This window comes from Amborella trichopoda, chromosome 2, assembly GCF_054954075.1.
Source record: "Amborella trichopoda isolate Santa Cruz 75 chromosome 2, AtrichopodaSantaCruz75HAP2 v2.0, whole genome shotgun sequence".
Lineage (NCBI taxonomy): Eukaryota > Viridiplantae > Streptophyta > Magnoliopsida > Amborellales > Amborellaceae > Amborella > Amborella trichopoda.
The window spans coordinates 45,241,297-45,313,385 of record NC_142337.1 but is presented as its reverse complement, the minus strand read 5'-3'; the positions used below and the strand labels follow the sequence as shown (position 1 = coordinate 45,313,385).

Genomic DNA, 72,089 nt, shown 5'->3' with positions numbered 1-72,089 from the left:
TAAAAATGTTATTGTTTTCCCACTGTAAAAATTCTTTATAAAAATGAAGTTATATTTTAAAATATAGGCGTGTATCATTGTTGACTATTTGTCCTGGATTTTCCACTGACATTGTTGTGGTCACTAATTTTAACTAACCAAACGAGGTCTATTTCTTATCAAACCACATCCATTTGAAACTTATTCGAGTGGGATAAAATTTGCATGTCAAAATTATTTTGAAATTCTTCTTAGATTGAAAGTTATGCTTTATTTTATGAAAATACGTCAGTTTGAACAGTTCTGATAAAACTCAGAATTATCACCGTGTTTAGCATGGACCTTTGAACAACCAAATGGAGACCAAATTCTTGAAAATTGGCCTTATTACAAATATATATGTCTTGGACTAAACTTTTATTTTGAAATTGTCTCAAAATAATTCCCGGTTTGAGAATTATAGTGATACAAAACAGGGTTTGTCGTTATTCCATGTACACAGTAGGGTACAACTAGTAAACCCCCCATTTCCTTGAACCTCTGAGAGTCCAAATGAGGTCAAATTATCTTCAAACCACCCCCATTTGAAAGATTGGTGTGTTTAGTATAAAACTAGTTTTGGAACCATCTTCAAATTCAAAACAAACCAAACGTTATGACCCTAATTGTGAGTGCACATCATTGCCTGTAATAGCAGGAAATGTTAATTGTGATACTAAAAATGTGATATTGTTATTGTCATACTATGATACTGCTACTATCATACTGTGATATTGATATCGTCATAATATGACATTAGTACTGTGATATTGGAACTGCAATAATGTGATACCGTGACATTGATATTGTGATACTGATACTGTAAGCCCTATTGATATTGACCATACGTAATGGGCCTCCCATTGATAGTGGGTATTGTGATACTGCTTTATATTGTGATATATTGTTGAATATAATATGCTGCCATTTGTTGACTATACTTTGACCCTAATGATAGGACTGAGGTCGGGAGGTGAAACTAGATAACAGGGTGGGTCGCTCCTCCCAATCTTTATTGACACTATGCATTGGTTCACCCAATGATTATGTAACGCTCTCTCGCTGGAAGGGCACATGAGAGGGTCGTGTCTTGCAAGGCCTCTGCCTATCAAATACCCCAAAGCGAGGTGGGGACATGTGTGTGTGTGTGAGGGCATTAAGAAGTAGGACACTAACTTGTCATTGTCCTCCCTCCTGAACGAGGGTAGATGTTCCATGCTACAGGATTCGCTTGACTTGGTCGATGGAAATTCTATTTCAGGACTAAACTCTTCTACCTTCTATTGTGTTAAACTATGAACTGTTAGTCTTACTATCCGCTTAGAATGAAATGTTTTATGATTTATGCATTGCATGTTTTTTATTATTGATCTGTGTTCATCCTTATATTGTGAGAGTAGTTTAGAACATAATAGAGGAAACTTTCTTGATATCTCTATAAATTAGTGTGCATTGTTAACTCCTATCACCGTTTATAGAAGTTGAAATGCAAGGGTGGAGATATGATTACTAAGTTGTTAGCTCATTCCATATTTTCTCCCATGATTGTAGAGTGATGATCTTGATCTTAAGGATGGACGACGACTTGTGTGCCGAACGTGTGAAGCTTGAAGTTTTGGAGAAAAGATTCTGTAGAAGTTTTTCATAGTACGTGCTTAGTAGCCGTGCCACTGGGATGTTTTTGTACTATGTATTATGTGGGCCAGTAGTGCCTTGAAATGATTGTAAAAGCATTTTTTTTGGTTAGCAGATGTTAATAGAAATGGATGTGTTTTTGTGTTAATATTTGTCTGATGAATGGATTTCATTTAGTTTCATTTCGTGGTTTGCTCTTTATTTCGCCTATTATATGTGTTGAGCCACTCCCACCTCAGTGGTGTTTACGACCTCTGGTCGCGAACTCGCACTCTGTCACCCTCCGGTAGGGGTCAGGGGGGGTCGTGAAACCTTGTCTAATACAATGTTGATAGGCACCCCGTGTAATCTCACAATTTCTCTGATATACAATTGGGCCAGTTGATCCAGGGATAGGTCATGTGAACCGGTAAGAAGTGAGCTACCTTATTTAATCGGTCTACCACTACCCAATACTATCATGCCCCGCACTTGACCTTGGCAATCCAGAGACAAAATCCATCATGATGTGTTCCCACTTTCATTCCAGAATGGGTAATGGTGGTAGTAGTCCAGCGGGTTTCTGATGCTCTGCCTTCACTTGTTGACATATAGCACACTTAGCTACAAATTAGGCTACATCCCATTTCATGTTGTTCCACCAGAAGACCCTTTACAGATCCTGGTACACTTTGTACTTCTCGGGTGTACCGTGTAGAGGGAGTGGTGTGCTTCTTCTAGAACAGCCTTTTTTTACACTTTCATCATTAGGAACGCATACACAACCCTTAAATCTCAACAACTCATCAGCACCTATAGAGAAGTCCTCTTTTTCCTCCATTTTCATTTTTCCATGGATCTTCACAAGTTGAGGATCTTCTCTTTGCTCTACTCGGATTCATTGAAAGAGTTGGGGCTCCTTTCTTATACAAGAAAGCATTCCTACCCCGTCGCTAAGGGGCCGAGATGGGTGCCACTCCACCACATCTTCTAATAGCTTCATCTCTCGAATCATCAGATGTCCCACTAAGGCCACAACTTTTCTGCTTAGGGCGTCGGCCACCACGTTAATCTTGCCTGGATGGTAATCAATTGTATAGCTGTAATCATTCAACAAATCCATCCATCTTCTTTGCCTCATATTCAACTCTTTCTAGGAAAATAGATACTTGAGGCTCTTATGATCCGTAAACACCTTAAATTGGGCCCATAGAGGTAGTGCCTCCAAATTTTCAACGCAAGCACTACGGCCGCAATCTCCAAGTCATGAGTTGGATAATTTTTCTCATACAGCTTCAACTATCTGGAGGCATAAGCAATGACCTTCCCTCTCGGTATGAGTACGCACCCGAGCCCTCTACGAGAAGCATCGGTGTAAATCACAAAATCCTCATTTCCATCAGGAAAGGTCAGTATCGGGGCCGTGGTCAGTCTTTTCTTAAGTTCTTGGAAGCTTCTTTCACAATCCTATGACCACCCAAATCTTACATTCTTCTAGGTCAGCCGAGTAAGCGGAAGCGCTACCGTAGTATCTTGCTAACCTTAGAAAACTACGAACTTCAGTTAAATTTGTTGGTCTTTCCCAATTAAGTATAGCTTCGATCTTAAAGGGGTCAACCGTGATCCCATCCTTAGAAATGATGTGCCCCAGGAAGGCCACACTGGGGAGCGAAAACTCGCTCTTACTCAATTTAGCATACAATCTCTCCGATTTTAAAGTTTGCAAGACAATTCTCAAATGTTGCTCATGCAATTCTCGACTCTTTGAATATACCAAGATATCATCGATAAAGACTACTACGAAGTCATCTAGGAAGGGTTTAAACACCCTATTCATCAAATCCATGAACACTGCTGGGGAATTGATTAACTCGAATGGCATCACAAGGAATTCATAATGACCGTACCGAGTTTGGAAAGCGCTCTTTGGGATGTCTTTCTCCCTAACCCGCAGCGGGTGATAACCCGACCGAAGGTCAATCTTTGAAAACACTTAGACCCCTTGGAGCTGATCGAAAAGGTCATCAATCCTGAGTAGGGGGGTACTTATTCTTCTTTGTTACCTGGCTCAACTGCCTATAATCAATACACAGTCTTAGGGACTCGTCTTTCTTTTTGACAAACAAGATAAACCCCTTATCCAATAATTATTGCAACTGCTCTTTCAGCTCCTTCAAATCTGCTAAAGCCATTCTATACGGGGCTTTGGAGATGGGAACAGTGCCAGGGACCACATCTATCTCAAATTCAATTTCCTTCACTGGGTGCAGGGATGACAGATCTTCTAGGAATACCTCAGGGTACTTCTTCACCACTGGTATTCCTTCTAACTGGGACTGAACACCTCAATTCTCTACTACATAGGCCAGATACCCTACACATCTCTTAGCCAGGAGATGAGAGGCTCGGAGGGCAGAGATAAATTGCAGAGGGGAAGTATCCCTAATGCCCTCAAAGTGTAATTCTGCTTGATCAAGACGTTTAAAGGTTACCGTCTTTTCACGGCAGTTGACGGTGGCATGGTGTGTATACAACCAATTCATGCCTAGAATGACATCAAATTCTTGAATATCTAGGTGGATCACGTCTACTGGCAGGTCACACCCAGCAATTGTAATCTTACATTGTCTATATACTAGATCAATTTCCATAGAGTCTCCCACAGGAGTGCATATTACTAAAGTATAACTGAGACATGCAGGCATAACATTCAAATGGCTGGAAAAATGGGGTGCAACAAATGAGTAAGAAGAACCAGGGTCAATTAAGGCTCTAGCTTTAATGCCGCAGATCGAGAGCGTACCTCTTATCGCCAAGGTGGATGCCTTGGCTTCCTGTTCAGTGAGGGCAAACACTCACCCTTGGGTCTTCGGGCAGTCGTCGGTCTTCATCATAGGGCAGTCCCTAACCCAGTGACCGGGCTTGCCTCATTTTAAGCACGTGTTTCTCTTCCTGTAGCATTCAGTAGCAGTGTGGTTTGTCCTTCCCACAATGAGTACAGGCTGGGCGGCAATCATTGTCCATATTGCCTAGGAGATTCTTCTAGGTCCTCTAGTTAAGCTGATATAGCTTCCCTCTAGCATCTCTCCTCTGAAATTGTCAGGGCTTCTTCCCAAACCTTCCCGATGGCACCGCCCTCATCCTTTTTTCCTTCCTCGATTTGTGATCCTCACAGTCTCTCTCAACCTTTAGAGCAAGGTCTACCAACATGGCGTATGACTTTAGGTTGACCGACATTACTCTACTCCTAATATCCGGCTGCATGTCCCTCTTGCGCCTCAGTGTTTATAATGTGGGACGCGTACCTAGCGAGCTCTGCAAACCTAGCGACGTACTGTTCCACAGTCATGTCCCCTTGCTGGATTTCGATAAACTCTACTTCTTTCCTTTCCCTGACTGACTCTTGGAAGTACTTCTCATCAAATGCCATCAGGAAATTTCCTCAGGTGGTCTTAGTTCTTGACTCCCTCTAGGATTGCTTTACCACGTCCCACCAGTGTTCTGCTTCCCTTTCTATCATGAAGGCCCCTAGTCTAACTTTCTGCTCTTTCGAGCAGTGTAACACTTCTAGGATCTTTTCTATTTGTCTCTTCCACCTCTCGGCCTTCTTTACTCCTTCTTGCCCCAAAAAGGTTGGGGGCGTCAGCCTTCTAAACCTTTCTATTTGGCTCTTATCATTTTGCTCTGGGGTAGGGGTAGACTTAGTAGGCATTGATTCTTTCATCATCTGGGTCATGGCCCCAGATTCCAGCAAAATTCATCGAGCACCTTGATGTTCTCATTTATGGAACTCGTATTGTGGGTACAAGCGCTCGGCATCTTCCACTTAGTCACAGGAGCACCTAGTTACTTGTCTACCCCAAGACTAAACTAAGGACTTTCCTAACTCCCTAGGCCAAGAACCCTACCATGGCTGTTTTGATACCATAACTATCACGACCCGGCCCCTGATCCCTTTAATGTACTCGTTGGAGGATGGCCGGGTGCGGGTCCGTGATCTCAATGTAGCATACGCCACTCAGGTCAGAGTGACTCAACGCCTTGATAATGCGGTAACTGGAGAAAAATCATGGAAAAGAACTAAAATAATAAATCAACTGGCAGATGAACATAGAAAATCCCATACACCAAAAATCCACTACATAAAATTCTTCCAAAATATTTCACTTCAATTCGGGGCATCTAGGCCTAATATTACACATATTCACAAAGAACAAAAACCTAGGGCCAAGCACCCCAGTTACAAACAAGATCTAAGCACCTTCTTCAAGAAATCTAGCTTCGACTTCTTGCCGTAAAACATGAACTCCATGCCCTGAACCTACCGTTATCAATCTACAAGGAGAGGAGAAATAATAGAATGAGCTGTACTACCCAGTAAGTAGGTTTAAACTCTATACATCGACAGTAAGTCTATTCATGTATAATAAACAGTTCATGCGTCTATACAAGGGTGCAGCATAGTACGCAAGTATATTGGAAATCAGATTAGTGCATCAATTGTTGACATTATATCCAGAAAGTAGATATTATTCAATCATTGTAATTATAGGTATTCACATTCACTATTCAATCATTAGCCACTCACTCCTTAGCTCGCTTACTCTCGCAGTAGAGGCCCTATCAATCAGGCTAAGCCAATCCCATTGCTTAGGACCTCTACCATCTCACAAGAGGAAGGGTAATGACAAGTGGAGAAATCTACTTCATAATACCCCCATACTCACACACACAGCCCCCAGCACGCATTGGGGGTTCGATAGGCACTTACCTTGCAAGGGGTCAGTCATTAGTCTCCTCTCATGAATCTCAAGGGGTGAGCCCTCCCATTTCATTCTTCCCTAGTTGCATCCCTTCATTCAGCTAGTTAGAGGATAGACGACATCTCTTTTTTCTCAATATAACAATCCTCACTACTGATGGGTGCCCCATCATGTAGCGAGCATTATCAGTAACCAATGGCCAGTACCAAAACATTATCACAAAACAGTGCCCACTACCAATGGGTGTCCCATTGCATAGTGGTCATCATTATGGTCTCATGTCATGTTCAAGCACTCTATCCATTCATGCTCAAACATTGCATTGTGACAGCTAAGTCAATTCATCATTACGCGAGAATGGAGTCATACCCAAAATCGTTCAGCAGTCACGTAACATCATAACATTTAGCACAAGGCATCTACTACATGAGTATTCACATGGCATTTATGCTTAAACAACATCGATAACAACTCGACACTTATCATGTAATATTCATTACATAGTCATTACATTAGCATTACACTTATCACTTTTTCACTTATGTGCAATTACGTGGCACCACCCACACAACCCTATGTTATTCTCCTGAATATTTTCATATAATAATCATGCCTATTACTTATTAATATAGCATTATTTCAATGGCCTAATGAGAAGTTCAGTGAAAGATAATAGGAGACGAGCATAACCATTGGATATGTGATGTGCAACAGTGACGTACCCCACTTCTCGGGGGCATAACTTTAAATTTTCTCAAAATTATCAAAACATGCAACTTCAATCTTATTCACTGATCTTTCAAATGATGGTAGTTTGAAGACGTTCGGACACCATTTGAAAGGTCCGAAGTGCAACACAAAGAGAGTCACAGTTGTTGGAATTAATCATGACTGTGGGCAATGACATGCTCCAACATTTTGGGACATATCTTTTGATCCATACAAAATTTTAACATAATAGAAGAAGACAACTTAAAATAGTCATGCATATCTTTAATTCGATTTGGGCCCATTTGGGTGCCGTTTCATCACCGAAAAGTCCAAGGCCTCATAGTTGCTGGAAAATCACTCAACCTACTTTTTAACATGCTATCCATTTGATACACACCATTTCACTAACCCAAGATAAAACTTATCACAAGCCTTACTCATGTCAAGCAAATTAAGTAAGCTTATAAGGAAACTGCTCTATAAATTTATCAAGTTCATTACTCAATGCTCAATCACTCATTCAAGCCCTTTTATTCATATGTTTTCATACACCTCATTCTATCATCTTGCTCTTCATAGAAAATTGAGTTTATATGAATTGAAGTGCTGCACGGCGCTAAACCCCCTTACCCGGTCCCTCACGATGTCTTCAATCTCCTCCAACGGCCTTTTCTGCCTTCCTCTACCTCCACCTGTTGGCTGTCTTCAAGGGGTGGCAGTAAGCTCCTTAGGGAGAGAGGGTAGAATGAGGAAAACTCTATTGCCAAGGGGAGGTGGAAGGCTTAAGTACCCATGGTTGGTGGGATTCACTATGGCTGATGGGTAGGTGAAAGTCACTATGGCTAACGCAATCACATGCAGCTCTAACATGTACTGCGACCGTATGTTTGACCAAGAAACTCCTGGAGCTGTCCTTAATTCACACATGGGGTTGCTCTCTTGATCTCATTTCACAGACGACACTGGGTCACAACTGGTCATTGTTCACAGATGGTGCTATGCTCGTGGCAATGCTCCAATTTCACGCACGGCGATGCCTTTCGCACTCGAGGTTACCCTTCCTTTCTCACTTCATAGCTGGTGCTGGGTCAGAGATGGTGATGGATCTCTGTTACACAGCTGGCGCTGCGTCTTCTCACACAACCGGCAATAGTTCCCATTCATGTGGCGTTATCGCCAGCACGTGCGGTGATGTGCAAATGGCATTGCACCCCCGTACTCGCGCGGCGATGCATCTTCTTTCTCTCTCCTCTACTTCTTTCCCACAAACGGTGCTAAGGTCTTATACACACGTGGCGATGCTCCAAACGGTGCTAGGCCTCTGCCTCACCCTATATCACCATGCACATCACTGGGCCAGCAGAAAATTGTGGTCCTTACACTCTCTCTTGAAAAATTTTCTCTCTCTTTAGTGCTAGATCCCAGGGTTAAGAGCAAAAATACAAGTAGAAACAAGCGTAATGCGTCTATTTCAATATTGAAAGATCCAACCCTTTTACAAATACCCTAGGTTTTTTTTTATAGATGGTCCACAAAACAGGGGTGGATGCTCAAAACTAAACCTAATTACAATTAAAAGAAATTCCAATAAAATCTTGAATTTAGGAATAATGGCCAAAATGCCCCTTAAATCTTTTGTGATAATGAGGAAACCATCCCTTTCTGAGGGGCCTGTCACCATTGTCAGATCTTGGAAGCTTTTTTGGATGCTTGTGATGGTGTTTTGAGATGATCGATTATCATAGTCCTGATGCTTGCTTGATTATGAAGATTTTGATGTCTTTTGATTGTCTTGTGGCAAACTCTTTCTTGGGTGCAAGAAATCTGGCTAGATCGTGAACTTTTAGCCGTCACTGTAACGTAATCTATAGTGTTTCAAGTATTTATTTTGATTGCGAACTAAAGAGGAGACTTCCTCAGTCGATTTTGCACCAATGGTATCTGTTTTAGTCTTTGCTCTTTCTGTTTTCCGGAGATCACTGGAAAAAAGGATTCCGGCAACTAGATGGTCTTTATTTTCTTCTTCCTTGCAATTTACGGTTTATCTAACCTTGAATTGAATGCAACAGTTATACCAGTTTGTAGCCCTATGGGATATGGCCCCATAGGGCCTATCTTTTCGATGATTCGATGTGCAGTTCTCGAGTTTATTGCTTCACGAAATTCGAGATGTATTTTCTTCAAAAACTCGATTTTCCATGGTTTTGAGCTCTTCTTCTATCTAGAAAAACTCTGATTCTGAGTCATGTGACAACACGTGCCATATATCGAGGGGTATTTCCCTCGTAGATTCGCTCGACAGCACGGGCTTGATCAAGGCTGCCTTTTCTCAGTGTTCTTTGAGAAGCGCTATAGCAAGATCAACCGTAGAAAGAAGGACAAATAGGGGACTCATCGTGAGACATGGCTAGTGAGGCATGTTCGCACAGCTTGGGCAACATGCTTAGAGTTTACAGAGATTGAAAAGTACGTGCTGCCAAACTTCAATAGAATGGTGAGAGCGACTGAGGCCCATGAACGCTGGTGGCGGCTCACCAGTCATGGATACTGGGGGGTTGACAATCCCTGGAAAGGGGAAAATAGCCATTGGCTCTAGGGAACGTGGTAGAAGAAGATGGTGAGTAGCCCTCCTTTGGGCGAGGTTTTCACCCTAGACTTCCTCTAAGACTAGCGAGAGATTGAGAGGCCCCAAAAAATTGTTGTGGACAAGTCTCTACCACAGTTTCTTGCTATGGAGAAGGAGACAGAGAGCATTTTCAACAACCTCTCTGCTATCTTTTGATGGAAGGAGGGCCGCAAGGTTTCTGGGTACGAGGAGCTGCCAATCCAGGATCTAAACAAGTTGATAGGGAGTGGCTCGCATAGTAGACTTGTCGCAAGATCTTCTCGAGGGGGTGTTTCTGAGACTGTTATGCCTTCTCAAGCAAAGGGGAAACAGAGGAAGCAGACTGCCCCAGCTGTACCTCGTGCACCAGTTCGAAGTGTAGCACGGGCTCCAAAGCTCAAGGGGCCCAAACTTCCACTTGTTCGAGAGCCAGTCGATGGTTCTTCGCCATTTGCTTCCTCGAAGTCCTACTTATCTCTTGTTATTTCTGCATCGTCCTCTGCTCTTGAGGATTCGTCTTCCCTTTCACCTGAGCCCTCCTCTAGCTCTTCAGAGACGCAGGCTGGTGCCTCAGATGCCACTACACCAATTGATAAGAAAGTGACATCCGTGGCTGAAGGGGAGGGCCCAGTCCCTATGGAGATCAATGGGGCTGATGAGGTGGGCCTTGATGAGGCATTTGAGGCAGAAAAAGCCTGTGAGGCCCAGGAGGTTGCTGTGCCTATTGAGGCAGAGGGTGTAGTCATGAAAAGGGAAACTCCAGGAGAGCCTATGGTCATAGAGGAGGCTGGTGCCCTATGGACTGAAGAGGGGCTTCCCGAGCAACATGAAGTTGCTGCTTTAAGTGATGTATCTATAGGGGATGCAGAGGGAAGACATCCTCAGGGGGCTGATCTTGAAGGCCCAAACATGGTTGCCCCAGTAAGTGATGAAGGGGTAGAGGGCCTTATAGCCACAGTAGCGACAGGCCCAGCAGAAGAAATGGTAGCTGAAATGGCTGCCTTAGAGGACAAAGGAGAAGAAGAAGAGGGGAGAGGCGTTGAACCTGTCAAGGCGGAGGTGGCGGTTCAAGAAGAGATGGAGCAAGGAGAAGAAAGTGGCCCTGAAAGGGTTGAGGCTACTTTGGAGCATATTGTGACTACTCCAAAAAACAAGGGCGGAGAAGAGGTTGGCCTTGAAGGGACCAAGCCTGCTAATGGTGAGGCTGAAAGGCCAAGTGAGGAGGTTGATATTGTGTGGGCTGAGAAGGTTGAGACTGGGCCCCCCTCTGAATCTGTAAATGATGAGAGCATGGGCTTCACAAGCGCTTGAGAAGAGCCAGCAACTCACATGGCTATCATCCTTTCGAGCCTCGCCATTAAGACTGATTCTCCTTTCAATGCAATGATCCCAGCAACATTGCCCAGGCCTAATTTCAGTGGGATGTCTGGCATAATCATGGATATGCTTCGTCTGGATGTACAGAGACTGAAGGATCTGCCTCTTACTGAACTTGACATTGCAATCCAGAAACTAAGGTAGATCGCCCTTCGAGGGGGTGCACTAGAGGTCCTCCCATATTTTGATGATGTCGTAAACGAGCTGGAAGGGTGGAGAATAAGGGCCTTGCATGAAGAAGCAAATGCACAGCAGCTGGAGAGCTCGTAATTTCCGCCTATGGAGTCCTCACTCATGATGCAGTCTCACAGAGATCTGACCTTGCTGAGGAGGCCATCGCCTGCCACCACAAGGTGATGAGCCTGAGGGCAGAGATATTAAAGCTGATGCAAAATCTTGACAAGTTGGAGAAGGAGACTGCGGCTTGGGAAGAAAAGGATAAGATGCTTGCCAATAATATTTTGACTCTTAAAGACTCCTTGGAAGAAGGGACTGCCTTGATGGAGCATGAGGCTAAGATGGTGGCAGAGTTGAAGGGACGCATCGAGCAGGCTAGGGCATCAGCCGCAACATATAGGGGGAAGATCAATGAAGTAATCGATCAATTTTGACAGTGTCATCTTATTTTCTTTTCCTTTTCCTATAGTTTTTTTTTTTTTACACTTGTAATATTCCCTTGCTTTATGAATAAAATTCTCTCGTTTGCTTTAGTGTGATGCGCGAATTTTTTTTTTTTTTTTTTGCTTCTCTGCACTCTTCCTCTTGCTCTTGTTATTGTTTCTACCCCTTCGTGGAATGGGACATGGAGGGATACCCCACACCTTGCTTTGTTTTATGACTGGTTGTTGTACCTTCAACGACCTCGAATGGGGGAGCAGATGCTTCTTCTCCCCTTAATGTTTGATTGAAAGTGGGCTCATAGTTCATCATTCTCATAATGTGATGAGCCTGATCGTTGTAAATAGTCCAATCAGGAGGAGTTTTGGCTTATATTCGGGGTGCATTCACTCCAAGCCCATCGTAGCTTTTGGTCTCAGGCATGAACTCCTTTAGGTGTTTTGAAGCGATACGCATCACCCACAATTGGTTATGAAGACTGCGAACCTCGCTTCTTAACTCTGCCAGGGGATCTTACTCCTGAGGGCAAGAAGGTTGTCATTTCCTTGACTGCTCTTTTTGAATAGAATCAAGGAAACACAAAACCTTTTTGGGTGGCTAATGTGTTAGTTCTGCTTTCAAGAGTGCGATGGGGACATGCAGGACTTTCTGATGGTCCGACGTGTAGATGACCCTTGAAGCTAGGAATTTTGTCTCCATGACCTCCTCAATCTCAGGAGTGACTTCTAGTTCGTCTTCTTGCACAAGTGGCTCAATATTGGTAGCAGAGGGGAAAACCTCATCTTCAGGGGAAGATGGAGTTTCCTCAGGGATGATGGGTGATGGCATACTGAGAAGAATGGGAGTTAGAGGGAGAGTTTTGTGTTGTCTTTCTTCCTCTTTGAACATGCTCAAGAGTGTTCTCCCAATATCTTTGACATCTTCAAGAGGTGAGGGTTCTATCTTCCATATAGACTCTGGATCACCATGTGACACCGAATGTGTGAAGTAGTACTTGACATCAGCATAGTGAGTTTCGGCTACAAGAAACGGCCTTCTATCAGCATAGACCGTATACTGTCTCCCATCTAGACTATACTTGAAGCACTGATGTAATGGGGATGGAATCACCTCCTGATCATGGAGCCACGGGCAGTCGAGAAGGATGTTGTAAGATGTGTCGGTGTCGATCACATGAAATTGGGCGTAATCGTTTAATTCACTGATCTTAAGACAAAGGTGGACGGTGTCAACCGGCTTCTCTCCTGACTAGTTGAACCCCTGAACTGTGATATGAGTTGGAGTGAGATCCTCATACCCTAATCCCAAACGAGTGATGATTCTCTTTAAGATACGGTTGACTGCTCGCCCTCCATCCAACATAATTCGGTTGATGGGGCATGCATGTAACTCACCAGTCACAAAGAGAGAGCGGTTGTGAAATTTTTCTCCCAATTGTATATCCTCTGCGAAGGTGATTGCCATACATCCGCTCAAGATTGATGGCTCCACCACAATGGGTCCCACTTCGGTCTCATACACCTCTAGATTGGAGAGATCCTAAACCAGAGCCATACGGTAATCTCTCGAGAGCATGAGGGCATCATAGATGCTGAGAAGGGTTGAAAGGTTCCTTAGGTGCCATATCACATCATATTTCACCTTTTCCTTGTCAGCTTCATGTGCTCCTTGTCCTACCACTGGTTTGGGTGGTATAGTAGGCTGAGGAGCAGGTTTAGGTGGAGAAGGTTTGTTTTGGGCTGTTGGCTGGCTTGATTGTGCAACCGGCTTGGTTTGGGTAGTTTGAGTGGATGTTTGAGGTTGAGGCTTAGGAGATGGTTGGGTATATGGGACCAGCGGCATCCCAGGGAATTGAAGGACGGGTAAATTGTTTGAGGTATTTGGGCAAGGAAGGAGCCCACGGAGTTGGAGAATGGGTAAATTGTTTGAGGTATTTGGGTAAGGGAGAAGTGGCAGACCAGGGAACTTCAGGATACAGGGCTTCTGAGGTGGAGGTTGCAGCGTTTTTCCTGATCTTAGGCTCATTTGCCCCGTGCTGGGTGATGCTTCTGAGATTTGCACCATGTGGCTAGCTTCCTGAGATTAGAAGCTCTGCCCCCTTGATTCTCTCATTCTCTGCTCAAAGTCAAGCTCAGGAGGCCACTAGGGTTTATTTGAGTTTGATTTCTTATGTTTCCCGATAGAAGAAGATGGCTTCGACTTAGCTCGAGTCACCAAGGCATCAGCAACTGTTAAGAATCCAATCGCCTAGGCTAACGTCTTTTTCAGCCGTCTCCAGTGCGTCTTTCTTATATTGGTTCCTTTGAGCTCTCTGTCAAGAGCCTCAAAGTCTGGACATTTCAAGGTTGTACCTGCAAGAGACATAAACAAGGAAAGATAAGAAGAAGAAGAATAAGAGGAAGAAGGAGAAGGGGTCAGTAGATGAGGGACTTTTAAGGTCGTTCCCCTCATTGGACCAATCTGGGCAGCTTTTTACATCATCACCAGAATTAGACGTGTGCAGCTCTTTTAGGTCTTGCCCTTTCTTAGACCGTTGGGGAGTGCTTTTAACAACATCACCCTCATTGAACGTGCCCTGAGTAAGAGATGAATCAGGGGTATCCTCTTGATGAGACGAAGGAATGAGGTCAGTGGTGACTGAGATGAAGTCTTTTAAAGTCGGCAAGGGAGGAAGAGGCCTGAGGAATTCTCGCTTTACCAGTGGCTGAGGAACCTTGTTCTTCTGGTGAGCAGCCCTTGGTGCTCGTCTTCTTCTAGTCACCTTTGGAGGTTCTTGGTCTGTCTTGCTAGGTTTGTGAACAACACTAGCTTGACGAATCGCTTCTCGCTTTAAAGACTTGAGCCTGCTCTGCCCGTGATAGACTTTCCATGGTTGGGATGTTGAGGGTTTAGCGGGGTCAAAGGATTCATTTCGGGAGTCTTGTACTGGGACACTCTCCTGAATGGAAGTATCAACTTGTGAGAGTTCAGCATAAGCAATGTTACCTGCCTGGACTTTTTCCGCAACCACATCTTCGAACCCATAACATTCATTCAGCTCATGCCCCCATATCTATGGGCACCAATGATTCTCGGTCCCCTGGGTAAAGGGCTCGGGATGCCTTGCCGACTTAGGAGTGACGAGCCCTTGTTGGAGCATCGCCTCAAACTGGGCTAGAAGTGGGTCCAAATGATCATTTACCGGGTATTGAGTTAAGGGGTCCTCTTATACCAGTGGAGGAGAGATTTGGGGATCTTTGTCTGGAATGTCACTAACTTCTTGTCCTCTCTGCATTTTCTTCGCTAATAGCTTGTGGAAATCAGAGTAATCGCTCAGGTCATACCCCAATATCTTGATGATATGGACACCAGAGACCCTCGGCTCCTCGAGTCGGAGCTTGGGTCGTCTTGTTGGTTTTGGCGTGATGAGGCCTTCTGGAATCATCATGGGAAACAAGGCATGAAGGATGTTGAGTGCCTCATCTTCCTCTTGAACTGTCACTGCGTGGGTTGCTTCTGCTACTCCGGATGCTTTCTTGAGTTCTTCGAGCTTGAACTGACCCTTTTGGATCAGAGCCTCAATGATATCTTTAAGTGTGTAGCATTCTTCTGTGGGGTGGTTTACCATTCGATGAACCTTGTTCTGATGTATGGTCCAATAGTCATCTCGATTAAGGTTTGCAGGTGGAGGTACCCGATTGTATGACGACTGTTGTTTGCCTGTCTGGTGCTATCTTTGTCGTCGTTACCCCTTTGAAGAGGTCCAAAGTCTGAGAGACAACCTTCTTTGGATCACTAACGGTAACAACTACACTAATTATCCCTTTTTGTTGGTTGCCCTAGGCGTTGGTCCAAGAACTACAATTGCCTCGGTTGTTTCCCAAACTTGAAGACTGTTGTCGTGACCTGCCATGATGGCGTGACAAACTCTATATGCAAACTGAATTAGAGATCAGCTCTAACATGGAGGTCAGGTTGGATGGCAATCTCAAGTCATAGGTTTCGTACACATGTCTGAACTGCTTCCTTCTCAAGCATGCGATTGGGATGACGAGTGGCCAAATCTCTCAACCTTGCTACGAATTGATCTACAGGTTCATCTGGATCTTGGGTCAAGGTGAGAATCTCGATGGTGGGAACCTCTCTCTCAAACTTATAGAATTGCTGGGGGAACAGTTTCTCCATTTCCTCCCAAGTATGTATTGAATTTGGGGGAAGTCGAGCATACCACTGAAAAGCCGAGCCATCATGGGTTTTAACGAACTAACGGAGTAGGAATCTCCTGTCAGCTGCTATCTCTCGACATGCTGCTTGGAAGTGGGTGATATGCTGGTGCAGGGATGTTGTACCATTGAACAAGGGAAACAACACCTGATCAATGTATGAAGGGTACGGCTTTTCATAAAGCATTGCACCCTATATTCTTGGGATTTGCCTGTTCTTTAGGCTGTGAGTCACCATAGCATCAATGTCTGCTTGTGAGATGGGGTGATGATCAGAATTGTCCTGTGAGGCAAGAAGAGGAGGCTGCCATGGAATTGTATCATTTGAATGAGGGGAATTGACATCATGGTTAGCCGAGTGACGCACGACCTTCATGCAATCAATCTTTTTCGTCATTGCTTGGACCATCTGTTCAAACCTTTCCATGTGTGCTTCCTAGGAGTTGTCAGGATCGTTTACGACCATGACGCTAACCGTTTCTCGAGGGAGGTCAGCCTTAGGTGCAGTTAAGGGTTTTCAAGCATGGCAGGTCGCACGTGGCAGATTGGTTAGCAAGGGGTTAGCATGCCCCGACTGGACTCGAGTCTTATATGCTGACAGTGTGAGGACTGGTTCTTGATGGTCTTGGGACCGTGGCTATTGGGTGGTTGGGTCGACTTCTATGATGTTGACCATGGTGCAGGATTATCGCACTTCTTCTTTAGCCTTTGTGATTCAAAGAGGGTAGAAGGGATTTTGAGGGAGGAAACCCTTAGACCGGGGTGCCCCGACTTTTTTTGCTAGCTCCTTAATCAGAATCTGCAATCCTTTGTCTTTCTTGAGCTTTAGACTGCAATAAACCTCTCTCCAGAACTGAGACTGGGGTCGAGGTTGACCTGCCCTCTTAGAGCATGAGAGGGCAGTATCCATAAGGTGGGGCAACGAATGTGGACCTTGGATAGGGGCCAGCTTGAGCTACTGCCTCGAAAGTTGAAGAACTTCATCAATCATCTGGCCTTTTCCCCGAGCTCCTTTGTGGGCTCCAGGGTCATAGCAAACCTGATGAGGTTGGTTAAGGAAGGTACTCTTAGGAAAAACCTTCGAGTACCAGGTCTTGAGGTTTTCGTCAAGAGGAGAAAGGGCAGAAGAAGAGGGGAAAGGCACTCAACAATGTCTGGGTTGGGACCAAGCAGTGGCCTAGAAAGGCGGCGCGTGTATGCCCCTTGAAGTAGCATTCCGAGTGACTTGGGGGTCAGCCCGAGCTCGAACAGGAGGTCTGGCCTTAGGAGGCTGAGAACTGCATGCACGTGTCTGTAAGGGAACAGGTGGAAGCCTGCCCCTTACAGGGTGCCCGAGGGTGTGTTGAGTGGGAGTACGAAGGGGTCGTCTCCCGTGTGCTTAGGTTGGTGCAGTAATGGCGTTGCCCTGAGCAGTGGGATGCATATGCATGCACACATGTTTCTACCCAAGGAGGATTGATCCTGAACGCTTACTCGAGGTAGCACAAGGGTTGCCTCGAGGTGTGACTCGAGTGGATGACCTACGAGCCTTAGTGTGTGTGTGTGAGGAGGAGGCCGTAGGATCTCCTCCTTGATGTGTTGAGTCTCAAATCATAGAGACTCTAGGTGGTGCAGGAACGTGGGGGGAAGCCTTACGGCGACCCACAGAAGCAATGGTAACCTCCTTGCATTTTGCAGAAAGGGACTAGAAAGCCTTCTGGCATACCTTGATAATGCGACTGATAAGTGATTTGTAGGTGACAGGGTGCATGTTGTGAGTGGCATCAGACGTGCTACCAATGCAGGGCGCCTTGGTAGAAGTTCCACCGGGGCGAAGAGATGGGGAGTTAGGGACCTTTAAGTCCCTCCTCCTGCCTATCCAGGTTAAGACTTGAGAGCTAGACACCAGGTCTTTGCTCAAAAGGAATGTTGGGAACGAGCTTGGAGGAGTTCACGGGGGAAGTTCGCGAATGCAGGGATCAGAAAATCCCCGATTCGGATAAATGGGTTAGAGAACCCAGAAGCCATGTGTTGTCTTAAAACAGAAAAACAAAGGAGAAATTAGCCAAACAAGGACGATCCGACGAAGGGTTAGTAAGTCCCCAGTTGAGTCGCTAAGCTGGTTAGGTGCCTCAATCTCACCCTCTGGATCTTGATGATCTGGTTTCACGCTTCTAGGGTTTCAGGGGAACCCAAGACATTAAAATCGCTCTCTCGAGAACCTTGCCCAGTAGCAAGGGCAGATATACCAACCGATGAGAGAGGAATTTAAGGTGGGTTCCGGACTTACTCAGGCTAGCTCGCGTGGGTACCCTCTTAGATCACGAAGAAAGCCCCCCAGTTTTACAACTGGTTCAGAATCGCCTCCCTTGGCCTGTATTTTCAAGTTTCTGCAATCACACACACATGGTTAATTTTACAAGACAAGTGGGCCAAGGGACCCCACCTTGTCTTCGAGCAAATGTACACAGGCATGCACATTCAAAGGAGAAAAGAAAAGAAATGATGAGATGAGGGTTGGGAGAAGGAAGAAGAGAGAAGAAAAGAAAAGAAAGAGACACTTGACTAGGTGACTAGCCTAACACAATGGCTAGATTGACATGATGATTGACCTGACATGGTAGTAGGACGAGCACGGTAACTAAGACCGACATGGTGGCAATACTACTCGATGACATAACACCACCATTGACCAGCCTTGCACAACAGCTACTTCGACATGGCAGCAAGACAGGCACGGTAACTTAGACCAGCACAGCGGCAATACTGCTCGACGACAAGACTACCGTGACAGTGCTAGACTTGTCCCTAGATCAAATGATAGAGGAATAAGAAGAAGAAAGAGGGAGATAAGGGATAAGACAAGTAGAGAGACAAAGAGAGAGAAGAAAAGAGAAAAAGAAGTGAGAAAAAAAGAGAGAGAAATAAGAGAGAGAAACAAGAGAGAGAAATAAGAGAGAGAAAGGAGAGAGAAAAGAAGAAAGAAAGGCATGGATAGTAATGGACTTCCATCGTCCATGACAGAGAGAGAGAAGAGAGAAAAAGCATGGACAGCGATGGACTTACGCCGTCCATGAAAGAGAGATCCATGTGATGGACTTTCGTCGTCCATGATAGAGAGAAGACGAGAGACAAAGAACATGGACGGCGATGGACTTCCGTCATCCATGACAAAGGAAAGAGGAGAGAGAAAAAACATGGATGGCGATGGACTTCAACCATGCATGATAGAAGAAAGAGGTGAGAGAATAAACATGGATGGCGATGGACTTTTACCGTCCATGATAAAAAATGAGGAGAGAGAAAGAACATGGACGGCGATGGACTTCCACCATCCACGATAGAAGAAAGAGGAAAGAGAAAGAACATGAACGGCGATGAACTTCTGTCTTTCATGTCAGAGAAAGAGGAGAGAGAAAGAACATGGATGGCAATAGATTTCTATCGTGCATGATAAAGGAAAGAGGAGAGAGAAAGAACATGGACAACGATGGACTTCCACCGTCCATGATAGAGAGACAGGAATGAGAATTGAATGTCATGCGCCGCGATGAGCATAACCGTGCACCACATGAGATAGAGGAAATTTGGATGGAGGTCCGACCCGCCACTCGGGTTAATGCCCGGCTCATTGCGCATATTTCTAGAAGATAAAGGAAGGCTGAGAACGTCATACCCGGAGCTGAGCATCGCCATGTGCGACTGGAGGGGAGAGAGAAGAAATTAGAGTGAAGGCAAGAAAGACAGGGAGGAGGAAAGAGGATTTTAAGAAAGAAGAAGAGGAAAGGAAAGTAGAGAGACAAGAAAGGAAAGAAGAGAGGGCAAAGGGAAGTGACGAGAGAAATTAGGAAAGAGCTGGAGAAGAAAGAAGGAAAGAGAGAGAAAGAGATTATGAAAGAGAGAAGAAGAATAAGGAAAGAGAAGAGAAAAGAGGTACGCATGGCACTGCCACCGTTGTGGGTGTCAAAGAGAGAAGAAAACAGAAAGAGAGATTCATGCACAATGTTGCCATCGCCGTTCATGTTCAGACAGAGAGAGATAGAGAGAAAGATAAGGCAAAGAGAAGAAGGGAGAGAAAGATATTTGTGCACGGCGTTACCATCGTCGTGCATGTTTAGAACAAGAGAGACAGAGAAAGATAAAACAGAGAGAAAAAGGGAGAGAAGAAAACGCACACGACGTTGCCATCGCCATGCACGTTCAGTCAGAGAGAAACAGAGAGAAAGATCGAGAAGAAGAAGAAGAGAAAGAGAGAATGGGACACATAACACTGCCATCGCTATGTGGGTTAGAGAAAGAGAAGAAAGAAGATGACATGTATGGCTCTACCACAGTTGTGCATGTACATAGAGAAGAAGAGAGAGAAGCCGAGAAGAGAAGAAGAAAGAAAAGAGAGAGGAAGCATGAGAGAGAAAAGAAAAGGAGGAAGGAGAAAATAGGAAGATGTAAACAAGAGAGAAAAGAGACACAGATGCGAGAGAAAAGAGATAGAGACGAGAGAGAAAAGAGATACAGATGAGAGAGAAAAGAGATATAGATGAGAGGAGGACAGAAAGGGAGACCAGAGGAGAGAGAAAATTACCTTATCGAAGGGTACTAGCCCTTTTCTTCTCTATCCTTCTCTCTCTCCAAGACACACCCACAAACTCAAAGAATAAACACAAACTTTATTGATCAATTGAAAGTCTGAGGGGGAATTAGGCCTGCCCTAGGGAAGAACCCTTTACAATTAAGTTTAGCATGTATTGATAGAATTGGACCCAAACATAGGTGGATGCCTAAAAATTATCTCAATTGATGATAATTACAATTTAATTGAATTAAAATAAATTATAAAAATGGTTTCAAAATGACTGTTTTGCCCCTACCTAACAATTCATGAAATTACAAAACAGTCCCTACTGCTGCCCCAAAACGTGTGTGATCTTTCGTAAATGATCCGGGGTTACTCTGGTGCCCGTTTGACCGAAATATGCTTGTTTTCTTATAAAGCTCAGCATGGCGATCAATTTGATACGAACTTCGAGCCATATATCGTGTTTTTGAGCCACGATCATGTGACTTGAAATTTAGATGAATCTTGAAAACTTGAGATCGATAATGTGCTCATTTTTTGTTCTCTTTCTATGATTTCTTTGCGAGATCACACTAAGCATCCCATCATTATCGTGTGGCAACAACTGTAGCTCGATTTTGTGCCTAGACGAAGATTTTGCAACTTTGAAGTTTTGGTCGAAATTTACAATCACTTTATTGTCTTCGTGTGTGAAATTCGACCGTTTATCATGTATGAGGATCAGACCAATGGTAGCCCTGGACTTTACATACACGATGGAACTGGTCTCACGTCAATCCGATGCCCGAGCATCATGATTTGGCGACGCGAGCAAGGCGTGTCACTGTTGATTTTTCTGTAACTTTATTCATGGATCAACAACTTCTCTCTAGCTTTTCTCCCTACTCAAACATCGTCACAGGGTGCGCCACATATCAAAACACTCATCTTGACGAAATAAACATGCTCACAAAATTTGAGAGTGATTCGACTCGGAATGAATGAGATATGGCCCCCAAAATTCACTACCTGAGACTGTAAAAATAGTCACCTTTAATGGTGATTTGGTGCAGAGAGGCCTTACCAAAATAGTGTGCGGCCTACCTGTTTTTGGTATTTTACCCATAACTTTGTCTTAGAGTGCCCGATTAAGCCGAAACTTGACCCATAGGGGTTTTCGATCATGCCGAATAGAAAGGTAGTGGTCCCACAACAATTTGATGCGCTTAAAATAGAGCTCTAGTTACGAAGTCCATTTCAGGATACTAGAGACTAATGTTTTCGAAATTGTTTCTTTGCCTACACTACCTTAAGCATGTCGGATTCCGATGAAACTTGACAGGTGGCTTTTTGAAGTGCTTAAGAACATTCTGACTCATTCTGGGGTAATTATGAGATTATCAAGAATTCCATTGTATATTAAGGCTTTATTGACCGACTTCTCTTTTTATTCTGCATCGGGGACCCAAGGTGCTGAAAAATGTTTTCAAACAGGGGGTACAATGTGTACATTTAATTTTTTGGTGGGGTCCTCAATGGGACAACCATGGAGACAAAGGAGACCATGTATCTCGTAAGTGTGAGGGGCTATATTCTCCCATACAGAGTTGTGGGAGATAAAAACCTGAAGGGCTACTTTCCTCATCGCTTCACTCTTCATAATGGCTTAGATCAAGGGTGTTGCTTTACCCTCATCTTCGGGAATAAGCATGGTAGAAAGGAGGCGATGCAGGATCATGAGGCTCCTGGTGCAAGTTGTGAGGCATGGAGCGAGCTCGACATGCGGATGGCGAGGTAGACTTGCTTGTTACTCCCGGGATTGAGGAAGTTCATGAGTCCTCATTTTGGTCGTGTGGGTCATGCAACAAAAAATTATCGGCAGTGGTGGGATACCAACAACTGTATATACTGACGCTCTAACCACCCATGATATGTTGGCGCTCGACGGCCAGGCTGGGAAACACTTCGCTCTTCCTCTTTTCTCCAAGATTTTCGAATTGAGCGAGTATCCGACTAACTGGAGGGAGCTTATCCAGCCTCATTCTTTTGACAAGGACGATGTTAGCCTTGATTATTTGTCTCTACAGGGTGAGACAAAATCCTTCTTTGGTGACCTCAACTCCATCTTTGGATGTGCCAAGGGGGATGCGGTCTTGGGTCATGAAGGGAGATCAACCCAGAGCCTGGATGTCGTGACAGGAAGTGGGTCAGGCACTGGCCAGGCCCTAGCCCCTAGCATGGCTAGAGGACTCCTGCGAGTGCAGGGTTGGGGAGTGTTCCTGTGGAAGCGTGAGAGAAGAGGCGAGATAGAGAAAGGTGGAAAGGATCAAAGAGGCCTCTATCATCCCCCATGGTTTTGAGGAAGAGCACCTGCTTGACAAGGAGGGGTTCATTTTTAAGGGATGCATTTTTATTCCATTTTGGGGGCTTTCGAGGCCCTTCTAAATTTTGTAAATGCTTTCATCATATATATGGAATGATTCTCTTTTCTCTTTTTATCCCCCATGTGTTTTCCTCTGTTTCCTATTTTTATTTTTATATTTTTTATTTAAATTTTTTTTTTAGGAGGCAGATTTGATGTCGTACCTCTTTGACCATGGGTGGCATAGTTTTTAGTCGTCATACAACCAAGACTTGCGCTAACAGTTTAGCAGTCATGTAGCTTGGACCTTATTTTAGGAATAGTACCTTTATCAGCCAGCCATGGGGGCCTTTGTTGTATCCTCCCTTGTATGGGATGTGTCGTGTATGGTCCTCATAGTCATGGATTGACCGCCCTCTGCAAAAAGAACTTGCCTTGGGATAAAGTCGCATAGGGTAAGCAAAAAAGGAAGAAGAGCTGTTTTGAATAGTGTTGAGAGGGTTTCCGATTGTAAGGTTGTGCTCGCGCAACCTTTTTGCTTTCTTCTTTTCTTTTGGGAGGACGGTGTTCTTGAGCTCAGGGTATGGGTATCGCGCTCACTTGATGAATAGCTTCCCCTTGAGGATTTTCCTTTTTCCTCGACCATGATATACTTTACATGGCTGGAGCGCCTCTACGAGGTTCCTAAGAGTAGGTGTTTCCAAGGCACTTGGGACAACATTTTGATTCTATTTGAATTCCTCATGCCGTGAGGCTTCGACTTCGTGAGTTTCCTCTAGAGGTGGTGATGATGCATTATTTATGACTAACTCATCGTTTCATATGTACCTTTTCAAAACATATGGGAATCTAAAACAGTGACACAAATCATGTCCTCTCAGCTGATGATATCGGCACCACCAGTCCTGATCTTTGTTCGTCACTCGTTTTTGTTTCTTGGGTACGCATGGCACGATCATTTTGTGTTGTACCATTACACCGAAGAGGACAGGGAACATGCGAGGAGACAGCTTGACTACAGGGGCACCATCAGTTGATTCTTCTTGCACTGTGACCATATGTGAGGCTTATGGAGTTTCGAAAACCTTCTTAAGGCTCTTTAGGTTGATTTGTCCCTTTTGAATTAAGGCTTCGATGTGCTCTTTGAGTTGGAGACAATCTTGCATAGGATGGCCTAACATTTGGTGATAGTCGCAGTAGTTAGCGTGACTGGTGAGCCTTGCCTATTATGGGCATCTGATGTTTGGAAGGTTCACCATGCCTTGTTTGATCAGCATCTTCAAGAGGGTTGGTACCCATGCCTTGTTGAAGCTGTACGATTGTTTCAGCTTTCGAATGAATTGTTCTGTCTGATAATAGCTTTGTGACGGAGGCACCCTGTTGCAATTCTGTGTATGAGGTTGCGGCTGCTGGACCTCGCCTTAACCCCAGGGTGGCAGCCCCCAAGAGGTGTCTAATGTTTGGAGGGGAGTAACATTAACTAGGGATTCAAGATGGAGGGCATCGTAGTGGCCACCGTGTTGACTAGATTCCTTTGCGGACTAGCCCGAGGGTTATTTTTGCTGTTATCCTAGTTACAAGTCTGAAGAGTTTGATGTCCTCCATGATGCCTTAGCAAGATTTCAATTTTAGTTGCTTTTGTGATCATGTCAAAAAAATTGATAGGATTAAAGGCTTCAACATGTAAGGAGATTTCCTTCTTCATGTTCTTTATACATGTTTGTACGACATCAATCTCAGTCATGGGATTGCTTTGGCATATGGAAAGGTCCCTCCATCTCTGGATGTACTCGCCCACTGACTCATCCATGTCCTGAGACATTGTGAGGAGTTCTATTGCTTGAACGTCTAGTTCCACTTCGTAAAATCATTTATAGAACAATTGCTTCATTTCCTTCCAAGAATGAATTGAGTCTGAGGGCAGACACACAAGAATGAACTGAGTCTAGGGGTAGACACGCATACCATTTTAAAGGCAGACCCAATCAGAGTTTCTATAAACTGCCAAAGCAGCAGTCTGGAGTCCGAAGCCGATTCCTAAGATGTTAACATGAAGTGAGCCACGTGTTACTGAGGTGAACCCGTTCCATTGAAGACTGGAAATTGTCCTTTTTGATATTCGATGGGGAAGGGGATTCGGTTAATAAAAGGCGGATAAGGCTTCTTGTATTAGCCGCTCTCTTGTGCCTTCGATGTTTGAAAGCCTTGGATGATTTTGTTGATCATCCTCTGGATGTCTTCTTGAGTAAACATTGCTGGTGTAGCTTGGGAGGCCAGATTGGCCTGGTCGTCGAAGGAGGTAGGAAGGTTTAGATGCCTTGGAGTTCGAGCCATAAGAGGAGGCTGAGGTCTCTCTTCTTCTACATGTTGGGGCTTAAGAGGGAAGTTTTCTTCTTGATAAGTAGATGCTGCTGGTCGAGCACCTTCTAGTCCCTTGAGCATGTCTATAATGTTGTTCAACACATCCTCGAAACGGACCATTGGATTCACAGGGTCGTCGTCTTCATGGCTTACTACAATTGCCTCAACTCGTTCTCCTTGCTCGAATAGTTTGACAGCATGGGTGATTCTGGTCCTCTTCAGACCTCTATTTGGTAGCTCATGGAACAGGGGTTGAGCTTGTCTGAATTGAGCTTGAGATTGCCTCGCAGCACAAGTAAGCACTGGCTCTGGGTGACCTTGGGGGCAGATCACTACCGGTCTTGGCGCTTGAAGGCCTTGGGGCCATTGTCCAACTTGAATGGGCTCAAGACGGCCTTGGGGCCATATCTGATCTAGTTGCTTGTGATGGTCTTGGGGCCATAGATCGGATGAAGCGAGTTCCTCTTGCTGTATTTCGATGATGTAGCATTGGACAGTGTCGTTGATTTTTGATTCTTTCGTGGCTTGCAACGGGTAGAACCAATTCTGTTCTAGTAAGTCTTTGGAGGCTAGAGACTCTGCCTTTCGCTTACGAAGTGGCACACTCATCTCTCTCGTTTGTTTAATTTTCAAACTCCTGTAGATCTTTTCCCAGAATCAGAATCGATCTTGATTTCCTTCCCGATTGGCTTATCGTACAGAGATGAGTGAAAAATTAATCAACTCCTCTAACGTATGATTGGTTAGTTGCCTCGTTCTCGCCCTCCATATCGGGATGACCTGGTGGCACGTGCCTTGGGTTTCAGTGGAACCCAAGACTTGAGATCGCTCTCTCGGGAACCTTGTTAGGAAACAAGGGCAGGTATACCAACCGATGAGAGAGGAATTTTAATGTGAGGCGGGACACACCTCACCTGGGTCCATGACTCACTCAAGCTGACTCGTGCCAGTGACCTCTTAGATCACGACGGAAAGCCCCCAGTCCTACGACTAGTTCAGAGTCACCTCCCTTGACCTGTACTCTCCTATTTTTGCAATCACACACATACGGTTAATTTACAAGACATGTGGGCCAAGTGACCCCCCCCTTATCTTTGAGCGAATGCACATAGGCATGCACATTCAAAAGAAAAAGGTAAGAGGATAGATGAAAGGAGAAGAAAGAAATAGAATAGAGGAATGGGGAAGATAGGAATGTGACCAAGTAGCTAGACTAAGACAGTAGCTAGACCAGCAAGTGATTGACCCAGCGTGGTAGCAAGACAGGCACGGTAACTTAACCGGTACAACGACAATACTACTAGACGACAAAACGATCACTGACCAGCCTGGCACGATGGCTAGCCTATCGTGGCAGCAAGACGGGCACGGTAACTAAGATCGGCATAACGACAATACTACTAGACGACGAGACTACCATGACAGTGTTTGACTTAGCCTCCCTTAATCAAACCAGAGGAAAAGAAGAAAGAAGAGAGAGAAGAGAGAGAGGGGGGAAAAAATCAGAAAGGAATCAAGGAGAGAAGAAGGGAGAAGGAAAAGGGGAGGAAGAAGAAAGAGAGGGGAGAAAAGGGGGAAGGAATAGAGAGAATAAAGAAATAAGAAAAAATTGAAAGAAGAGAGAAAAGAAAAGAGAAACATGGACAGCAATGAACTTTCGTCGTCCATGATAGGAGGGGGAGATAGGGAAAATAACATGGATGGCGATGAGCTCCCGTCATCCATGACAAAGGAGAGAGAAAGTAGAAAAAAATGTCGACGACGATGAGCTTTCACCGTCCATGACAAAGGAGTGAGAAGAGAGTAAACATGGACATCGATGAGCTTCTGCTGTCCATGACAGATGAGTGAGAAGAGAGAGAAAATATGGACGGCGATGAGCTTCTTTCATCCATGATAGAGAAGTGAGAAGAGAGAGAAAATATGGATGGCGATGAGCTTCCACGGTCCATGATAAAGGAGTGAGAAGAGCGAGAAAATAAGGACGATGATGAGCTCCCGCCATCCATGATAGAGGAGTGAGAAGAGAGAGAAAATATGAATGATGATGAGCTTCCACCGTCCATGACAGAGGAGTGAGAAGAGAGAGAAAACATGAACAGCGATGAGCTCCATCGTCTATAACAGAGGAGTGAAAAGAGAGAGAAAATATGGACGACCATGAGCTTCTGCCATCCATGACAAAGGAGTAAGAAGAGAGAGAAAATACGGGTGATGATGAGCTTCCACTGTCCATGATAGAGAAGTAAGAGGAGATAGAAAATATGGATAGCGATGAGCTTCCACCATCCATGACAAAGGAGTAAGAAGAGGGAGAAAATATGGACGATGATGAGCTTTCACCATCCATGATAGAGGAGTAAGAGGAGAGAGAAATATGAACGAAGATGAGCTTCCGTCATCCATAATAGATGAATAAGATGAGAGAAAAAGCATGGACGTTGATGAGCTTCCGCCACCCATGATATAGGAATAAGAGGAGAGAGAAAATATGGATGGCAATAAGCTTCCACCGTCCATGATAGAGGAATAAGAAGAGAGAAAATATGGACGGCGATGAGCTTCTACCGTCTATGACAAAGGAGTAAGAGGAGAGAGAAAATATGGATGATGATAAGCTTTCATTGTCCATGATGGAGGAATAAGAGGAGAACTTTGACAGAGGCTCGACCCACCACTCGGGTTAAGGCCCGGCTCACTGTTTATGCCCCAGGAGTAAGAAGACATCATACCTAACGATAGGCTCCGCTATGCATGAACAGAGAAGAAAGAGAGAGAACATGGTGAAAGGAGGAAGAGAGAGATTAGGAAAGTGAGGAAAGAAAGGAAAGATAGAACACTGTTTATGCCCCAGAAGTAGGAAGACATCATACCCGGCGATAGGCTCTGCCATGCATGAATAGAGAAGAAAGAGAGAGAACATGGAGAAAGGAGGAAGAGAGAGATTAGGAAATTGAGAAAAAAAAGGAAAGATAGAAGAGAGAGAAGGATAATGAATAAAGAAGATCAGGAAAGAGAGAGGAAAAAGAAAGAGATAGATGAGAGGAGTGAGAAAGAGATAGATGAAGGGAGGAGAAAAAAAGATAGAGGAGAGAAAGTTACCTTCACCAAAGGATACCAGACTTTTTCTTCTCTCTCTTCCCTTTCTCTCCAAGATGTGCCACAATTTCAACATGAAAACTCCCAAATTTTATTCATAAGATTGAAAAATCAAGGGTCCATGCCATTTAGGTTTAGCATGTACTTGTAGAATTGTGCCCAAACATGGGTGTACGCCCAAAAACTATCTAAATTGATGATAATTATGATTTAATTGAATTAAAATAAATTCTAAAAAGGGGTGCAAAATGATTGTTTTGCCCCTGCCCAACAATAGATGAAATTCTAAAACAGTCCCTACTGTTGTCCTGGAACTTGTGTGATATTCCATGGATGATTCGAGGTTGCTCTAACGTCTGTTTGGTTGAAAGATGATTGATTTTTTGTCTGGCTCGGCATGACGATCGAATTCATACCAACTTCGAGCCATGAATCACGTTTTTAGGCCACGATCATGCGCCTCGAAATTTGCATAGATCTTGAACCTTTTGATCGATAGTGTGCTTGTTTCTTTATTCATTTTCTTTGATTTCTTCTTTGAATTGCATTTAGCATGCCATCAAGATCACGTTGCAACAAACATAGCCCAATTTTGTGTCTGGACGAAGATTTCGTCGTCTTGGGTTTTTGGTCGAAATCAGGAAATCCGGTGGCTAGAATCTGCAGCAAATTTGACGCCTTCGTGTGCCAAATCCAATTGTCCATTGTACGCGGGGTATGGACCAGACTTAGCCTCGGACCTTACATACATAATGCAACTAGTTTCGTGTAAATCGGGTATGCGAGCGTCATAATATGGCAACTCGAGTGAGGCGTGTTGTTGCTGAATTTTCTGCAACTATCTTCACGAATTACCAACTTATCTCTATTTTTTCTTCCTGCTCAGGTATCGTCACGGGTCGTGCCACATATCAAAACGCTCTTCTTGACAAGACGAACATGCTCACATAATTTGAGCGCGATCTGACTCAAGACGAGTGAGATACGAGTCTTCAAAATTGCTGCTCATGACTGTGTAAACCAGACTCCTTTAATAGAGATTGGTGCAGGGAGGCCGCACGGGAATAGCATGCAACCTACCCCCTATCGAATGTTTCACCCATAACTTTGTTCTGACTTGTCCGTTTAAGCCAAAACTTGACTCCTGAGGATTTTCGACCATGCCAGATCTAATGGCGGTAGCCCCATAACTGTTTGATGAGCAGAAAATGGAGTGCTAGTTACGGGGTCTGTTTCTGGGTGCTAGAGGCTGATTTTTCTGGAATTGTTTCTTTGACTACACTCCCTTAGACATGTCGGATTGTGAAAAACCTTGGCAAGTGGCCTTTTGAAGTCCTTAGGAGATTCTGACCCATTCTGAGACATTTTTGAGACTGTCAAGAATTCCACTATATGTCGAGGCTTTATTGATCGGCCTCTCTTTTATTCCGCATCGGGGACTCAAGGTGTTGAAAAATGTGTTCAAATAATGACATTCAGGAAGAAGGGAACTCGTGGTTGATTTCGGAGGGATAGGCTTGCTTGGAGAAGGGGGGCACTGACTGGTCGCTCTTGAGAATATCTTGCTCCGAGCCTTGCCCCGAGGCTTATTTTGCGTATATAGAGAGGGAGGAGTAGCCAGGATGGTGCTCGAAGGGAATTTAATTGAGTACCACGTGTTGAATGTCTTCGGGACAGTGAGGGGAGCATTTGACACCTTTTCCTTTTCCGCTGGTAGGGTCACTAGTCCTGCAAGTGGGTGCATGACCCGCAGGAGCATTTGGGGTGGTTTGCGTCCCAAACCCTTGTGAAGGGAAGGTTAGATATTTAAAATACTCACCTGTTTAGTTGGAGAGTCCTTAGGGCCTTCGACATGTATGTGCATTTTTTTGAAAGACTTTCGATTGCCTCAAAAGTCGTATACTCGTTTGGTTCCAGCCTTTGGGCTGCCATGAGATGATAAATTATTATGTGGTGCATGTGCGGCCTAAAGACCATTTGTGATGGGTTCGAGCCTCAAGAGGCCCGAAGCGAGTGAGGAGACCGAGGTAAGGTGTTGCCTTTCCTGTCTCGTCACGACGATGGTTAAACCATCAGGCGTGATGTGTGTGAATGTGCGCACGATGGCTTTGGGACCCCTCAGACTGGAGTAGGAGTTGCCAGAGTGTGGTGTGTGCGGCGGTATGCTGATACTAGAGACGTCTTTGTGAAGCGCAGGTGGGATTACCTTTCGGTTACCCATTGAGACGATGGCCCTTTCAAGACCCATCGGGCGAAGAGAAGGAGTGGCATGAGGACCACTTTTAAGCCCATGACTGGCAGGTATCCCACCAGTAACAGGGTGCTTATGAGAGAAGATGGCTTCAAAGCCACCCATGCAGGTGACATCAATGGATTTCCCTTTGATGTCAGAGAAGGGGGAAGAAGGAGTTTGGGCATCTTTTCCCCTAGTCTTCCTAGCCTAAACTAGGATGGTAGGGCCAGCCAGGCCACTTAAGGTGGTCAGCAAAGAAGCAGGATTGGTCATTCTGCTCTCCATGAGTGGGGTCACAAATATGGAAATGATGAAATCCCCAAATTGGATAAAAGAGAAGTAATAAGACTCCATTGTAGTTTTAGAGAGAGAGAGAAGAGATGTTTGCCTGAGAATAGACCAAGCCAACTATAGGGTGGCATGTCCCTAGTGGAGTTGTCAGGTGGTCAGACTTGATTTTTCTTTGCCCAGTTGGCGAGAATAATCTTCTCTCAAACAACTGTGGAGGGTCCGTGCGCGTTGGTCGCGTACTCTCCTACGTGCAGATAGGAACTAATAGAGAGAGAGATTTTACGACAGGGAACATTTCGGTGCTTATCTAGTCGTTTTGGGGTTTGGGACACACCCGGGCAGTTTGCCCTGTTAAAACAATTACGAAGCCCTTTGGCTGTGTGCCAGCACGGTTTGATCACAGACTCTTATCATGCTTTTCAACTCGTTGCTTCGTTCTCTCTAGCTAGAAGCTGTAATGTGGACGCAGTTGTACTCTTTTATAGTGGCTTACTCAAGCGAGGGCTGGCTGACAGAAAGAGGGGATAAGGGAGAGAGGTGATGATGATCCCCTCTATCGGAGTACGTTGTACGCCCGGGTGATTAGAGTAATCGAAGGATTATAACCCTCTTGATTTTTTGACTCAGGAAGACTCTTCTCGAGTGATTGAGGGAGAGAGTGTATGCGTCTCTTGCAGCTCAACTCGACTGTATAGAGAGGAAGTTAGTGCAATGATCTGAGGGTTATAATCCTTAGGTTGACTCTGAGAGTATTGGGTCAAGCGTATGTAGGATAGCAGGGTGATATACATTACTGCAGGTATTACAACGTTTAGGTTAGAGATGCGAGGGGAGAGGGACGCGGTCGTGCGTTCTCCACTGGCACAGGTTACTGCTCGGAGCAAATAACGAGTGAGGAGAGAGAAGAAAGAAAGAATAGGGAGAGAGGGTTTTGAGCGGTGCGATTAGCAAAGGCTAGGGGTAGTTTCTCTCTCTTGAAAATTTTTCTCTCTCTTTGGGGCTAGATCCAGGGTTTAGGAGCAAAAAGACAAATAAAAACAAGCTTGATGCCTCTACTTCATTATTGAATGATTTGACTCCTTTTACCAATGCCCTAGGTTTATTTATAGAAAACAGGGGTGGATGCTCAAAACTAAACCTAATTACAATGAAAATAAATTACAATCAAATCTTGAATTTAAGAATAAAGATCAAAATGCCCCTTAAACCTTTTGTGCTAATGATGAAACCATCCCTAGCATAGGTTTGTAGTTGTAAGGTCTCTTTGTGGCATGATGGCACTTTCTCCGAGGTTTCCTTGTGTTAGGCTTATTCTACAGTGTTCCTTTGGTCTGGCAGCATCTTGGGCACCAGCAAGACTAGGTTGTCACTGGCTCTCTTCTTATTTGTGTCAAGAGTGTAGGTACATAAAAAATGACGTACAACACCGCCGGCTCCTCCTCCTCTCCCCCTCGTGTTCTCTCACCTCTTTCCCCTCTATCGGTCTCTCTCCCTTCCTTTCCCTCTCGCTTTGTCTCTATTTCACTCTCTCTCGGTCTCTCTTTCTCTCTCTTTCTTTCTCTTTTTCTCTCTCACGCTCTCTATTTCTCTCTCTCCCGCTCTCTCTCTTTCTCTCCCACCCTCTCTCCCTCTTCCTCATTTTCCCCCTCCCTCACTTTCTCTCTCACGCTCTCTCTCTCTCCCTTTCATTCTCTCTCGCTCTCTCTCTTCCCTCTATTCCTCATTCTCTCTCCCTCTCCCCTCTATCTCTCTCTCTTTCTCTCGTTCTCTCTCCCTCTCTTCCTCATTCTCTCTTCCTTTCTTCCCTTTTCTCCCCTACTTCTCTCTCACTTCTCCCTTCTTTCTCCCTCTCTTTCTTCCTCACTTTCTCTCTCCTTCTCTCTTCTTCTCTCTTTCTCTTTTATCTCTCTCATTCTCTTTTCTCCCTCTCTCTTCTTACACTCTTGCTTCCATCTCTTATAAGCTCATCCCTCTTTTCCTCTCTCTACTTCCTCGACTTTTTATTTTATCTCCTCCATCATCAATCATCATGATATCCCTCTCTATTTATTTATTTATGCACGTGAGGTTGTTTGTCGAGATGGCATTGGAAGGCCGTCCAATTGACAAATAGTCTCTTGTCATCCCCACACCACACCTTTTATATATATACCCTTATAACGACAAGTCAGGGTCTTTTGACCCACTTGTCTAAAGATCTTATGTGTGCGTGTTCGTGAGCCGCAGAGTGCAAGCAAGGGAGCTAAAGCCGAACCAGCCTCAGGCTAGGGGGGATTTCCATCGTGATTTAAGAGGGCACCTGTAAATGCCCGAGTGTGTCACAAACCTATCGTGAGGTAGGTCCCACCTCACACCCCATAATCCTCTCTCATTAGTTGGTACATGTCTACACGTGCACCTCACACACTGCGGTCCCCGAGAGAGCGATCTCGAGCTAGACCCACACATCCAGGTCCCTGCATGGTCATCTGACCTGACGAGATCAAGGCCCAACCACTCACGATAGTCTAAAACTACAGACTTCATTCTCCAGCTTTGAAGGTGATTTCGCGACAGTCTAGAACTCCACACTCTCTTGAATCGCCCGGGATACGTATGGCTTCCAAGCCCAATATCTTCCTTGTCTTCGGTAATACCTCTTAAGAGGGGTGACGCCGGAAGGCTGCCCAATTTCTGGGTCAGTTTCCTCCTTTCTCTTCTCTACTGCTTCTTCTCTCTTAACTCTCAACCCCTCTAACCCTTGGACTAGACCCCAAAATCTACCATATAGCTACTATTAGGAGGAGATCCCAAAAGGTATACCCTGAAGGCTATTTTTAGTGTGAGGATCCAAGTGTTGCGTAGTAAAGTGAAGGAGTCGAATTCAAACCTTGCTGCAAGGACTGCCAGAAGGCTTTCAAAATGATCTAAGAGGGAGAATCGCCCAAACGCGTCCCCCGAGCCCAAAATGATGAGGTAGCCTTGTTTAATGGCTTAATCATGATCTCCAACACTACAACCAGTAGCATCACCGCCATCGGAGACTCGACAAAGAACAACCTCCTTTAGACAACCATCACCATTACCATCTCCATGATGACTAGAACTAGGAGATCCAAATAACAACCTCCTTTAGACAACCATCACCATTACCATCTCCATGATGACTAGAACTAGGAGATCCAATATCACAGCCATGAAGTTTAAGACCTGTTACATTGTATCCAACGTGAAAACCAACAACATCCTCATCAAAGACACCAGTATCAAGAGGAGCTTTAGCATCTTCACCATTATAACCTCCATTAAAATCACCAGCAGTATACCCTTCAAGGTAATGAATAACATTTTGTTTTTTTTTGGGAGTTATTTAGTGGAGATGACAAGCCCTACCCATTTTTTGAAATCATTAGTGGTTTTTTAATGTGTTAGGTGAGAATGGTTTTTTAATGCATTAGGTGAGAATGAAAACTTAGACCTTAGCTGGAGCACAAGTGGTGCTACCACCACGATCCCAACCCTATTATTAAATAATGGCAATTCCCAATTATGCTTAGCTGTCATGCTCGTATCGTGGATCAACATGATTCTTATTTAAGTAAAAAAATTTGTTGTTTCCACGGGAGTTACTGTGTGTTTGCTCCATTAAGGTAAAACTCATGTTACGAATATCTTATGGACCTACTTACCCAAAGAAAATATCTTATGGACCCCAACTTTTTCAGGGTGTAGCCTATAGAATCTACCAAAAAAATCCCGAAAGGAAAACAAAATTAAATAGGACTTTACGTGCCTCAAAAAAATTTGACGCCCAAGATTGAACACGAATTGTAATTTTTGGATGGCAAGACTTAGATGTTCAAGAATTTAAAGTCTGATTTTTTTTTTTTTCTTGAAACTAATCATCATATGACACCTAGATAGATTCTAAAATTTTCGGATAAAAGAAAAATCCTCCCGAGTTACTCTTTTATCCGAGGGAGTTGTCATACAGTATATGCTCCCACAAGAGCAAGCAATACACCCTCCTTATTTAATCCTAATTCTAAGAGAGGATAACTATTCTCTATAGCCATACAATGGGAAAACCTCATACTTATTCTTTTATGTAAAAACTAAAAGAAAGTTATTTTGCTTAAAACAAAACTGGAAAGGACTAGAGAGATAGACGTGGCAATGGACTCGGACCCGACGAGTAGACCCGACCCAATTCCAGGTATGGCTCCAAAAATTAGACATGGAGGGTCCGGTCAGGGTCCAAATCTTGGAGTGACCACTATTCGGGTCTGGGTCCAGGTTCAATGGGGCCCGATCTAGTCCGGGTCCCATTATATTTTTGGATCCAAATTTTTGAAATATATCTAAAGATTTAGATATTTTGATTTTCCAATCAGGTCCGATCATGTTCTATTAGGTTTAGATTCCACAATATATTTTTGGGCTCATGTCCTGGTCTAGTTGGGTTAGGGTCCCATAATATTTCTTTAGGTTTGGGTCCGGGTCCGGGTCCGGCTGGACACGTACCCGACCCGCTACCACCCCTGCAGAGAGAACGACCGACACATAATAGGACATCTTTACCTAAAGATCGCAATGGGCCAACCCCGGGCCACAACCTTGGCCCTGGCATGGCCCTTATCCCCACAGGGTAGGATCAGGCCAAACCACACTGGCGTTGGCCCTAGCCCTACCCTTGGGCCACATTTTGTGGCCCAAGTCCTACTTTTCCCAAGCTGGGCTGCCCGGCCATCCATTTTCAGCCTTATCTTTACTTGTTGTCACCCCGTATTATCATTTTGGTAAATTAATTGTTTATGCATGCATTGGGCCATGGACACCGTTTCTATGAGTTCATCGAGAAATGAGTCTCCTCTTGAAAGCCCATTTTTGAGATGGATATTTGGACCCAATTCTTAATGACATATAATTTCTAACAAGGAGATCATGAATATGAACAAATAAATAGGTTATAAAAACTAAAAATAGTAATGTTATAAAGAAATAATTTGGACCATTAATTTCAATTGTTTTAGATGGACCACCTATTTGTATCCATATTAAAATAGATGCTTTGTACCCAAGGGGGTGTATGTGTAGAAATACGTCCCTCGACCCATGAAACAATTTTCCGTGGGAAATATAATTAAAATAGACAGTTGTTCCTCTTCCAAATTCCATAAAAGAAGGATGGGACTTAATTGTGTCTACCTACTCATATGTGCATGTGTGTCCCGGTATATTTTAAGATGGATTTTAGATTCAAAATTTTAAGAGATAAATGATCAAGGTTACGATGATATTGAATACACGAAACAACATTAAATAAAATCACAAAAAGTATTTTAAATTTTTAGAAAATGTTCATATAAGATGTCAACTTTTTACTAATGAAGTAAGGTGGAAGAAAAGAATTTTAAGTCCTAATATAACGCATTTTGTAACAAGTTATCTAGACCATCTATTTCTAATATTTTCAAGTGCTATAAATTTACAAGATCTATACCACTTTTGAAGTTTTAAATTTTGTAACATGGGATGAAATTAGATTTTCAAGCCATCATAAGGTTTCTGGAACTACGTCTCTAAGAAAAATAAGGTTTCAAAATAACGTCTCTAGAACTACGTCTCTAAGAAATATTTAGAGGTGTACCTTACTTCTACAATGTAAGGAGGCACCTTATGTATGCTTCGCAATTAATTTTTGGAAAACTTTATATAAGGTTGACACCTTAAAATGTAGACTTAAGGTGCACCACTAAAATACTTTGAAAAATATTATTTTGATGTTGGAAACACATCTAATTGATCATCTCCATATCGAGATGGATATATAGAGAAAAAAAGAGATTTCAAGTCCTGAAAAAATAGTACATCTTGCAATACATTATTTGGATCGTCCATTTTCAAGATTTCATGCATTTGTAGATCTGCTTTGATTTGAACTACTTAGTGGTTAAAATTTTATAACTAATGATAAAAATAGATTTTCGCACCATCCTAAGAATATTTGAGACAAAAATTATTAGTCCCAATAATGAAAATTAATAAATAAATAAAATCGATAAACAACTTATTCAGATTTATCCTTAAATCACACGAGGGACTTCCATACCAAAACCTATAGACCAAGCCATCTAGTGACCGACTACCTTGAGAGTCCTCTTGATGAATTACCTTCACCAAATTTACATCATTCTCTATCTTCATTTTACTTGAGGGGTTAACCTCTATTTATAAAGAACCGTCTTTTTGTATCTCTCACATTCATGGTCTATAGGAGTTGAGATCCAAATATAACTCATTCCTTAATTCCCTTAACTGTAGTCAATTAGGATTAACAAATTGTCACTAAACTGTTAACCTATATTATGAGCTAAACATGTAATTAGTGCAACTAATGACTCACATAATAGGATGTCATCCAAGCATTCCTACAATTTGATAAAAGATATGTAGAAGTTAAATAATTTTGTACATCTATAATATATATATGAAAAACAATTCTTACAAAAAATCCGAACACATCACTGAGTTTTTTGTCTAATGACATTGGGTTTTCGCTCCAGTGCAACATCCTATAAAAGCTCCAAAATGGATCCTAGTATATAGCATTGCCTCATGTCAACCACATGAGATTTCACATATACTATATAATATGGCTTTTGTAACATTATTGAAAAAAAAAAAATCTCGAGATAAAAAAGCCTGATAGGCCATATTTTCAACAAAAATTACATATCATGAAAATGTTTGGATGTGCAATTGTTTAAAGTTGCAACCTCATGTAAACCAAACCCTTAATATTTTTACACCATCTATTTGGTTGCTTTTTTCTTAAACATACATGACATTGGATGGTTAGGGGACGCATGTGTCCCTTGGCTCACAAAATTCTTCTCCATAAAAGACTTCAACTTATATAATAGGAAAAGGTTTACACAAGGTGTCTACCTTATACTATAGCAATAAGGTGTACCTCAAAAATACACCCAAAAAGGTTTTTTCAGCATAAAAAAACTCTACAATTGATCATCTCAATATCGGGATGCATGGTTATTTAGAAATAAGAAATAAAAAAAAACCTTAAGTTTTAGAAATAGTGCATGTTATAAAATATTATCTTTTTTTTTTGAACGGTAACATATGACTCATCATTAATTCAAAGGTGTAGTTGGCATACTGAAGCATCTGTAGCTGTAGAGGTAAGGTGCGCTTTCAAATTTTATCATGGTATATAATTTTGATGTAAAATGTTCTTAGGATTATCTCAAAATCTATTTTTATATCTAATTATGAAATTTTAAATTTCAAAAATGGTTAAAATCAAGTAGATCTACAAACATATGAAAATCTTGAAAATGGACGGTGTAGATAATATACTGTAAAATGCACTATTTCTGAGACTTAAAATCTTTTTATTTTTCATGATCATACATCTCGATATCAAGATGATCAATCAAACGGTTTTTCAACATTAAAACTACCTTTTTCGATGGATTATTGAGGTGCATTCGTAGCTCTACATTATAAGGTTGCAACCTTATATGAACTTTTTCCTTAATTCAAATGTAAAATTCAATATATTCAAGTAAAGACACCTTGTAAAATATTATCTAGACCATCTTTTTTTTAAAGTTTCAAAGTACTGATAGATATACTCTATATACACCATTTTTTAAGCTTTAAATTTTTATAATTTAGGTAAAATAGATTTTCAAGACTCAGAGGTGTCTGAATATTCAAAAATAAATAAAAAATAAAAATAAAAAACATTATACTAACCGCAGGCTATACAATAACCTTTTGATCCTTCCAAAACATGAAAAAGGCAGAATCCATGGCCGTCCGCGAGAGTACAACAAAGAATATATGGCGTAACAGAATGGCGCATCTTTTGTTTCTTACAGAGGCCATAAAAGCACTTCGTCAGCATGTGCTTTGAATGGGGAAGAGAGAGAAAAGTAAATAAACAATGCAAATTTGAAAGGATGAAGTTTCTATGAGGCCTAGGGTTTATGAAAACAAAATAAAGCCCTACCTCAAATTCTCACCTGGAAGTCACTTTCGGCAATGCAATCTCTATGATGATCTAAAATCAATTTTCAATGCTTAAAGTAAATTTTAAAAATAAAAGAATGGTACAAACCCTATGGATCTATGAACACTTATTTTTAAAACGAAATGAACTACCAAGATGATTGGTTACAATCTACACTATTTTCTTATAAAGCTTGAAATCCTTTTTTTCTTTCACAACTATACCAAGATGATTGATGGATGTAAAGGTTTACTAATGCTTAGATTGCAATTTTAGATGAGTTATGACGTGAACCTTTGCTTGTTTTGATAGGGCAGCAGCCCTTTCAAACCATTTTTCAATTTGAAAAGGACACCATTTCTATGTACCAGCCCTCATATTATAGAAATGGAGGCTTGGTAATAAATATATTTAAATATAATTCGATCCTAATTTTTAGAGAATATATAATCTTTAACATGGAGATCATAAATATGATTTTTTTAAAAAAATTAAATTTAATAGTTATATTAAAAAAACATTTATACGGTTAGTCATCCATCTTTAAAATAGGGCTTCGTACCTTTAGACTGAATAATGTATAAATGCGGTCCAGCCCGCATGAAACCATATTTCCATTTGAAAAGGGTTTAGACCGCTGGAAAGGTAGGACACGGTATTCATGCGATTACTTATTGAATAAATAAAAAAGGTGGGTACTCATTATTATATGCTCCTTTCAAGAAGCGACCAACATGGCCTCTTGTTATTAGTACACTGTTATGATTAAAATTTCAGGGGCCCCTCTTGGATCAATCGAAGGAAATGATGATCTTTAAATGAACACCGGCAGCAAGGTTTGAACTTTGATGGCCCAACATACAAAAAGGTTTCCATTTTGTTGGTCATCGAAGTAAGGTGTACTTTCGAAAACATCTATAAGAGGGTTCTCCATTTTCATATTGGAGAACCCCCCCCCCATTGATGAGGTTTTCAAGGTAGGCTCTTTTAGTGAAATTTTTTGAGGTGAGGTTAAATTTGATTGAATATAACCACGTCTTTATATAAATTTTTTTTATTTATTTTTGTAAATTCAAGTATAGGGCTGGCAATAGGCCAAATAGCTTTGCCTAGCCCAACAAAAGGGCCCTAAAAAAGAAGGGCCTAAGCTTGGGTTGAGGGTTAGCATAGGGCCAACCCTAGCTCGATTCGGCCATGCTAAACCCGCTTTTTTTTTTTTATGTAATTCAGTAGGGACGACGCTCCTATCCGTTTTAAAAATCGTTAGTGCATTAACTGATAATGAAGATCTTAACTGGGGTATAGGAAGTACTACCACATGACCAACTCTACTTAAAAAAAATTAAAAATAAAAAATAAAATTGGAAGAATAATAGTGACTTTCTCGTGCAAGGAAGGGCGAGGGGATAAGCATCATTAAGCACTTCGCCGTCTTTATCTATTCCTCGGAATTTCCTCCGTCTTATGCGCTTTCAACTCCCCTGACGTGAACCCTGTCCCAAAATTAAATCCAACTCTCTCTCTCTCTCTCTCTCTCTCCTGCATGCAGGAAAAGATCAACAAACCCCCTCTTTTCTCTCTCTCTCTCTCTCTATCTATCTAAAACCTCCCCCTAAGCCCCACTCACTCCCATTCCCATCTTCCTCTCACGCATGGCTAACTCCTCCTTCCCTCTCTTGATCATACTCTCCCTCTTCTTTCTCTCTCTAAACCCTGTCAAAGGAGGGGCGGTCCATGAATTACTGCAGAGCAATGGTTTACCAGCTGGTCTTTTGCCCAAAGACGTAAAATCCTACTCTCTTGAAGACGATGGCCGCCTCGAAATTCATCTTGATCAACCCTGTTATGCCAAATTCGACGGCATGGTTTATTATGATCGAGTAGTTCGTGGGAACCTCAGCTATGGCGAGCTCACGGGAGTTGCAGGTTTCTCTCAAGAAGAGCTTTTTCTGTGGCTTCCTATTAAGGATATCAAGGTTACAGACCCCCATTCTGGTGTTATTGTCTTTGATATTGGGGTGGTTCATAAGCAGCTCTCTTTCTCTCTCTTCGAGGACCCTCCTGATTGTAGGCCAGAGGGCAAGCAATCGTTGAGGTTGAGGCTCAGATCAGGTTGGGTTTTCTCTCTCTTGTTTTTCCCCTGTTTTAGAGTTCTCCATCTTTGATGGAGAGTTTTGGTTTTAGGGTTTTATGTGATGGGGTTTCATGACTGTTTTGGGGTTGAAAACCCCTAACTGGGTTCCTAAATCATATTGAGGGAATCGGATGACTCCCTTCGTTTCTTTATTTTCTCTCTCTTGCTCTCTCTCTATATATATTTTCCATTTGATTTATGGAATCCATTAATGAAGCTTTTCTTGATTTGCCCAGTTTCTTGCATTTGATGCTCTGTTCCTTTAAACCTTGCATGGGCGTTTTCTGCTCCATTACCAGTGCCACAACCTCTCTGATTTTGATCCAAATTTATATTCTTTTGCAGATGATTTGTTGGGGAAGATTGATAAAAACCAGAGGGAGGAGTACTACTAGTATCAATGCAGAGAGATTTGGGTCATTAACAATTCAGAATTAGGAGCACAATAATCAAGATTCTTGAATCAAGACTTTTATGCTAATCTTTGTTAACCTTCTTTCTTTTTCTAATTACTAGAGTTTCTAAATTCTACTGGTATAGGAAATAGGGATTAGTGCTTCGCTGTAAATGGGATGGCATTAATGAGCTTTCTTGGATGTAGTGACTTGAACATGGAAAGGGTTAACAAAATATTGTCTGCACTGCTTTTTAATTGGGCAGTGCAGAGCACAGTCTCCCAGATGATCATGTGAGCCAATTCGCTACCGCCGTCTCCCTTTCAGGTTTCTCTCTGTAGGTTTTGCGTTTTTGTGCGTTTTTTGGCGTTTTAGCATTTCTTAATCTCTCTCTCCCATCTGGTGTCTCTTCTTCATGCGTCGGTTCGGTTCAGAGTCGGTTCATTTCAGAGTTTGATGCGCATTTTTGAATCCTTGGACCTCTTATTATTTCGAGATGGCGAGTATCTCCTTGTGAACTTTCCCAAAAGACAATATTGACCCTACTTAATCTCTCATTTAGGAGATGCGGTTTGTAGAAGGTTGCAATTTTATGCGTAGAAATGAGGTTGTGATACGTACAATACATGATAAATGTTCCATCTACGCCATCCAAATAAATAAAATGAATGGTATAAATTAAGGGAGTTTTATTTTTACAAATAAAGTTAACCTTATATAAAATTTTTCTTTAATTAGATGTTAATGAAAAACTTTTATGTAAGGTTAACCTTAAAATGTTGAATTAAAGTGCACTTCAAAAATCCATCATAAAAAGTTGTTTTCATATTAGAAAACTCATTAATTGATCATCTCGATATCGAGATTGTAATATGAAAAAGAAAAAAAGGTTTATGAGTTCTAAAACGATTGTATCTTTTAACATATTATTTGGACCATCCATTTTCAAGATGTTTATAGATCTACTTGATTTGAACTATTTTTGGAGTTCAAGATTTTATGATTAAAGATGAAAAGAGATTCTGATGCCGTTCAAAGAAGTTTTTACACTAAAATTATATATATGATAAAAATTGGAGGTGCACATCAAATTTTTTTTTGACAAATGTTATGGAGCTTTATTGATTAGTAAAGAATTACAACAATATTAAGTAAATAGAGCATTCAAAATCTTAAGTAACTACAAATTTACTTCTTTCTTGGCATAAGAGTCTGTCACTTCATTAGCCTCCCTGTAAATATGTCTATATGATAAACATAGACCATTCCCAATCTCCATTAGAGCCACTTCATTAGCCTCCCTGTAAATATGTCTATATAATGAACGTAGACCATTCTCGATCTCCTTTAGAGCCAGCCATGTAGATCTAAGCCTCCATGGAAATCTTGAAATGTTATTGCACCAATTTATCACCATTTTTTGGCAGCCCATGAAAGTAAAAAAATCTAGGCTATCAATCTAAACCTACCCAAAAGCCAACTCCTACCAATCTAAACCTACCCAAAAGCCAACTCCATATGTCATATGAGCAGTGAAAGAATAAATGATCTTACGTCACATCACTATCCTTGCATCTTTTGTCACATCACTATCCTTACATAAGATTCATACTTTTGTGATGTTTCTTCCTCTGTTTTTAAGATTATCCATAAGATCCATACGGTGATGATAATGTTTCTTCCTCTTTTTTTAAGATTATCCAAAGTTAAAGTCCATCTCATCATTAACATCGTGGAATAACGTTATCCCTTCCAACTGTTGTAATACAGTTGAATATTGCTCTATAAATGCATCATTAACTCTATTATACCAACAACTTATTGTCCAAACCTTCTTTTCTCAATCATAGATATTATTGATCTTATCCATGTGGTTCATCGACGTATCAAATACCAAACGATACACGAATTTCAGAGGGCATTCACCGATCCACTTATAATACCAAAAAGAAACTTGTGGACCCCTACCAACTTCCCATGTCCTCTATTTTGCAAAACCCCTTTTCAAAAGAAGGGTTGGGATCTCGCTCCCCGACCTCTCCCTTTCCATTGATTTTAACGGTCCACACCATACTTCTCTTTCAAAATTGTGATCCATAAAGATTCTTCGCTGGGTCTCGCTCTCCACCGCTACTTTGCGCATAAAGACCAATTTGTATATTTTAACCTCCTAATTCTCAATCCCCCCCTTCCTTATTGGTATGCACACTCTATCCCAATTGACTAGGTGATACTTCTTCTCAAACTCCACTTATCCCCATAAAAAACACCTCATAAGCTTTTCAATCGGTTTCATTACTGACATGGGCATCATAAGAAAGGACATTTGGTATACAAGCAAATTAGAAAGCGATGATTTAATCAAGGTAGTTTGTCTACCTTGGGATAAATGTCTAGCTTTCCATAAATCCAATTTAGTATTAACTCTTTGAAGCACTGGGTCCATACAAATTTTGGAAGTCTCCCATCTGAAATTGGTAACCCCAAATAAGTCATAGGAAACTTTTCCACTTTACAACCTAAATGGAAGGCAAGGGATGAGATTAAGTCCACTTCACACCCTACTTCAATAATAGACATTTTTTCAAAGTAGACTTTAAAACCAAGCACAGCTTCACAACAAAACAACATCCTTCTAATATTAACTATCCGATCCACACTAGCATCACAAAACAAAGAGGGTGTCATCAACATACTGCATATGAGATACTTCATATCCATCCGGTGTCACTCAAGAACCATTAAATATGCCCTTTAAAACTACATTATGAATATACCTACCAAGGGCTTCACCCATGATTGTAAAAAGAAATGGTGATAATGGATCACCCTAGCACAATCCACGAGTGACTTTTGAAAAGCCTTTGGAGCTCCCTTCCACCAACACCGAAAAATAAGTGCTACTCAAACAACCCCTCATCCATCTGCACCATCTCTCTCTAAACCCCCATCCATCTGCACCATCTCTCTTCAAACCCCATACAGTTCATAACTTCCAACAAAACCTCCCAAACCACCCTGTCATAGGCTTTTTCAATATCTAACTTAATCAAAGCTCCTAGCCTGCCATTCATAACTCTTGACTACATTCATGTGTTATCCATACACGATCAGTAATAATCCGTCCTACTGTTGAGGATCCCCTTCAATATCTCTGCCAGTACTTTTACAATTATCTTATACATGCTAGTTAAGAGGTTAATTGGGCAAATATCAGAAGTACCCCGTGATCGTGTATTTTGGAAAAGGGTTGCACTCTTATACAAGCCACACCAATTAATCAAAGATACCATTTGTTTCTATACACCAAAGTCACAATGACTCCGACTATAGTCATACCAATTTAGGAGTGTCTAAGGAAGATTTCAGCGCATTTTGAAAGAAAGCTACAATGTGCTTTTGAAATTTAAAGGGAGATTGTGGGCTTGTATAAAAAAATAAATGATGTTATTGTATATTCTTCTTTTTTTATCAAAATTTTGAATTAAACTATCATTTAGTATATCCGTGGATTTTTTAAAATGTTTTAGGATGTCTATATTTGAATGTCTCCTTACGATCACCAATATGAAAGAAAAAATAAATTAAAATCTTAAAATGGAATCATAAGGAACGGCTCAAAATAAAGTTTAAAATAAATATTTTAAGTTTTAAAATTTCCTTTTTATAAATTTATGAAGTAAGGTGGATTTTGAAAAGGGACTGCACTTGAATAAGTTCCTCTGATACCAATGCCCCATCATTTCTTTTAGGGTTGGGCCTCCAAGTTGAAACACATATGAAGCCAGACCGGCCTCCCGCCCTCTTTGTCCTTGAGATCTATGGATTCATAGCACCAATCAAAGGGTTGCCAATGGGCAGGCCTGGGCTTGGAGCCCAGGAAGCCCCGCATTGCCTGGCCATGCCCGATATTGCCCGGCCCATGATGAGACCCATTAATGCCCAGCCCAAAAAAGCCAGGGTCTGCCCCTTAGGCCTGGAATCTTTATACAGAGCCCAAGGAAGACCCATTAAGCCTATTGGGCCTGGCCCGTCCAAACTCAGGCCAGGCATTTAGTTTTTGTTTAGAAAATTTAAATCCCCCATTGACAAATAAGGCCCAGCCCATAAAGCCCCATTAGGCCTGGCCGGCCCCAGCTCAAGCCTGACCATGTTTTTTGTTTTAATCATTCTCTTCAAAGGACGCAGTTTGTATATCCGTAGTTGTAGAGGTAAAGTGCACCTTCAAATTTTATCATATTTTATCGTAGTATATAATTTTGATGTAAAATGTTTTGAGGATTATCTCAAAATGTATTTTTATATCTAATTATAAAATTTTAAATTTCAAAAATGGTTAAAATCAAGTAGATCTATAAACATATGAAAATCTTTAAAATGGACGGTGTAGATAATATGTTGTAAAATGCACTATTTCCTAGACTTAAAATCTTTTTATTTTTCATAGTCATACATCTCGAAAGATGATCAATCAAAGGGTTTTTCAACATTAAAACTACCTTTTTCGATGGATTTTTGAGGGGCATCCGTAGTTCTACCTTATAAGTTAGCATCCTTATATAAGTGTCAGAAATAGTGCATTTTACAACATATTATCTACACCGTTCATTTTCAAAATTTTCATATGTGTATAGATCTACTTAATTTTAATCATTTTTTAATTTAAAAATTTATAATTAGACATAAAAATAGATTTTGAGATAATCCTAAGAACATTTTACATCAAAATTATATAGATGATAAACTTTGAAGGTGCACCTTACCTCTATACCTACGGATGCATCCCTATGCCAAATGCACCTATAAACTTTTTCCCTCTTAAAACTTTTCTTGTAAGAAAAAACAAGTTGCTAACTATTTCTTTAATAATTTAAAACCCCCTATTGAGTTTTTAGAGAAAGAGAGATTGAGTTTCTAAGGAGATAGCATGAGTTTTTAGATAAAGAGAGATTGAGTTTCTAAGGAGATAGCATGAGTTTTTAGAGAAAGAGAGATTGAGTTTCTAAGGAGATAGCATGAGTTTTTAGAGAGAGAGAGATGGATTTCTAGAAATGGAATAGGTGTTAGAGAAAATAAAGATCGAGATTTTAGAGATAGATATTGGGTTTTTAGAGAGAGAAAAAGAAAATAAGTTTTTAGAGAGAGAGAGAATGAGTTTCTATTGAGAAAAAGAGATATTGGGATTCTAAAGAGAGAGAGAGAGTTGTTAGAAAGATAAACAAAGATTGAGTTTTTAAAGAACGACAGAGAGTTTTTAGAGAGAGATTAGATTTCTACATAGAGTTTTTAGAGAGAACAAGAGAAATTGGATTTCTAAAGAATAAAAGAGAGTTTTTAGAGAGAGATCGTACCCAAATCTCGAGCAAATACTTGGATGATGGCACCCAGGACTCTCTCCATTTGAAAAGGCCCTCTCTCTCCATTTGAAATGGGTCTCTGTCTCTTAAGAAGTGAAATGGTCTCCTCTCTCTCTATTTGAAACGTATAAGTGGTATAACCAAAATAAATAGGTTTCTTTTTTGGGTAAAATCTAAAGGGTGTGGTTTCCTCTATTCAGAAGTGAAATGGTCTCCTCTCTCTCTCTTTGCAACCTTAAACAATCAAATTAAGGCGTATTTTCAAATTTTATCATAAAACTGCAATTTTGGTGTAAATACTTGTTAGGATTATCTGAAAATCTATTTTTATATCTAATTATAAAATTTTAAACTTAAAAAATAGTTAAAATCTAGTAGATCTATAAATATATGAAAATTGATGGTCTAGATAATGTGTTACAAAATGCACTATTTCTTGGACTCAAAATCATTTTTTTTTCTTCATATTAGATGCGGAGATGATCACTCTTTAATTCTACATTTTAGGGTTACAACCTTATATAAACTTTTTCCAAATCTAAATATGTACCTATAAAGAAAGGCTACCTTTTTTCTCTCTCTAGGTTGCAAAATATAGGAAGGGGATAACCAAAATAAATGGGTTTCATACGCTGCTCTTTGCTACACCATCTCACCACATTTAGAGAATATCTTAAATTCGGCAACAATCCCAAACCACGCCTTCTATACCTGTACCACCAGGTTGCCTAAAGAACTGCCATAAAAATTAGGTTTAAAGTAACCCTGAACCAGTGGATCCCAACACCCAACTGATTTAGGCTTAGTAAAACGGGAGAAAACCAGATTTGCAAGGTTAAGGAGCACGCCTACCTCAGAGATTCCCCTTCCCTCTTAGTAATAGAGAGCCAACTCCAACAACTACGGATAATATTACTCAGCACTATATCTACCGGTAATAGGGTGCCTTCAAAAGTTCTTATGTTGCGTTCCTTCCAAACTTTCAACATTACTGCCCCCCCAATAATCTTCCCTAGTTTTGAAAACATAAGGAATGCCAATTGTGTAACAATCCCCAAGCAATCCGTTGGTAAAGCAGCACTCACATCCAAAGCTCTAAAAAAGAACCCCCACAGGTTTGCCATAAAACTACAATGAACAAATTTATTTCACAATGAACATGCGTCCTATTATGCAAGTTTAATGTGCATTCAAATTATGTATATATGCATCAAATAAACCCCATTACCATAAATCCCTCGAATAAATGGTAAAAACAAATCCAAAACAACATCCATGTATTGAGAGAATTAAACATGAATGATAATATCGAAGCCCACTTAGTGACTCAAATATAGAAACCAAGAATGATATATAGAAACCCACTTAGTGACTCAAATATAGAAACCCACTTACAGACTCCAAGGTCCTACATTCTTCACATGAGCCCTAAACTACTCTTTAAGCTATAGGCTCATGAGATCTGCTACCATCCTACTTGAGGGAATGTATGTCAGGACCATCTCATTCCTCATCTTACACATGGGGATGCCCAATCTCTACGTGATACATCATTCCATGATACTCATTATCTTCTACTGTCACAAAACACGATCATCGCAACACCTAGGGGGGAGAATTGACCCGATCCGAATCTGAAACCCAAATTTCGGGTATGGACCCAAAATTTGGATCCAAGATTTGGATCTGGATCCAAAAGTTAGATCCGAATTGAAAATTGAATCGGATCTGGGGACAGGTGGATCCGATCCGGATCCGACTTGGATCCGACTCGAATACATATCCAGATTGAACCCGGTTAATAGTATATTTTTATTTTATATATTTTTAAAATAGTATATATATAATTCGGATCTGGATCTGATGTATCCTATTCAGATCTAGATCCAGATCTAGATCTGGATATCCAAGATCTGGTTTGTACCCAAATCTGACTCAGATCTGTTGTATACTATTTGGATTCAGATCTAGTTGAATCCTACCCTTATCTAACCTGTTCTCACCCCTAGCAACACCCGCATGATCCCTAAGCTTTTGTAGGATCCGTTTAAGCCACATGTCCTCCTGTGACGCTAGACAACAAGCTAAATATTCTGATTCTATCAAGACAGTTTTCTCATACGTCTCTCACTAGTTGCACCTAAAAATTGCTCCTACTCCTAATGTGGACCATCATTTACCTAAGTCATGCATCCAATCAAACTTACTATATCCTTACAATTGAAGATCATTTCTCAGAAAGATCTACGAGTGCTATGTTGTTCCTTGGAGATATCAGAGTCTCCTTTTCATAGTCTATCAATGGCCAGCCCTAGATTGCTCTAGCAATGACATACTAGTCCTACGACACATCTGGTCACGTACAAAGCGTGCCATACATAATACTGCTTTTATGTCCACGTTAAGTACACATAATATTTTTTCATCCATCTTTTATTTTTTGAATGGTAACGTATGACTTATCATTAATTCAAATGTAAAATACAAGATATTTTAGCAAAGACACAATATTACAAAAATGAAGTAACCAATAGAGACGTAATATGGACTCCTCCTTTGACAAGAACATCAACATCTTCATTCGCCTCTTTTGACAAGAACTCCTCCTTGGACCGTTACCATAGAAGTTGACAAAATATCCCAAAGTTAATGAAAAATAGACCTTAATCTCCAAGGAATATGAGCCTTTCTCTTGCTCCAGGCAATGACATTTGCCGAGTCTCCTTCGATAATCTTGCTCCCTTCCAAAGTGCATAGCAATTTCAAACCTTCTAATAAACGTCGTGCTTCCGCCTCATTTGCTGGTGTGATATCACAAGGACCCGAGTAAGAAAATCTTATGTGACCCAAACTATTTCTGATAAGACCACCATAGCCAGCTGGTCCTGGATTGTCAAGTGAACTTCTATCAAAATTAAGTTTGAAAGAATTCACTGGTGGTGGTATCCAAACAACATCACTATGAGTGTTAGTGGTAACACCCATAGTTGCCACTGCTAAGGGATTGCTAATGATAAGACCTTTAAGAATAAAACCATTAACCTTATGAGCGAGGAACCAATCAACTACAACTGCCAAAATATTCGATTTTATTGTAGACAGATCTATACTTATACTATAAAAAACTCGTCTATTGCTTTCCTTCCACACACTCTAAAAAAGGCTAACCCAAATAGATCTCCAAAGAACCCATCTTTGAAATATTTTTGTGATCCATTGGTCAAGAAGAGTTCTGACATTACGGGACAAAGGTAATGACAAATTGAGACACTGTCGAGCCCAATCCCAAAGATATGTAACAAAAGGGTATGAGAGGAAAAGATGCTGTGAAGTTTCATCACTGTCTTGGCAAAGAATACATACATTGGTGATAATAAACCACCTCTTTCTCAAGTTGTCAACAATTGCTAATTTATTCATAGCTGCACTTTAAGAGGCACATGCAATTTCTTAATATTGAATAAACCAGGATCCAACTCTCTCCAACGATAAGAAAATAATAGATTGTAGGTTGACTTAACCGAAAAATCTCCCTCACTAGCCTTCTTGACAGATGCTAGTGGGTATAAAGCTTTTAAGAAAACCTCAGGGAAAAGGTATCTCAACAGGTCATCACCTTTCTTTTGCCTGGTGGTTAGGTTACTATAACCCTTTACGACATTTCTCAAATCTGAAATCTCCCACATCACTGGACTAATCGGCAATCTGAATCAGCTTTTCTGAAGATCCTAAAGTCTTATATCGCAAACAAATTGAACTCGAGTGTCGCTTCGGGAACAAGTTAAGCACTTGACTTGAAAGATTGACTAAACAAAAAATTCTAATATGAAATGTATGTCTTTGTTTTTTGAGGGGAACTTCTTTTTTGGCCCTTTTTAAGACTTATGAGTTTCTTAGTTGATTATGGAAAACTACCGCCAAAACACTTATTGATTTGTACAACGAACTACACATTCAAACTATCATGCACATGAAACATCAGACCCGACTATTTTGTCAAACCAAAAGAGAGTGGATTCTCCATTCCCCACTATTTTTTTGAATTACTGTAAATACACAGATCTCACATAGTCAATACCTCTCAAAACATGGGACAAACTTATCTTCTTTCTTGGACTTTTAATGATACCAAAGTTCAAATCCATTTCATATTTATCTCTCAGAACAAGCATCCAGAAAGACTCAGGTTATGTATGGATCATCCAACACCATTTTATTAAAAGTGTCGAGTTCATATGTTTCAGGCTCCTAACACCCAATCCTTCCGCTTTCATTGGTCTACAAACTTTTTTCCAACTCACAAGAAGAAATTTTTCCTTCTTATGTCATCTTCCCACAAGAAATTTCTCATAATTCTCTCTAGTTTCTTTTCGACTTCTTTTGGCATCTTAAATAAGGACATGAAATATTCTGGGAGGTTGGACACAGTGGATTTAATCAATGTATATCTTCCCCCCATATAAATAGTTTTAGATTTCTAAGTATCCAATTTCTTGTTAAATCTCTTCACCACCGGATCCCAAATTGATCTTGAAGGCCTTGAAACCACTAAGGGAATTCGCATCTTAAAATAGTGATTAAGACTAGCTTATAACCCTTATAGACAAGAGTATGCATGGGCTCACAATTATGCATCTAAGATTTCTTATTATAGGTCTCTTGTGACAAACTAAGTAATATCTTAAAATGATCGTGCCAACAATCTCTATATCAAGCACATAATGTCCCTCATCCATGCCTTGCATCAATATTAGATGACAATTACTCGTAAGTGGAATTGATAATCTCCTTTTCATTTCTTGCCATTAGACAAAAATTTCATATAATTCCTACGACCCTTGACGACAGATGCTTGTAAAGGAATATCATCTAATCAACCAAATCGTTAAGTTGTAGAAAATAACTATTGGAGTTATAGCTTTTAAAGGCCTTGTAAGACTGACCTATTGTATCTCTTGATCACAGAGGGAGTGATAAGAGTGATGTGACTCCATCACAAAGGGAGTGATAAGAGCGATGTGCCTCTAGGATCTTGGCGTATTGGGACCAAGAGTCGCATAACCTTGAGAGAGTCATGAGGTTGGTGTATATATATATATATATATATATGTGAGAGGCACCGAGAGGGTTGAAGATTACCTCTAATTAGGATTGGTTATTGATTTTTACCTCATGATTGTGTGATGGCTAGGGAATTGTGTGTGTGATTGATTGATAATAATATGAGCTCAAGTATTTTGTATGATTTAGCCATGTATGAGAAGGTTAAGGACATAAGCCTAAATCCTTATGGTCGTCCCTGTTTTCGGTCCTAATGGTGCGGAAAATCTTTCTTAGGACTGTTGTGCTTTCTCTCTTCTTGGAAGTGAGGAGAAAAGCATGTGTTGAGCCCCCCAGGGTTTGTGCGCACGAGATTGACCCCTATGCCCTCTTGGATAAGAGTTGGGCGGTGCAATGTGTGCGGTTTGAACCAACAATAGAAAGTTTTGTGAGGTAAGTATTACTTCACAATGGTGGGGTCAGACACGCCTCGGCGTATGTGCCCTCCTAGATCTCAGAGCTCTTGAGGCGCCCGCAGAAAGTTCCCCGACCTTTCAGCTCGGTTTGGTGCCTGCTTCTTCACGTCCTCACTTGTCTTAGCGCATGCACTTGAACGATCAAAGTCTATGACCCTTGGTTCGTCTGGAGAGGTTTGAGAGGGTTTAGATTTGGAATTGAGGGTTTAAGCTTGAGGCTTGAAGGTTTAGGCTTAGGGAAACAACTCAATAATCTTACAGAGACTTCCGTCATCACTACCCCTAGGAGACGATACCAACGACTTAAGAAAGGTTCTAGGAACTAGGCTTAGGAACCCTGGAAGCCAAGAAAATATGTGATCTGCGTTGAGAGCTAAGCCCATGCTTAACCAATGTGTAACCCTTCTTAAAGAGTAGTGGGTAAGTCAAAGAATGAGGTGGCTAAGAAGGGAATAGTCGGCGAAGAAAAGAAGAAATAGAGGGCAAAAGAGGAAGAGGAAAGAGAGAGAGAGAGAGAGAGAGAGAGAGAGAGAGAAAGTAGATGAAAAGAGGGAGTGAATGAGTCGATAATCTTGTACAGCCTTCCGATGTCACCTCCCTTAGGAGGTGATATCGGCAACTTCAGAAAGGTCTTAGGCACTAACCCAGGTATCTCGGTAGCCAGGCAAAGGTGTTATCCACGTTGGGAGCTAAGCCCAAGCTTAACCAATGCACAAGCCTTCTTAAGGAGTTGTGATGAAATAAGAGTAGGAGGAAGAAGAGAAGAAGAGGGAGTGAAGAGATGGAGGAGAAAGGAGGGAGGAAACCACTCGATAACTTCCAACATATCCTCCCTTAGGAGGCGATACCAATGACTCAAGAAAGGTTTTAGGCACTAGGCTTAGGTACCCCAGAAGCCAGACAGAGGTGTGATCTATGTTGGGAGCTAAGCCCAAGTTTAACCAATGCGCAAGCCTCCTTAAGGAGTGGTAATGAAATAAGAGAAGGATGAGGAAGAAGAGAAGAAGAGGGAGCGAAGAGATGAACAAGAAAGGAGGGAGGTAACCACTCAATAACTTTCGACGTATCCTCCCCTAGGAGGCAATATTGACCACTCAAGAAAGCTTGTAGGCACTAGGCTTAGGTACCCCAGAAGCCAGACAGAGGTTTGATCTGTGTTAGGAGCTTAGCCCAAGCTTAACCAATGCGCAAGCTTCCTTAAGGAGTGGTGATGAAGAGAGAAGATGAAAGAAGAGGAAGAGAAGAGGAGAGAAGAGAGAGAGGGAAATAGAATAGAACAGGAGAAAGAAAGAAAGAGGAGGAAGAGAAGAGAAAGAGTGAGAGAAGAAAAAGAGAGAGAGGGGAAAAGAGAATAGAATAGAGGAGTGAGTAAGAGAGACAAGAGAGAGAAGAAAAAGGAAGAGAAAGAGAGAGAAGAGAGGGGGAGACCGACTGCTTAAATGCCAATGTGAGAGTGAGAGGGAGTGTAAGAGAGAGAGAGACAGAGACAGAGGTAGAAGGAGAAAGAGAAAGAGAGAGAAGGGACAGAGAAGAAAGAAGAGAAAGAGAAGGGAGACCATCTGCTTAGCCGCTAGTGTGAGAGTGAGAGAGAAGAGAAAGAGAAGGGAGACCGTCGACTTAGCCGTTAGTGTGAGAGTGAGAGAGAAGAGAAAGAGAGAGATAGAGAGAGAGAAAAGGAGAAGGAGAGAGAGGGATCGATGACTTAGCCATCGGTGAGAGAAGAGAGGAAAGGGGAGAGACCGACGGCCTAATTGTCAGTGAGAGAGAGAGAGATAGAGATAGAGAGACCACTAGTGAGATAAGGGAGGGAGGGGAGCGACTGACAACCCACCCGAGGGGAGCGATTGACAACCTAGCCGTTGGTGTCAGGGGAGAGAGAGAGAGAGAGAAAAGAGACAAGATGGAGAGAGAGAGAGGGAGAGAGAGAAAAAGAAAATGAAATGAGAGAGAGAGAGAGATAAGATAAAATATGGATAGAGAGGGAGAGAGAAATAGAGAAAGACAGAGAGAGAGGGTCCTTAGATGGGAGAGACCAGTGGATTGAAACCGACACCTAGTTTGATGAGCTCAATGGTTTGAGCCCGGTTCTTTGAGAGAGGGGTAGGTTGAGGTAGGACTAATATGGTTTAAGGGAGTAGGATATATGTTTGAATGGAGTAGGATGTATGGTCTAGTGGTGTAGGGTGTATGGTTTGGTGGGGTAGGGTACATAGTTTAGTGGATTATGGTGTGCAGTTTAATAGAGTAGGGTGTATGGTTTAGTGGGGTAGGGTGTATGATTTAGTGGAGTAGTGTGTGTATGATCCAAGGGAGTAGGGTGTATGGTTTGGAGGAGTAGGGTGTATGGTCCAAGTGTATTTCTCTCAAAGGATCAAGTTTTCTCTCTTTCATCTCTTAGGTTGGACCAGTAAGCCTTCTACTCAATTTTGGCTCAAATTGATTAACAAATGTCCAACCATTACAAATTACAAGTGATTTACTTATATAGAGATACCCCTTAAACCAAGGTGTACACTTAAAAGCTAACCTCATTGCTAGAAAATAGAATAAAATGAATTAAAAGTGATTTGCGGATTTTGTGAAACATGGCCAATTCTATTCATAGGAAAATTTGAAAATCACAAATAGGCCCCCAAAAAGGGTCCTCTTCCCATCGACATGGCTTAGGGGTTTCTCCCTTGCGATTCGGTGATGTATCAGGCGACATATCGTCATGAAAACATAGACCGTCCCGAGAGGGACGTTTTGATATATGATTTGCATCTTGACATGAGGTTTTGCTTATGGTTTCAAAATTATGGTCAAACACATAAACTTGAATTCTACAATGTTATATATAGCTTGATCTGTCATGTCTTTGGTCTTCGTTTTAGTCGTCAATCAAAGAGGAAATTGTTGTGATCCTTTTGCAACAAAAATCACATTATTTGGACCCTGTTTGATCACTTAATATATTCTGGAAGTAGTCAGGATATGGTTTTTCAGCAATCGAAAAATTATTCCTTATTTAAAGCCTTGGTTCAGTATCTTCCCAGACTTTACTTCGAGAAAATCTTACCTCAAATTGAAGCACTTTGAGTCACGGTCGCAATGGTTCTAGTTTTAGGGACATCCGATCTCTAGACTTCAAGAAACGTCCATCAGATCAAGGAGATGTCTTACATACAAAATTTTGTATAATCCACTTTCCAAGCAAACTTCTCCCGTCTCGGGCATTGCCTCAAGGCATGCCATATGTCAAAATGTTCCTCTCGACGATGGAAATGACATATTGAAATTTGAGCTCAATCCGTCTTAGGACGATGGAAATACAACTCTCACAAGGATGCCCCATTTTTTAAAAAATACAGTTACTATAAATGGAAACTAGTTCTTGGTGGTTTCACATGAATAGTAAAAAGCCTTGCCATTTTGGGAAAGTAGGACCTAGAAGGTCCGTTGAAATCTGGCAGTTAACTTGGTCTCAGCCTTTTGGATCCATCTTCGGTGGTCTGACGACCATCAGAGATCAATAACAAGGGTTTTAGCTATGGTGCACCTTGTGCATGTTTGAGAGATGTACTCCGAACTGATTCTTTGTCTATTTCTTTGTATTTTTATCAGATCATGACAAACCTTGAGGAACGCTCTTGGGACATCATAAGAGGCTCTTATATATCTTTTGGGGCCAACACACACATATATATGGATAAAACTAAAAAACACTTGGCAATTATAATGAATAGTAACATAGGTGGAATCCTATCTAGTAGATATTCATTAGGTGGTTTAAGCAACACATCACTATCTGAATTTTAATCTTGTTCTAGAAGTTATATCGTAATGAAATTTTAGGCATATTTACTGAAAAATAAGGACTACAAGAAAATAATATAAAAAAAATATTGTCGAAAATATAAAATGACAAAAATATCCATGAAAAATGATAGGGGTAATTTGGTCATTTTAAGTTCTTGAAATTATTATTTTTATATCTTTTATATGATACACCACAATGACAAGTATAAACACCCAAAAAATCATCTTCACTTGATTTATAAAAAAATTAAATATCATATAGTGATAGATATGTATTATGAACCACATGATGAAGACCTGACGGCTAGGAATCCACCTATATTAATATTCATTATAGTTGCCAAGTATTTGGTAGCTTTACTCTCTTCCCCCTCCATCTCTCTCTCTCTCTCTCTCAATAAATATATATATATATATATATATATATATATATATATATATATATATATATATATATATATATATATATAGGAAAAAGCTGGGATTAGGCCACTAGCTCATATGAACATATGAGCCCAACAACCCAAATTGAATATGGGCCGATTTGATGATCAAGGATGTCTGGTAGTGTTTGAATTTTATTTTATTTTTTCTACAATCCAGATCACTTGAAATTTTAGGTGTGTATTCTTTTCATCAAGGCACACCTAATAAAAATATAAAAGACATTATTAGAAAAAATAAAATGAGCAAAATACCCCCCCAATATTATCGAGGGTATTTTGGTCATCTTATCTCATGTAAAATATTTTTTTTATATTTTTAAAAGATTCACCTTTTTTTTTTTAATACACACGTAAAATTTCAAGGTATATATATATATATATATATATATATATATATATATATATATATATATATATATATATATATATATATATATATATATATATCCACACACACACATATGAGCCCAACGTCCTAGATTGAATCTGGGTCGATCTGATGATCACAAATGTTTGATAATATTTCAATTTTATTTTATTTTTTAAAATCTAAATCACTTGAAATTTTAGGCGTGTGTTTATCAAAAATAGGTGAATCTTTGAAAAATATCAAAAAACAATTTTACATGAAATAAATTGACCAAAATACCCCCATAAAGTTTTGGGAGTATTGTGGTGATTTTAATTTCACAAATAATTGTTTTTGTATTTTTATTAGATACGCCTTGATGAGAAGAACATATACCTAAAATTTTAAATGATTTGGATTTGTAAAAATAAAATAAAATTCAGGCACTACTAGGCATCCGTGATCATCATATCAGATCAGCCTAGATTCAATCTGGGCCATTGGGCTCATATGTTCATATGAGCTAGTGGGCTAATCCTATCTTTTCCCATATATATATATATATATTTATATTTATTTATTTATTTATTTACTTATTTATTTATTTATATTTATATAGGAAAATGATGGGATTAGCCCGCTCGCACATAAGCTTCAACTACTCTCAATGGTCAGGATGAAAAGTCCATAAATGGATGGTTAGCGTGACGGTAGGAAAGGTCAAAATTTTTATGGAAAAAGATGTCTTTTTTAATGGTGCACTGACACTGCAGTGCATGAGTATTGACATGCATTTTTAAGAAAGCACGATTCTCTCTGTCTCTCTCTTCCAAAACAAAACGGGGCACTTCTCTCTCTCTCTTCCAAAACAAAATGACCTCGTTCTCTCTCTCTTTCTTGGTTTTCTTCCTCTTCTCTTGGTTTTCTTCCTCATCTCCTGGGTTTGCCCCTGCTCGCTGAGAAGAACCCCTCTCTACCTGCCACTCTCTTGCCCCTGTCTCTCTTTTTCCCCTCGCTCCAAGGGCCACTAGACTTCCTTGTGCCTCTCTGCAGCTCACCCCATCCCTAAAGGTACTCTCTCTCTCTCTCTCGCTTTCTCTCTCTCTCTCTCTGTATTTTACTCAGATATATAGTAAAAATTGGGTTTATATCATGAAATAATTTGCAAACCTTCCATTGCTCCAATAGAGCTCTAACCAACCACATAGCCGTAATTTTCAACATCTCCATTTCTAAAAAAATCATCATAACGGCCTTTTAGCTTCACTTATAAAACCATATATGTGCACCCTAATAGGAAGATTTGATCCCCAATCTCTGTGAGAGAGAGAGAGAGAGAGAGAGAGAGAGAGAGAGAGAGAGAGAAAGTTGTGGTTTTGCTTCCTGTGAGTTTCTTGGAGTGAAGTCAATGTAGTAGCAACATGCATGCTACTTCTCAACCTTCTCTCCTCTGCAGTCTGCACTAGACTAGCAACAGAGACTATGTTCATCGCACATTCACCCACTCCGTTTTCTCCAGGAAGGAATAGTTGTTTCATTGTGGTTGGATGCTTTTTATTTTTCTTGGGCATAAGCGAATCGATAGAATAAGTGAGAGAGAGAGAGAGTGTTAGTATGAGTAAATAGATGAAAGGGTGGATCTATATAGAAATGACGAGAGAGATTTGTTGCTTAACCCGAATATAGTGGGGAAGGGAGGCTGAGCAGTGAGAAGAGAGGTGATTCGACATAGGCACATGTCTTGAACTACCTTTGGCAAATCCAATGGCTTCAGGAAGGTAACATCCTTGGCACTAGGTCAAGTATAAGGGCACTAGGGCAAAGGAAGTGGGTTCTTGCCCATGTGGTTAGGTTTGCCTACAATTTCATAGCCTTTGTGGCTAATAATTTGATTGATGTGTATGCAAAATTTAGTGGAGTACATAATATGCTTTAAAACATTTTGATAAGTTGCAAAAACCGACATGGTTTCAGTCCCTATGGTTGTTGACCCAAAAAGAAAGAGATATTCATGATGTTGAATAAATTAGATGTTAAGCTTAAGGAAGTTGGTTTATGTATCTACTAAGAATTATGTCCTAAGCAAGAGAGGCTACAAGTTTCTTGAGATCTGTTATGTTTATTTTTATACATTTTGATATATCATATGTTGTGTCTAAGTCCAATATCTTTATGTGGCATCTGATGCGCCATATAATGAATCACTTACTTTCGCTTTTTTGTCATCGGGTTTTTTCTCCCCTACTACATTGAGTTTATATTACAAGTATGTAGTATCCATTTGTTGCAATTTTTTCACGTGGCAAAGTGGGTTGAGAAAAATATGATTGGTGTTCTTGAGATGAAAGTTTGAATACATGTATTTTTATAGTTTGCAGTTTCACGTTAGGTAAGTCAAAAAACTGATCAGTCGGTATGACATCTAATACATGCCTAAATGTAGGCAGCATTAATGAAATCCCGGATGGTGGTTGTGGCTCACCAAACATAGGCTAAGAAATAGAAGAACCATGTGTAGGAATGATGTTTTGATCGGATGATGATGCATATGAGTTCTTTAAGTCTTATGCATTGACCAAATGTTTTGGTATTCGCAGGGGGAGTATTCATAACAAGAAAGGTAAACATATCGATAGGGTTTATGTTTGCTCGAAGGAATGGTTTAAACAAGAAAAACCAAATAAAAGTGGAAAGGTTTATCCTGAGTTAAGGTGTGGGTGCAAGGTTAGGATGTGCATAAGTAGTCAAGAAGACGGCGAGTGGCAAGTGACTAGCATCGTTAAAGATCATAATCACGATCTAGTTAATCCAAAAACAGCTCGTCTAATTTGCACACATCGATCATTATCGAGTGCTACAAAGTCATTGATACATTCAATGAGCTCGACAATGGTTAAGCCTAAACATATCCATGACATATTCATAGAGCAGGCTGGAGGGATCGACAAAGTCCCTTATACACAAAAGGACATCCAAACTGAAATAGCAAGCTCTAAAAAAAAACTTAGAGGAGAAGATGACAATTTAATTTTACAATGGCTCTATAAAAAGAACAAACCGAACCCATATTTTTTTATAGATTGAGATTAGATGATGAGGATCACATTCATAGTATCTTATGGGTAGGTTCTATATCTAGAGTTTCCTACCAGTGTTTTGTTGAAGTGGTTACCTTTGATACCATATATAAGATAAATACGTTTGGTATGCCCTTTGCACCTATACTTGGCGTAAATCACCATTTCAATACAACTTTCTTTGGATTTGAACTCATATTTGACGAGAAAATATAATCATTTATATGGGTATTTGAAAACTGGTTGGAAGCCATGGGTGAACGATAACCAAGTGTTATTCTCACTAATCAAGATTCTACAATTTCATATGCTGTGAGACAAGTTCTTTACCAAAGTACGTATCATTATTTTGAGTGGCACATATTTGCGAAGATCAAAGAAATGTGTCATGTCTGGTGTAACATCCTTCTTATTCAGATACCTTTCGGAGGTATGTGGCTACCCCAACAATTGAAGAATTTGAATCAAGATGGAAATAAATGATTGAGAATTATAAGCTGGAAGACAATGAATGGCTCAGCAGGCTTTATGGTTGTCGTATGCAATGGGTTGATGTATACTTGGCTGGCACGTTCACTGCGAGAATGACCTTTACTCAAAGGAGTAAAGGGATGAATACACACTTCAAAATGTTCTGGACACCCACAACAAGCTTGCGTACATTATTAGAAGTTGTTGCAAAAGTCTTAGATAAGAAGGTGCATAAAGAGAGGGAAAATGACTTGAAAGATATTCAAACTACTCCAATCTTGCGAACAACCACTTTCATTGAGTCACATGCATAAAAACTCTATATGCAAAAGATTTTAAAGATATTTGGGGAAGAGGTGGCTAATTGCTTTAATTTTAAAAGGGAGACAATTGAAGATAATGGACAAGTTGCTACCTCCAAGGTGGCAGTCCCGAGAACTGGATGTAGACCCTACGTAGTGAAATTCAACTGCCATCACAATTCTGTTTCTTGCAATTGTCTCTTCTTTGAGAGGATGGGCCTTCTTTGCAGGCATGTACTGAAGATTTTTATGGTGAAAGATGTGTTTGAAATCCCTCCACAATATATAATGAGGCATTGGACCAAGGATGTAAAGAAGGGAGTTTTTCTTGATGACATTGGGGAACAAATTCAAGTAACATCTGAACTACCACGCTCCACTAGATATAATGAGGCTATGCAGGCAAGTCGATCCCTTGCCAAGCGTGCTTTACAAAGTGTAGAGGGCCATGAGTTTGTAATTTCCATAATACAAAATGGAATTTGTTAGTTTGATGAAAAGTTTGTGTGTAAGAGGTGTCTACATAATAATGCCATGAGCCATGTTAATGAAGATGACAATTCTGTGAGTTGTAGTTGTAGACACCCCATTTTAAATCTTGCAAATTCTGTGGTTTCTTGAACCCTTAGGATCACATTATCCTAGTAAATCCAAATATATAGTCCACACAGCCTACCTTGTGACCCAGAACCATTCTGCCTGCCTATAATCTTGCAAATATCTTGTTTTGACCCAGAATCCGGTAGACGCTCTGTTTTACCAAACAAATCACCAAAAATAGTAAAATAACTTTTTTTGGCCCAAAGTTTCTCTGAGAGCTTTACAACAGTCAGAACTACACACATGAACTAAAAAGTTCTAATTTCAATTAGTTTTAGCTTGGACAACACACCCAGAGTCGCCCAACCCAGATTGGGTGACATGCTTTGTGCTGCCCACCAGACTGGGCGACACACCTAGCATCGCCCAACGCAGTTTGATCTGAAATCGTCATTTTTTTACAGGACAACCATGAGATCAGTGCTGAGTAGGAATCTACCATTTTGGGAAGATCTGGTCTAGGCGACACACATTGAGTCACCCAACCTAGACAGACCCAAATTGGATGATTTTTTGCAAGCAACATCTTGACAGCCTCATCATCTGCCCTGCACTGGAAATTTCTGGTTTTGAGCTGTCTTGACTTGGGCTACACACAGTGTGTCGCCCAACTCTGATAGCTTGAAAACGACAGTTTTCTCATCCCCCCAACTGTTTTAGGTCAAATTTCTTGAATTTGACCAATTTTGGTCTGGCGACACACCTAGTATCGCCCAGACCCAGGACCCCAAAAAGGCAATCCGGGGTTGGCAATTGGCTGGTGATGGAAAGTTTTCCCTTTGACTTGATTGCCAATCTATAAAAATGAAAATTCGTGGCTCTTTGTGGAGACTTCTTCTTCTGAGGAGAAGAAGATTAAAACCCTGGCCCCTTTGCTCAGAGAAAGAAAAACCCTAAAACCCTAACCCTAAGCTTGAGAAACCAAAAAGTCATGAAAGGATAAGTCCAAAAACCCTGACCATTTTCAGTCATCTCTAGGGCACAACAACCCTTTTTAATCAGAGATCTTCTGGTCAACTTCTGAAAAAGAGAGACAAAGAGGATGCTGGTTCTGATAGGGGCGAGCCCTCGAAGGCTTGGGGGTCCATCCGGCCCGGTTTGGTGTTGTTCTCTTACCCTTTATTTCTTCTTCTTCTTATAGTTTTGATTTTATTTTGATTACTTTTGGTTAGTTTTCTGTTTGAATTTGTTTTTTAATGTTTTGGATCATGCTAGTTCAGCCATAGATCTGAGGGCGGATCTGCTCGTTTCTCGACAGATCCAGCCTCATATTTGAATTCGATTTGTCCCACTTTCTCTACCACATAATTTTCATCAGTTTAAGGTGTAAAAATCTGAGAGATATTCATTGGAAGATATGTCTGACTTTCATCGTAAACAATTTGGCACCCATCATGGGGCATTTCGAGCGTGATCCGAGCTCTGAAACACGAGTTTATTTACTGTTTTTATTGTTTTTCGTAACAAAAAAGTCCAAAAAATCAGTTGTTACTAGGACCCAGGGTTTCAGCACTGCGAAACCCTGTCTGTCCTGGGCGACACCAGCAGTGTCACCCTGGCGACACCACCAGTGCCGCCTAAATCCAGGGAGACACGCCAACCCTATTGCCCAAATCCAAAAGTCTCAGAACTTTTTGAGACTTTGTAGTCCTGTTCCAAGTACTCTCTTGTCACTGTTCAAAAAATTTTAGATCAAAATAAAATTTTTAAAAATACAAAAAAAATAGTTTTCTTAATACAGATCGGTTCTATCTACACTTTTCTACTTTACTTTATTTTAATTTATCTCATCAGAAATATTATTTTCCCTGCTTCTGAAATTTTATGGTTACCTTATTTCATCAAAGTTAAAAAATAAAAATTAAAAAAATTAAAAAAAGAAATACTTTTTTTTCTAGTGTCGCTCAGTCTGCAAGGGTGACACTAGTAGTGCTGCTAGGGCGACACCATACGTGTCGCCCAGTTGCAGTGGTCCCAAAAATTTCTTGGGACCCCACAGGCCTCTTCTAGAGGCTATTGGCTTCCTGTTCACCAATTTTGGGCATAAAATAAAAAAAAATTTAATAAAAGAAAAATATATTTTGCTTCAGATAGGTCTGTTCTTTTCTTCTCTTTTTTATTTTATTTTAGTTTGTCAATTCTGATTGAGATCATGATTTTACTTCATTCACCATGCTTAGTTTAACTGTGTTTCATCAAAGTTAAAAAGATAAAAAAAATAATTTCAATATATATATATATATATATATATATATAAATTGAGGGTTGCTTGCACCCTCGACTTGGGTCGCGCTCTACTTAGCAGGGACTATGCTTAGTCTCAATGTTTTGACTGTACCTTCTTAAGGGTTGCTTACCCCTCCATCTATACCGTGCTTCAAGCGAGCTTCACCTCGAAGTGCACATCACTAGGCACGACTAGTGCCAAGCACTCGCTTTATTTCTTCGTTGCATTGTGTGCTTCACAATTATTTTTTATTGTGTGCTTCTTTACACACTCCAGCACACACCGGACCGGGAATGCCCGAGAAACCAAAAAAAAAATATTTCGAAAACCCCCAAAATCCACGTTAACGGTGTGAGGGGAGCCTAGCTTTGAGAGTCAAGGCGGTTAGAATTCGTGTAACTTTAACTGTGAGGGCCCCTTCGTAATCCTTTGCCTTAAAGTAACTCCACGTATAGTAGGACCTGGTGAAAATCCTATATTCGGAGGCCACGACCTATGTGGGGACCTATATCAGCCTAACCGCATTTCAATAGTTAGGAACACACTCTCAAGCCAAGCCTATCTATAATCTAGGTCAAAAGTTTTCGTGTGATGTGCTTGCTTATTTCTGTTGGTTAACCTTAGATATCCGTTCCGACCAGCTTTTCATTCGAGTTGAACCCTCTAGGTCCAACTCCAGGCTTGTACCCAGCTTAGCACAGGTCCAAACTGGGTTTCGCTTTGTTTCAAACTTAGACCCCCTCTCGGTCTGAGCTGAAGGCTACTCATCTTTGATCCAATCTGAGTCCATACCTGGTCTGATCATCAAAATTCTCTGAGTCTAAGCTTAGGCTTGTGCCCAGCTTTGCTTAGGTCCGAACCAAGTTTCGCCTTGGTCCGAACTTAGGCTCCTCTCGGTCCGAGCTGAAGGCTCGTTCCTAGCTCATCTTTGATTCAATACAGGTCCATAACTGGTCTGATCATCAAAATTTTCTAGGTCCAAGTTCAAGCTTATACCCAACTTAGCCCAGGTCCGAACCAGGTTTCCCCTTAGTCCGAACCTAGGCTCCCTTCTTGGTCTGAGACTAGGGCTGGTGTATATCTCAACCTTGATCCAGTTTGGGTCCACACCTGGTCTGATCTTCAAAACTCTCTTCGTCCAAGCCTAGGCTTGTACCCAGCTCAGTCTAGGTCCGAACTAGGCTCACACCTAGATCTAAACCTAGACCCACTCTTGGTCCGAGCCGAGACTTGTATCTATCTAGTCTAGATCTTAGTCTAGGTTATAGCATAGGTCTAAGCTTCGAGTTGCCTTTAGAGCTAGACCAGGCTCACCGTAATTCAAGGTCTAAACCAAAACCCATTGAGTCTAGCAAGTCTAGATTCCAGTCTAGTCTTAGCCTTGGTCTCAGTTAAGGTTTTGCCCCTAGGGTCAAGCTAGGTCTACCCTAAGTCATCGAGTCTAGATCCTACTTAAGTCCAGATTCGAGAACCCCACCAAAAGCAATCACCATGTCAGTCACTTCTATGATGATTGCTCTACAATCGACTCTAAGCCTAACCTGCTAAAACCTAGAAGCCAGTATGTCATGATCCCTTGGGATTATCGATATAACTCAGGTCAATCCATTATCCAACGCCCAGGTCTCCAATTAGAGGTAGAGTCCCAAGGGTCCACTCCTAATCCTGCAATCTGTGTGGTCCGAAAGGTAGGCTCCGCCTGAAAAATCATTAATAATAAAGGGGTTCGACTGGGCTTCGTCTGAGTATCATGAATAGTAAAGGGGTTCAACCGCACACTCTAGACGAGATGCTCAACTTATTCGTCTCTCACTATCGCGGGTCGACACCAAGACCTCTCTCCCTGGGCAAGCTCAGTGCAACGAAACAAAACCCAGGACAATCCTTCAAGGATTTCATCAGATGATTTCGCGAGGCGACGATGCGGGTCATAGAATGTCCACTTACAGACCCAGCCAAAATTTGCATAGCCTTAGAAAACGTTGTTCCCAAATACAAGACCTTCTTCAGCCAAGGTCTTATCCCCCACCTTTTCGACTCCATGATTGAGCGGGTGGCGCAAGATGAAAGGGCCAAAGGAATACCCTCAGTACCAGGCCCGACAATAAACCGATAACAACTCTCCAAAATAAGAACAAAAATAATAAGAAGGGGAATGCTTCTGGTCAAGTTAATGAGATTGTCGTTAAAGGACCGACTCAAGGTTCAGCCACTGAGCACAACAATCGGAACCAAAATCGAAGGGGTCAACTTAGAGCCAACGCTCAAAATAATAATCAAAGGCGAAAGGATAATTTCACCCCTCTCAAAGACCCATTAGAAAAAGTGTTGGAATTACTCCTGGTTAGAAATATGGTTTATCTCCCGCCACCATCTGAACCACCATTTTAAGTCACGGATAAGAGTAAGTAGTGCAAATGGCATCAAAACCATACTCATGATTCTCAAAACTGCTTGTATTTGAGACGAGTGATTCAAGGGTTAATAAATAGGGGGGACATCACTGTCGCACCTAGAAATCAACCTGTCAAAGAGCCTAATCAAAAAATGGGTATCTTCACAAATCCTCTCCCCAAAAATATGGTCACAACGACCGAAAATTTGGGAGCTCAAGACAACTTAAAATAGAACGTCATCATTCACATGATTGAGAGTGGAGACGAAGAAGATGATCCCAATCAATTCATATTGGCTTGTGATCATCACTTTGAAGAGTCCGAGGAAGATCTTTTGAGCCTTCTAAGAGGAAACCCTTCATCTCCAAACCTTGATAACCTTCCCAAATGGGACAAATATGGAGAAGATGATACGCTAGATATGATTAGAATCAATGAAAAGGTTTCATCTCCTAAACAAGGGGCCAACACCCCGAAACCTTCCATTACTCTCGCTAGGGATGACCCTATCGAACATCAAGTTGGCGAGGTTGATTCCCTAACCCGAAGAGGCCGAGTGTTTAAACCCATTCAATTGATTGTCGATACTTTCGATGAAAGAATGGGAAACACCTCAAAAGCCAGACAATCAGCAAGGGTCGCAGATCACGAACAGAATAAAGAAATTCAAAGATTCAGGCTCAAATCTCCATCTTGGAGCTGCTTGCTGATTCACTAGCACAAAGTGCCCAGATCGAAAAGGTCCTCGCTAAGACACACATCCCAAGCAACACATAGCCAGATGAGTTGTGCGGAATGATCGACCAACTGATGGCACCAACACCAATAGTATTCATCGACGAAGACATCCTAGTCAGCTTCAACCGCTTTCATGTCCAACCTCTGCACATCACCAATTTCATGCAAGGATATGAGATACAGAGAGTGCTTGTCGATAATGGGGCATCCTTAAATATATGCCCTTTGAAAATAGTGAAGCAGATAGGCAAAAGCCCGGATGACTTTGAGCCATGTCAACTAACTATCGCAGCATACGATGGGACCAAGAGACAAGCTGAAGGCATACTGCCTCTCACACTCAAGATCGGCCCTATCATCTTAGTGATAAAGTTTTATGTCTTGGACATAAAACCTTCATTCAACATGCTGCTAGGAATACCATGGCTACAAGAAAACCTCGTGATCGCCTCTACACTCCATCAATGCCTCAAATTTTTGAATAAAAATGGTGTCGCGAAGGTATGTGTTGAACCCCATTGTTTTCTTAATCCTAATATAGGTAACTGACAGCTAGTTGTAAGGGTCGAGCTTAGAGAAATCCCACTCACTTCCTTCGATCAAGCTGATTGTGCCACCTTACGTCTAGAAGCCGGTGACCCTGTTCCCCAAATCTTGCAAACTTCCACCTCGATTGATGACATTTTCCAATGTCAACATCAATACAGTTTCGGGTTCCTTGAAGCTTGCCAAATGCTCTTCTCCCAAGGCTTCCAACCAGGCCAAGGCTTGAGGAGTGAAGGGCAAGGCGTAACTGAGGCAATTTCTGAATCACCTTAAGCCAAAACTAAAAATGGGGATCGAAGGGGACTCGGGTGTACTCTCACCTTATTTCAAAGCTGGATGAGGCCTTCAAGCCATCCAAACTTTGTATCCGGAGGAATTCAAAGCCTCGATCCTCTCGATGCCCATCCTTCAAAATGGCCAAAGGTGATCCTTGATTCCCCAAAGGTTGATAATTCTTCTTCCACACACAAAATCTGGGAATTGAAGACCTTTATGCTGACCTGGATTTGGAAGTATACACAATTAGCTCTAACACAGCCAAGCATGCTCATCTGCCTATTCAAACCCAAGGAAAAAATTGGTCAATCATTCACGTATCTCAAGAATCATTGGAAGCATACCAGCGGTACCTTTAAGTCCCGATGCCAAAAAACGGATAGGCACAGGCTGGCCACCTAACCACCCTGCTCGTCCAGTCCCCAACATATCTATCGAGTCCCATAAGGGACACCTCTTGTGATACTTCAAAATCTGCCGAAAATTCAAAACATGATAAAATTAGTATTGAAAACGAATTTTAAAAAATGACGAACACTTAAAATAGCCCAGTAACGGTGCATAAACCCAAGACGACGAATTGGATGACCAAGACAAAGATCAAGAGAGCCAAGAGTCTGAAGAAATCCCTCAATCTGAGGAACTCACTTCTCATGTTGAGCAATTCAAGAAGAGGTTCGATGGTGACCCAACGACTATCATAAAAGAGGCGATCGACCTAAACGTAGGAACTGAGAAGGACCCGAGGTTAACTAAGATTGGAACCTCCCTATCTCCTGAGAAGCGAGAAAATATGATTTCCTTTCTCAAGGAATAGCGCGATGTCTTTGCCTGATAATATAATGATATGCCAGGGTTAGATCCCACATTGGTGCAACATCACCTAATATTCAACAAAGGGGCAAACTTGTAAGGCAGAAACTCTAACTTTAAAAGACCCACCTTGAGCTCAAAATCAAAGAAGAAATCTATAAACTGCTCAAGGAAAAATTCGTTACCCCTGTCGATTACTCATAGTGGTTGGCCAACAATGTGGTCGTACCCAAGAAAGACGAGAAGATCCGAGTGTGTGTCGACTATAGAGACCTCGATAAGGCATGTCCCAAAGATAATTTCTCATTGGTTACGTGCCTCGATCTCGCCTTTAGGATTTAGATGATCTGACGACACATATCTCAGGTTTTCAGTGAACCCAGGATTTGAGATCGCTCTCTTAGAACCTTTCTCAAAAGCAAGGCCAGATATACCAACCGATGAGAGAGGAATTTAAGGTGGGTTCGGGACTTACTCGGGCAGGCTCACGTGGGCACCATCTTAGATCACGTTGTAAAGCCCCCAAGCTGCTTTAACTAGTTCGAAATTGCCTCCCTTGACCTGTAATCTCCTTGTTTTTCTGTATAATACTACTATGGTTAATTTGCAAGACAAGTGGGTCAAAGAGACCCACCATTGTCTTAGGGCATTGCACATCCTTGTGGCTAAGAATGTGTCGGGTTAGAGTGATGTAGTGAAGTTTCGAGCAAAGGTCAAAAAAAGAAGAAGACTTGATGAAGGGACGAGGCTAGGTAGTGACCGACTCGGAGCGGTAGCAAGACGGGTGTGGTACTCAAGACCAGCACGGCGGCAATACTACTTGAAACTGAGACCGATGTGGCAATGCTAGGTTAAGTCCACCTCAATCAAGTGAGGAGAGAAAAGAGTGAAGAGAAGGAAAGAGAGTGAAAAGAAAGAGAGAGAGACGACGGAGGGGATAGGGTCCTGACGGCGCTAAGTGTTGCTACCCATGACAGTAGAGTAATAGTGTCATGGCCCTGGAACGACGCTAGACACTACTGCTCATTGCTAGAGGGTGAGTAGAGGACTACGGATGGCGCTAGACATCGCCATTGACAACATAAGATGGTAACATGCCCCTGAGAGGGCGGCAATAGCCTCTCATGGAGCGCGTAGCGATAGCTTTCATGAGGTGCACGACGACAGGCGTATGATGCAAGAAGGACGGCGATGAGTACCGAGGCCTCAAGTGGGCGACGATAGGTATCGCCATCCACGATAGGCACGCAACAGGGAAAGACCCCCACGGGCAGCAACGAGTTTTACCGTTTGGGCTCTTCACTGAGATGTCAAAGCTACATCTGTAGACGACGAAGAGCAGCGCCTTCTGTAGGCCTCACTGGGAGAGAGAGATAGATGAACAAAAGGGGAAGAAGGTTCGCGTATGACACTGCCATCACCATGCGCAACCTATGAGACTATGGGAGGGGCATGCACAACACTGCCACAGTCACACATGGCCTCCACGAGGAAGTCTGACGGAGAAGAGGAAGAAGAAAGAGAGGAAGAGAAAGAAGAAGACGAAGAGAGAGAAGAAAATAAAAGGAAGAGAGAGAAGATCTACCTCATGCTTAGGGGTACCGATCAAAAGTTTCTCTCGCCTTGCTCTCTCTCTCCAAATGTGACCCAGCAGTGGTAAGAAAGAGAAACTGTATTAAGTAAAAGCTCTGTCTTTTGTGAGGGATTGAGTCTGTCTTCTTTTTTTGTGCATACAATGATGGTACGTATATATAGAATTTTCCCCAAACGTGGGTGGATGATCAAAAGTAACCCTAATTGCTGAAAATTAAGATTAAAATGATAGTAAATAAATTAGAAAATAAGGTACAAAATGATAGATTTGCCCCTTCTAGCAATTTGTGGATTTCCATAATTGTCCCTGTGTTGCCCTAGAACGTGCTTGATTTTTCATGGATGATCTGGGGTCGTTCTAATGCCCAGTTGATCAAAAGATGATTTTTTTCTTATAGGGCTCAGCATGGCAATCGCTTTGATACCAACTTCGAGCCATGGATCGTGTTTTTAGTGCACAATCATGTGACTTGAAATTTGAATGGATCTTGAAACTTCGGATCGATAGTGTTCTCGTTCCTTGACATTTTTCAATGATTTCTTCACTAGACCACACTGAGCATGCCGTTACCATCATGGGGCAACAAATGCATCTCGATTCCATGCCCGAACAAAGATTTTGCAACTCTAGAATTTTGGTCGTAATCTAGAATTCTAGCGACAAAATTTGTAGGGGTTTCATCAGCTTCGTGTGTGGAATCCGACCATTCATCATGTACGGGGTTTGGGTCAGAGATTGCCTGAGACCTTACGCATGTGATGGATTTGGTCTCACGTTGATCGGGGTCGTGAGCGGCGTGATTTGACCTCTTGAACGAGGCATGATGTTGTTGAATTTTTTGCACTTTCTTCACAGATCAACAACTTCTCTCTAAATTTTCTGTGCACTTGGGTATCGTAATGGGGGGTGTCACCTATCGAGTCGCTTATCTTGATATGACGAACATGTTCACCAAATTTGAGCTCGATCCGACCTGAGACGGGTGAGATATGAGTGTCGAAAGTCATTGTTCGTGACTGTCCCTTCAATGACGTGGAGTTGCAGGGTGGCCGCACGGAATAGCGTGCGACTCCTTTTGTTTCACTCTTTTGCCTATAACATTTTCTTTGAGTGTCCGTTCGAGCTGAAATTTGACCCTTAGATGTTTTCAACCATACCAGATCAAATGGTGATAGTCCCATAGTAATTTGAGATGCCAAAAATGTACCTCTAGTTATAAGGGCCGTTTCTGGGTGCTAGGGGCCAATTTTGTCGGATCTGTTTCTTAGTATGTATTGCCTTAGACATGTCGAATTGCGACAAAACTTGACAAGAGACTTTTAAGAGCCTCATGAAGATCTTAGCCAGTCCCTGTTGAAATTTCCACTGTTTTTCTAGGCTTTTATTGAGCGGGGGCCACATGATGATGAAAAATATCTTCCAACAGCATGCCCCGCCGAATGTTGTGCTTCGATAGAATTGAGAAGTGCAATTATTCGGGAGGTTTGAGGGATCTTGTCAAAGTCTTCACCCTCAAGAGACTATTTTTTATTTTGAAGCATGAGGCCTTTGTAGGGACCTCCTCGAAAAGAATCAAGCCTGAGGGATCTTGTCGAAGTCATTACCCTTAAGGGACTATTTGTGTTTCTGAAGCATGAGACCTTTGTAGGGACCTCCTTGGACATAATCAGGCCTCAGGGATCTTGTCTAAGCCCTCACCCTCTAGGGACTATTTGTGATTCTGAAGCATGAGGCCTTTGTAAGGACCTCCTCGGACAGAATCAGGCCCACATTGAGGCCAAGTGCTAAGATAGTTTTGGTTGGAATTGTTCACTACTACACCAGGTTTTCTTTTGATGCTCAGGGTATCCTGTAGGTCCTGTCTAGCGGGGTCTAGTCGGGGGCTTCTGACCTATCCCGAAAGTCTGGTCCCATGTAGGATGGGGGATTTGACGAGGAATACCTTGAAGCCTGCGATAGGTTTGACCCTAGCTTCATCAGTTTCTTACCTTCGTGATGGTCTTTAGCTTTCCTGAGGGATCTTTTGGTCATCGTCCTCACCCTCAAGGACTCTTGTTGTTGTTGATGTCGAAATGTGGGAGATCTTATGTGGCTCTCCCTCCTTGATGAGCCATTTAGTGTTGGTTGATGTTTGACATTTGAGAATTTTAAATAGACATCATTAGGATTGTGATTTTTTGGGAATTGAGTGTCGGTTGAGGCATCGGTTACGCGTCAACTTGTGTCATCGGTCCAAGCGCCCTTTTGTG

The 72,089-nt window shown here is 41.5% G+C and overlaps 1 non-coding gene across 1 annotated transcript; it reads left to right on the top strand.

Annotated features, from left to right (window-relative positions):
- The first annotated feature begins 39,839 nt into the window (after positions 1-39,839).
- Positions 39,840-41,620, top strand: LOC18441001 (uncharacterized). The gene is made up of 2 exons (XR_016050626.1): positions 39,840-40,917; positions 41,285-41,620. It is a non-coding gene; the product is annotated as an uncharacterized LOC18441001 (transcript).
- Positions 41,621-72,089: the final 30,469 nt, after the last annotated feature.